This window comes from Carica papaya, chromosome 5 (genome assembly GCF_054855325.1).
Source record: "Carica papaya isolate Zhongbai chromosome 5, ASM5485532v1, whole genome shotgun sequence".
NCBI lineage: Eukaryota > Viridiplantae > Streptophyta > Magnoliopsida > Brassicales > Caricaceae > Carica > Carica papaya.
The window spans coordinates 18774253-18846341 of NC_142313.1; the positions used below are offsets into that span (position 1 = coordinate 18774253).

The 72089-nt window shown below is 34.7% G+C and overlaps 3 protein-coding genes and 2 long non-coding RNA genes across 7 annotated transcripts; all 5 read right to left on the reverse strand.

Moving 5' to 3' along the window:
* Positions 1-958: 958 nt before the first annotated feature.
* LOC110810770 (uncharacterized) lies at positions 959-5494 on the reverse strand. Its single transcript, XR_015819155.1, has 2 exons — positions 3947-5494; positions 959-3185 (listed from the first exon to the last, which is right to left on the reverse strand). It is a non-coding gene; the product is annotated as an uncharacterized LOC110810770 (long non-coding RNA).
* A 7739-nt stretch (positions 5495-13233) lies between these two features.
* On the reverse strand, positions 13234-29505 carry LOC110810766 (alpha/beta-Hydrolases superfamily protein). 2 transcript variants are annotated; one of them, XM_088219634.1, is made up of 10 exons: positions 29279-29505; positions 28914-29105; positions 21629-21691; positions 17523-17655; positions 16841-17096; positions 16307-16435; positions 16171-16220; positions 14796-14893; positions 14432-14719; positions 13234-13995 (listed from the first exon to the last, which is right to left on the reverse strand). In XM_088219634.1, exons 2-10 carry the CDS (start codon positions 28914-28916, stop codon positions 13507-13509), a joined length of 1509 nt encoding a protein of 502 aa, XP_088075760.1. In that variant the 5' UTR covers positions 28917-29105; positions 29279-29505; the 3' UTR covers positions 13234-13506. The 2 variants fall into 2 exon arrangements, with proteins under 2 accessions (XP_088075760.1, XP_021892741.1); XM_022037049.2 differs by lacking the exon at positions 28914-29105.
* A 1847-nt stretch (positions 29506-31352) lies between these two features.
* Positions 31353-44197, reverse strand: LOC148253815 (uncharacterized). The gene is made up of 3 exons (XR_015819244.1): positions 44103-44197; positions 32462-41688; positions 31353-31576 (listed from the first exon to the last, which is right to left on the reverse strand). It is a non-coding gene; the product is annotated as an uncharacterized LOC148253815 (long non-coding RNA).
* Positions 44198-48698: 4501 nt separating this feature from the next.
* LAP6 (Chalcone and stilbene synthase family protein) lies at positions 48699-51110 on the reverse strand. The gene is made up of 2 exons (XM_088219722.1): positions 50000-51110; positions 48699-49822 (listed from the first exon to the last, which is right to left on the reverse strand). Exons 1-2 carry the CDS (start codon positions 50199-50201, stop codon positions 48855-48857), a joined length of 1170 nt encoding a protein of 389 aa, XP_088075848.1. The 5' UTR covers positions 50202-51110; the 3' UTR covers positions 48699-48854.
* Positions 51111-51257: 147 nt separating this feature from the next.
* LOC110810782 (Tetratricopeptide repeat (TPR)-like superfamily protein) lies at positions 51258-54090 on the reverse strand. Of its 2 annotated transcripts, XM_088219721.1 has the most exons (3): positions 53664-53685; positions 53424-53534; positions 51258-53347 (listed from the first exon to the last, which is right to left on the reverse strand). In XM_088219721.1, the coding sequence occupies exons 2-3, from the start codon at positions 53424-53426 to the stop codon at positions 51464-51466; spliced, it is 1887 nt and encodes a 628-aa protein (XP_088075847.1). In that variant the 5' UTR covers positions 53427-53534; positions 53664-53685; the 3' UTR covers positions 51258-51463. The 2 variants fall into 2 exon arrangements, with proteins under 2 accessions (XP_088075847.1, XP_021892765.2); XM_022037073.2 differs by having other exon boundaries at positions 51258-53534; positions 53664-54090.
* Positions 54091-72089: the final 17999 nt, after the last annotated feature.

Consider the following 72089-nt stretch of genomic DNA (forward strand, 5'->3'; position numbering starts at 1 on the left):
AAATAAACTAAAATAACTAAATAAACTAAAATCAAATGAAAAATTAATGAATATTACTCAAAACTAACAAAAACTAAAGCAAAAACAATCATGATTGTATATAAAATACACCATTATCAGAAACATTAGGGTTGCTTAAAAGAAGAAATAGTTATCACAAACTGGATCGAGGATTGGTGATTAGATGGCTTTTTTGGGGTTGTCTTCCCTTTTCCAATGTGCATATGGGAACAAAGTAGTCCAGTTTCCCTTTTTTCTTCTTTTACCTCATGGCAACCCGATTGACCACTAGCTCCAAAGGGCGCGACTTTTCGCTTGATGTCGCGTCTAGACGGCCATGACTTTTAATGGGTGTTGAATCTATCAAAAATAAATTCATATTCGAACAACAAAATAATATTGTAATAACGGTGAATACGATCGAATCCATAAGGAATTAATAATCAACACTCTCTTTTAAAGTAATTAAAACATAGTAGATCAGCAGAATAATGAAGTAAAGAGCAGTTGTGAGTGAGTTTCAGTTAAAAAAGTAACATCAATTTTAACATAGAGGATTGATCATTGATACAAAAATAATTCCTATCAACTTTCAATAAATCGATTCTAATAGTTGGAGACGCTCTTAACAACTAATATTTTTTTAATCCTAAATTAATCAAGAGATACTCGTTAATTAACCCTTACTAATAAACAATCACGAAAATGTTCTTAGAGTTTAGTTTACCAGTAGTTTTAGAAACTAGAAAGACCAAATTCTAATCAAAGAACTCAACAACAAGGTTTATTTAAGTCAGATTATGTATCCTTTTAGTATGAAATTAACTTACCACTAATATCAAGATAACGTGAATAATTATGGACTCAAAAATCTTGAATGGCAATATGCTATCATGCTATATACGCAACAAGCCCTCTTGAACAGATAATAGATAATAATAGTTGTATGGCAGCAGGATAAACAATACTGAAGTTTAAATAAGAATAAAAACAAAATAATTTGATCTCACAATATTGGAGCTAAAACTCCAATTAAATCTCTAACTAGAATAGCAAGGTTTAGCCACTCATGTTGAGCTTGATACACCAAAAGTTATTTATAGTATTTTTACACAAAGAAAAAAAATCTGAAAAACCTAAGGTTGTTGCAGTGCTCTACGGTTCCCCTTCTTTTCCTTTGTTTTTCCTATTTAAAGGTCGAAAGGATCTATTTTGCCAAGATTGGGTTTCACATGAGCATCTCGGCTTCTTTCATGCTTTCCAAGATAATCTTCTCCTTAATCCTGGATTTCCCACCTCCCAGATGTGTCAAGATATCTCTTTTAAATTTTGAGATGCGCCAATTTTTAAATCTGTAGTTGCTAGAGTCTAAGCCTTGGCCAAGGCTTATCTGCTTGCGAGTTGGTAATTCCTTCGTCTGTCTAGTTGTTAGCCTTGCTTGAGGGTTATCTGTGTTTTGATCGGTGCTTGTCAATTGTTTCTAGACCATAAGCCTTGCCTGAGACTTACATGCGCATTAGCTAGTGCTTCTCCTACTGTGAGAATGTAAGCCTTGTCCGAGGCTCGCAGTCAGGGACCTGTTGCCTTTGCTAGGATATAAGCCTTGCCCGAGGCTTATACTAGAATTGATGACCGTTTCTGCATAAGATCTGCTTTTGTGAGACTTCTTTCTGAAATTAAATTTTGTCATCTTTCCTGCATCAAAATAGATAAAATCACTCAGATTAGGTTATAAGCAGTTCAATTACGCACTCAAAATAATCAATAAAGATGTTGTTTATGCGTGTTATCACACTCCCCCCACACTTATATTTTGCTTACCCTCAAACACTCTACGATATTGTTCCATAATTCTCAACCTTTCACCTGTAACCCAACTATCCCTAGCCATACCCTCACAATTTGCATGTTACATCTCAATCTTTAAAATTGGAAAAACAGTCACTATGTAGTATTTCTAGGCTTGAGTCTCATGGAATCACACTAATGAATAACTACTCTGAATAGTTTTTGAGCATAAAATAGAAAAGTTCTGCAGGTTTTTAAACATATTTTTATCTTGAGAAAAACAACCAATAACTAGTGCAAAATCCAGAACAAACCTTCCTAGACATAAAATTTTCATGCAAATGGGTTCATGTTAGAACAAAAGATTTATTAGGGATTATTTCCCGGGTACCTTTATTGTTTGCTTGAATTGTCACAACTTTTTTGACGCAAGGGCAAACATTTATGATGAATGCATCCGGTTACTCAGTTGGTCACAAATTCAAGTGATTACTAGCGCTACTTATAGTCATATGGATATATTAAAATGTTACTAACTTTTTGATGCAAAGGCAAACATTTGTGATGAATACACCTGGTTACTCAGTTGATCACGATTTCAAGAGACTAGAAGAGTAGATTATTATTTGTGCTCTCTTTCTTTTTTTTTTTTTTTCAAATGAACCATAAAATTCTAGACACACAAATCATGACAAGTTGTAATAGAGTTTTCCTAAGAATTGACATTCACTTCAAGACAAGAAAATCAATTAAATGCGACCCCTAAACAAGTTATGTTAAGACACATTACCAAGGAAGCTTCTTCATAGTGTGAAAAGATGAAAAACAAGCCAGAAATTCTAGAAGGTTACTGAAAATGTAATTTAATTCTTGAAATATCATAGTTGAATTATCTTGGAAATAACTATGGCAGTAGTGAAAAAGGTGGGTTAAAAACTATCGAAAGTGCATCTGTGTGCGCCTTGGACAAGGCTAAGATTATATGTCTACCAACAGAATCAAAATAGAAACCTAAAAATGCAGCATGTCCCTCCTCCACACTTAAATGGCACATTGTCCCTAATGCGATGCAAAAAGGATGAATAAAATAAAAATATAGGAAAAAGAAAGGAGACGGAAACTTCCCCGGTATTATGGCTGGGAGGTGGGATACACTGGAGGTTTATCTGGTGCGGGGCCGAGGGGCGGCCTAACACTTCAACTTTGTCTACTAATTGGCAGGTTAGCTGTTCGAGGTTATGCAAGCACCTGTCAATCATCCGATTGTGCATCAAGATGTAGTCCATGAATTTCTCTCGGTTTGTAGTGGGGGTTCTGCCTTTGAGAATCAGTGGCAGTGGGTTCTGCTTGCTCTTTCTTTTTGCCATATATTCTCATGTTTCTGGGCTCGGGTGGTCCTGGGGGTGCAAAGTAGGATTTGTTATCTTTAAGTTCCAGCAGGCCCATGTCATCTAAGGAACGTAAATTTAGAGGAGTTTGTGGGCAGATAATGTGCAAGTCGGTTTCATCAATATCAAGGCCAGTGGTGAAGATGGCCAGTTGGGTGATGATTAAAGGTCGATTGAAAGAGATAACATTGGATAACTCTGATGCAAACCAAAAACCCAGGTTCACTCGTCTCCTGTGGACCATGCACCATAAAAAATAACAATTCGATTTTTGATAAAACACTTGGTGCGTCCCTCCGACCCGAGAAAGAATAGGCCAAGAACCTAGGAATGTATTTCATGCAGGGTTCGTGGAGGCATAGGTCTTTGGATTTGTTAAGGTCGTAGGTATCAGGTGGGTTGTCGCAGAACTCAGCATATAAAGTAACGGGGTCAAAGTCACCGCAGAACTCACAGTAGGGATGGTCACGCTCCCTTGTAGAAAAGCCTAAGACATCACTGAACTGGACAATTGATAGGTGAAAGCATTTGCCCATCAGACGGAAGGAAATCAGATTCGGTGTGTGGAGATTGAAACTTTGGGAGTTTATGAAAGTTAAAAGTGGTGTAGAACTTCCCAACCAATTCGACGTATGCGGGAACATTAACATCGAAATAGATTGACCAGCCGATATCATAGATCAATGTCAGGACACCTTTTAAGGTTTTTAAAGTAGGGGTCGTGAACACACTTACCAGGAAAAATTGGAAGTTGACGGATTTCCTCATACCTTTCTTTTTCCACATCATCCTTGAAAGCGAGATGATCGCGTAGTTTGGATTCAGCAGGTTGTGAATATGTGTGCCTTTTCTGACTCGTGCCCGCTTTCTAGTTCTATCGGCTTCTGGGCTTTCACCGGTTGGCTTTTCTGGAGGCTGTTGAGGGTTAGGTCGTGTGGTCGCTAGCTCGTTTCGGTTGTCAGAGTGTGGGAGCATCTGGGTCGAGAGTCAAGGACATCTATTACGAAGCTGCAGTTTAGTAGACTGGTCGTTCCAGAACCAGTTGCACTATGGGGTCGACTGTATTCCGTGCTTGGGATTCTGGAGCTATTAGTGGTGCTGGGGTTTATGATGGCGACTATTCGGCAAGTCACTTTGTGGGTCTGAGGACTCCGTGTTTTCTGGCAGATCTCTTTTGCCTCATTATTCTACTTTTGGGTGGTTAACAGGTAGGGCTTGTTCAGATCTAAAGGAAGAAGGGGGTTGAGGAGTTCGGGATGGGGAGGAGTTCCGGCTAGGCCAAGGCTTTGGTAGATATGAAAAAGAATTTATTCTTTTTCTGTTTTTGGTTTCTTTTTTTTCTTTTGCTAAGCCTTGGGCAAGAATCATAAAAATGTACGAGTTCGAACTGCCAACAATCATAAACCTTGGGCAAGGCTTATGTGAGTTCTTTTTGTTTAAGTTTTGTCCCCGCGTGTTGTTGCGCCATAAGTCTTGGGCAAGGCTAATGTAGCTGCCCGAAATCAACCCCCATACGTAGTTGCATCACAAGCCTTGGGCAAGGATTAGTAAATGTTTCCAAATTGGATCCCACGTAGTACCGGGGCATAAGCATTGGGCAAGACTTGCATCCAATTTGTGAAAAGACCATGAAGTTGTTGACCCTTGGGCAAGGCTTGAATTGTCGCCCTAAGCCTTGGGCAAGGGTCATGCGATCTTTATAGCCAAATAACCCAGTGGTCCTGTGCGCAATTTCTCCTTGGACATCCTGTAAACAATGAAGAAAAATTCCAGTTAGAGTGATCGAGGTTGAAACGTTAATAACAGAAAGTATAAAAATCAAGATACCATAAAAATATCAAAATAAATTTAAAAAAGAAAAAAAAAAAAAAAAAAAAAACAAAAAACCGAATGGTTGCCACTCATTAAGTGCCCTTGGTTACTGTTCTAGGCTGGACATTACCTTTTGCTGTCAGTTGCTATCGGAAGGGATGTCTAAAGTGAGTTCCTTAACTTGTTGTGCTGCAAATCCTTCACAGAAGGCCTTGAATCAATGTCCATTTACTTTGAAGGTTCTGTGTGCATCTAAGCTCTTGATCTCAATTGCATCGTGAGGGAATGTGTTTGTGACCATAAAAGGACCTAATCACCTAAAGCATTATTTGCCGGGAAACAACTTCATACAGGAATCATAAAGTAAGACCTTCTACCCAACACAAAATCGTTTTCTAGAGATCATCCGATCATGGAGGAATTTTGGTCTTTTCTTTATAAATTCGTGAATTTTCGTAAGCATCATTTCTTATCTCCTCCAGTTCTTGTAGCTGCAGCTTCCTGTGTTTCCCAGCCTCTATTAGCTTCATATTGCAGCTCTTGATTGCCAAATAGGCCCTGTGTTCCACCTCTACGAAGAAGTGACAAGCTTTGCCAAAAAACTAGGTGGTAAGGTGACATTCTGATGAGGGGTTTTGTAAGTTGTTCTATAGGCCCATAAAGCATCCTCCAGCCGTAAGCTCTAATCCTTTCTGTTGGGGTTGACTATTTTCTCTAATATAGACGTCACCTCTCTCTTGAAAACTTTCGCTTGACCACTGGTCTAGGCGGTGGAGGTATGATGGGGACATGGTACTTCTTAAAGAGGGTCTCCACACCTGATTATAAAATTACATTCCCCAGTTATTTATCATTGACCGAAGCACTCTGAACCTGACGAAGACATGAGTTTGGATAAAACTGACAACAGTTTTGGTATGGACGGTTCTGGTGGCCTCAACTTTTACCCACTTAGAGACATAATCTACTGCAAGCAAGATTTAGGAGTTGTCGATAGAAATGGTCCCATGAAGTATATCCCCCATACATCAAAGATCTCATAAACCAGAATGGTGTTAGCAGCATTTGGTCATTGCAGCCTAGATTCCTTGTCCGTTGACAATTTTCATATGTTTTGTAGTAGGTGTACACATCATGGAATAAGGAAGGTAAAAACAACCCGTATTCCAACACCTTGCGAGCTGTCTATTTAGAGTCGAAATGTCCTCCGCAAGTATGAGAGTGGCACACACACTCGGCGTATAATCCTGAACAATTATAGATTCAAGAATCTTGAATGACAATATGCTATCGTACTATATGCATAACAGGTCTTATTAAACAGATAACACATAACAATAGTTGTATGCGTAACAAGATAAACAAATACTAAAGTTTAAATAAAAATAAAAACAAAATAATTCGATCTCACAATCTTAGAGCTAAAATTCTAATTAAATCTCTAACTAAAAATAACAAGGTTTAGCCGCTCATATTGACCTTGATACACTAAAAGTTGTTTATAGTGTTTTTACAGAAAGAAGAAAAATTTAGAAAAACCTAAGTTTGTTGCAATCCTCGACAACTCCCCCTCTTTTCCTTTGTTCTTCCTATTAAAGGCCGAGAGGATATGTTTTGCCAAGATAGGGTTTCACACGAGCATCTCGGCTTCTTTTCTACTTTTCAAAATAATCTTCTCCTTAATCCTAGATTTTCCGCCTCCTGAATATGTCAAGATCTCTCTTTTAAATTTTGAGGTGTGCCGGTTTTCAAATCTGCAGTTGCCAGGATCTAAGCCTTGGCCATTGCTTATTTGTGTGCAAATTGGTACTTCTTCTAACTGTTTTATCATTAGCCTTGCCCGAAGGTTATCTGCGTCTTGATTGGTAAACATCCACTGTTGCTAGAACGCAAGCGTTACCCGAGGCTTATATGTGCATTGGTTAGTGCTTCTACTACCATGAAAATGTAAGCGTTGCCCAAGGCTTGTAGTGAGGGGCTTGTTGCCTTTACTAGAGTATATGCCTTGCTCGAGGCTAAGGCCCATGTATAAGCCTTGCGAGTGTGACCCAAGCCATAGAAAAGATCACGCCTTCGAGAGAAGGACTGAGGAGGTTAAGGCCCATGTCGGCCATGCTTACTGCCAAGCAACGGCCCAAGGAGGGCAAATGCATGGCCCACCCAAGCATTCCATGGTGGGCTCATGTTCAGGCCCATTTAAAGGAGCTCATGAGAACCGATCTGGAGGAGTTTGGACAAGGTAAGATGGCTTCTAGCTTCACTCCAAGGGGGTCGATTAAATGGGGCTCCAATAAGCCCGATCCAAGTGTTCATGGAGGGGACCAGGTCACAAGTAGCCTTTATGGCCCAAGAAAAAGTTGGGCCATGGCCTTTCGGCCAAAGGGGCCTTCAACTAGAGGAGTCATGTAGACAGAAGGCATTTTACACATGTGCGGGCTTGCATATGCACAGGACGGACAACCAGCCCATGCAGGAGACTTGTACACCTACTTGTGCGAACAGAGCAGCTTGCACGTGCAGGACGGTGTGTAGGAGACTCGTACACTGGATGTGCATGCATAGGATGGTACGCAAGAGAGCTGCACATGGGATGTGCACGTGACAGGCCGCATGCATGCTGCACTGCACATACAGGCAGAACACGCATGCGAGATTCCTAGCCTGGGCAAGTGAGGTGTGTAAACGAGAGAGAAGTTGCATCCTGTGAGGAGTCTTATTTATTTGTTTTCCATGTGTTTTTTATGGCTGATTTCTTCAAGAATCCTGCAGCAAATTGAAGACCATATGGAGAATTATAGCACATGGAGAAAGGGAGGAAATTATCTAGTTAATTGTTTTATTACTATTTAATTAGATATTTTAATGTTATATTTTATCCGTAGGATTAATTAATTATTATATTTGTATTAAGATTAGACTATATTATTATTTTATTTATTAATTTTAATCCCAGGATTAGGATAAAGTATTATATAGGAAGAATTTTAATTAATTTCAAGTTATTGTATTTGATTAGAAGTATTAAGGTGAGAGCCTATATAAAGGCCTCAGCATTAGGCTGTAAAACACACAATCGAAAATTTAGAATAAAGTTTCAGCTTTTGATGTGAACTAGTTTTCTCTAATTTGAGTATTCTTCAAATGTCTTCAAGATAGTGAGTTTTAGACCGCCTTGTTGAGTTAGAGAATTGAGATCGTTTTATCGAGTAAGTCTTGACATTTTTTTTTTATTTCTTAGTTATTTGAATAAGCTTTCAATACATTAACCGTGATTCCAATTGAAATGGTTGAATTTAGGCAATTAAGTTCTTTATTGATTAATATAATGGGTTCAAGATTGAAGTGTTTTTGATCCGTGGAGTCATTACACTCCACCTCGCGTCATTTGTATCAAAGTTTAGACATCTGATTGAGCCTACTATGTTATATTTCTTTACACTTTGTGTTTTTCATAATTAGCAACTGAACAGTTTGTTGCGAAGCCATTGTTCTGCATCCCACTTGATCCTATCCAGTTCATACTTTTAATTGGTAGTGTGTTTGTCAAACTAGTCAAGAAAAAAAAAGAGAAAATCAAACCAAAATCGATTGCACATCATAATGCAATTTGAGATCATTATTTTGTATTATTATTTGCATTCAGAGAAAAAGTAACTGCCTGACAAGTGTGGCAGTAACCTTCTATATTCAAAGGACAAGTTACTAAATTCAAGTAAGAGAGAAAAACCTTTATTTAAGCACAAGCACAAAAGATTAACCACCTTTAAAGGTGCACGAAAATAGTTTCTCTATATTTCAAATTACTACATTATTGAGTCTGCATTGCATCTTTTCACTCGTGCATGCTTATTTGAACTTCTAGAGTCTACTAGGATTTTTATAAATTATTCCTAACGTGCAGGACTCGATTTAAAGAGATTCCATTCCTGACGATCGACTCGACAAGTGAAGTTTGAGTGATGAGTAGCAAACACGAGTGACAATAAGTCAAGGATGGGTCTTGGAGCTGAAACATTAACTTAACTCCATACAAAGATGTGTTTCACTAAACCACGATATATACTAAATAACTTTCACCTTTTCTTAGCTTCTTTATTCTCACCAGGTTCTATAAGTGATGAAGAAGCAAATTTGAGAACAAATCTTTTTGAAGAAGGGGAGGATGACGTGATATCGGGAAGGGCCAACTTGCTTTTAGCAGACGAAGCTCGCGAAGTTCAAAATCCCCACCAGATTGACACCTGCGAGCACAAAACAACTCGGGCGAAAGACAAACCACAAGTTGTTTGCCATGCCGCGCGCACTTACACCCAACATGTCATGCACACCCGACCATGATAACTCACGCGAGGTACACGTGTCACCCAAGCCACAGAAAAGGCACTTCGAGAGGAGCACCATGAGGAGGTTAAGGCCCATGTCGACCATGTTTATTGCTAAGCAACAACCCAAATAGGGCAAGTGCTTGACCCACCCAAACATTCCATGGTGGGCTTTGGGTTCAAACCCATTTAGAAGAGCCCATGAGGACCTGGTCCGAAGAAGTTTGGACAAGATAAGGTGACTTCTAGCTTCACTCTAAGGGGGTCACCAAGTGGGCCTCCTACAAGCCTGATCTAAGTGTTCATGGAGGGAACAAGGCCACAAGTAGCCTTTACGACTCGAGAAGAAGTTGTCCCATGGCCTCTCGGGCAAAGGGACCTTTGGCCAAAGGAGGTCACGCAAGTAGAAGTCCTTGCGTCCATATGTGTGCCTACACATGCGTAGGACAGACAACCAACTCACGTAGGAGACCTGCACACTTGCTTGTGCAAACATAGCAGTTTGCACGCTCAGGGCGGTGCACAGTAGAACCTCACACGTGACGCATGCAAGCTAGGCTGCATGCATGCTGCACAACACATGCAGACAGAATGTGCAATGCAAGACTCCCAGCCCATGCAGGTAGGGCGTGCGAGTGGGGGAGAAGTTGCATCCCGCGAGGAGTCTTCTTCATTTGTTTTTCTATGCGTTATTTATGGTTGATTTCTTCAAGAATTCTATAGCAAATCGAAGACCATATGGAGAATTATAGCACATAGAGAAAGGGAGGAAATTATCTAGTTAAATATGTTATTATTATTTAATTAGTATTTTAATATTATATTTTATCCTTATGATTAATTAATTATTATGTCTGTATTAAGATTAGACTATATTATTATTTTATTAATTAATTTCAATCCTAAGATTAGGACAAAGTATTATCTAGGAAGAATCTTAATTAAGTTCAAATCTTTGTATTTGATTAGAAGTATTCAGATGAAAACTTATATAAAGGCCTAACTATTAGGCTATAAAATACATAATTGAGAATTTGGAACAAAGTTTCAATTTTTGTTGTGAAATAGCTTTTGCTAACTACAGTGTTCTTCAAGTTAGAAAGCTTCATACCGCCTTGTTGAGTCAGGAAATCGTGATCGACTTCTTGGTTAACCCGTGACATCTTTTCTTATTCTTTTTATTTTTTAGTTACCTGAATAAATTTTTAATATATTGATTGTAATTTTAGTAGGGAGAGTTGGATTTAAGTAATTAAGTTCTTGATTTTTGAATATAGTAGGTTCAATATTTTGGTCCATTAAGTCATCCTACTCTGCTCTGTGTCAAAAATGGTATGTATCATCAGTTTAGTATTAGTTATTCACCATAGTAAAATGAGGTGTCAGAAATGAAGAACATAAGAGTGATAAAGATGGTGAGATGCATGTTTGCTGAGAGTTTTCTTCCTAAATATTTTTGGACTGAAACAATTTATACTGCTGGCTACTTGATTAATAAACTTTTCATTAGATTTATTAAAGATATGACTTTAATTAAGGCATGGAGTGGATCAAAACCATGCACATGACACTTGAAAATTTTCGGTTCTGTATGTTACAAACACACTCTCTTAGTTAAAAGAAGTAAATTAGATGACAAGGCTGAAATTGATATTTTCTTGGGGTATGCAGCCCACACGAAGGGTTATAGAGTCTATAATGTGGCGATTAGGAAAGTTTTTGTGAGTAGGGATGTGTTTGATGATGAATTAGCATTCTAGAATTGTGATAAGAAACAAGTTGACGTAAATAAGCTCATACAAGATGCAGTTGTTGTAGCTTCAAGTTCTCGAAGTTTTGTGACTGAAAGTGTTTAACTTGATTTTGCAAAATTTTATGATCCAACTGCAAATACACCAACTACAAAGACCAAGTCATTAGCAGAGGTTTAAAAAATGTGAAATTTGACCATTATTGAACCAATAAACTATGAAGAGGGAAGTACAAAGAGGGGCAGCTTGTTATAGAGGAGGAGATTAATATGATCAATAAAAATGACACTTGACAGCTTGTACCAAGGCCTGAAAATGGGCATATTATTGGAGTCAAGTTGGTATATAGTATTTGATTTTAATTAACTTTGTGGGCTTATATGTGAGTTTATTGTGCATAAAAGACTATTAAATTTAATTGGACCCATTTAAGTGATCTGGTACGGTTAAAAATATTTTGGATTTTAATGCATCAAATTAAAGTGTGGGTTTTGTTTTATGTGCAGAGACTAAAAATGTAATTTCTGATTTTATGATGGATAAAATTGGAAATAACAAAAACTTAAGGATATAATTAAATGGTTATGGTCCCCCAATCGTATGTTAAGGTTTTTCTATTCTATCATCTTATCACAGAAAAGAGAGAGTGTGAAAATTTTAAAGGATCAATATATTGACCCCAGAACTTATAAATTTTGTCCATTATAAATTCAGGTACACTTCCGTTTTTATATTTATATCTCTTTAGTTTAAAATAGTATGTTGGTTATTTTAGATTCAGATCTAAATCTATTTTTTGTATTTCCTACATATAGGACTAAATTCATCTATGATAGTTTCATTTTCAGATTCAAAGCAAGGTTGGTGGTGAAGAGTTATGTATAATAACCAGGAGTGGAATATGGTGATACTTTTGCACCTACAGCAAGGCATAACACCATCAAGTTATTGGTGGCCTTAGCAGCAAAGCTAAATTGGATGCTCTATCATTCGGATGTAAAATCAGTTTTTTTGAATTGTCTCTTGCAAGAGGAGATTTTTATTGAACAACAACCTCATAGGTTTGTTGTTGAGAGAAAGATTGATATGGTATACAAGTTGAAAAAGGTCTTGTATGGCCTCAAATAGGCACATAGGGCTTGATATTCAATAATTGATACTCATCTCATCAATAATAGCTTCAAAAGAAGTGAAAGTGAGGCTACTTTATATGTGAAAGACATTGAAAGCGGAAAACAACTTGTGGTTTTGATCTGTGTTGTTGATATACTTGTGGTTGGTAATGATCCTTATTTAATTCATGAATTCAAACATGTTATGACTAAGGAATTTGAGATGTTTGATTTGGGGGGAATGTGTCACTTCTTTGGAATGGATATTAAACAAGTTGATTCAATCTTCATTTCGCAAAAGAAATATGCTTCGGGTGAACTTAAAAATTTCAAGATGGAAAATTGAAAATCAATAGCAACTTTATTTGTTGTAAATGAGAAGCTTTCGGAAGAAGAAAAAGAAGCATAAAACGTTGATGCTAGAGTATAGAGAAGTCTGATTGGCAATTACTTTACTTGACAACAACAAAGCCAGATATCATGTACTCAGCAAGCTTGCTATCTCGATTCATGCATTTCCCAAATCATAAGCATATAAATGCAATTAAAAGGGTGTTAAGGTACTTGAGAAGGACAATCAATTGTGAAATTCTTTTTTCAAAGGTTGAGAGTAGGGAGTTAATTAGCTTTTTAGATAATGACTGGGCTAGGAGTGTTAATGAATCTTAAAACACCCTAGGTTTTACATTTTTTTTATTCTAGTATGTTTATTTGGAGTTCAAAGAAGCAGGAGGTTGTAGCTCAGCCCACAATATAGGCTGGATATATTGCAGCTGCTAAAGTAACCAATCATGCAATTTGGTTGAGAAAATTTTTGCAGGAACTTGGCACTTTAGATGCTTATATTGGTAATAGATTTGAATGCAATTCATTATTTAAGTGTTAAATATGATCCAAATTTTACCATATCAAAATGCTTCTTTGATGCATTTTAGTAAAGCAAAATCTGCTAAACATTGGACCGAAGAACCTGACACCATCACGAAATGAAACTGAGAAAAATGTGGGAAGAAGATGGTAATGAAAATGAAAGGATAAGTGAGGATCATTAGATCAACAATGGTGAAGAGGGCAACTTCAATTTTTTTTTTTCTTTTAACATTACCAAAAATAAAGGGCGTGTCACTAGAGCTCCAGCCCTTATTCTCAATATGGAGAGACAACGTATAACCATTCATCACTAAAGTAATGAAACCTAAGCTTCAACTATGTACATTAAAGAACAGGACGAGGTGATCTCAGTCAAGGTGAAGTCGTTTTGGCAATCAGAATATAAATTGACAAAAATTACAAGAAGAAATGGTGAGGAGATGAAAATAAGTCGTTATATGCATCATTCATCCTTCATCGCAAGTTCGTGTCTCTTTTTCTGCCCGACTTCCACAAGTAATGTCAAAAGCGCTTCACACACTTGAGCAGCATCAGCTTCAGAAGGATTATCATTTAATGACGAATAAACCATCCAACTATGGTCTAGTTTACGTTTTGGCCGCACAACAACAGATGCCGGCACTTCTGCATCACGACGTGTGACCAGTCCATCACTCTTTTCTCCATACCTGACCTGAAGTAATTGAGCACATGTAGCCATTGCAGCAGCAACGGGTATGATGACTGGAAGTTTTGCAGGCTGACCTGCTGAAAGAGGAGACACTAATGGCAGCTCGGCGTGAGCAACATGAGATAAGGTGGCCAAAACAGCAGGACTGATGCTAGCTTCTGTGTGGAACGAAACAACAGGAAGTTCTCTCGGTAAATGGTGTTTCTTCAAGAATTCCTTTCTCCTCTCGTAGGTCAAGTCTTCCAGAGCTTGCATGTCGCCCTTCACATTAGCAATGCATAATTCAATAAGTAGCGAAAAATAATTCATCTATGAATATTTTGTAATTACTCCAATAACATTCACCTGTTAAATTAGCACTAATTACAAAATAGACAAATAAACATAATAATGCTTCTGCGATTATAAAAACTTCCTGTTCTTAAATTTCAATATGACATGGCAGGAACTAATTTCAGAGACCAACCAAACTCAGGATCCACGGACTGAAAGCATATCCCAATCAACCAGGGTTAGCTATAGATTGTTTCCACTGATTACATTATCCAGCAATATTTTCTGTGAAGGAATTAAGAGAGTTGTGCTGATTGCGTGGAGCACGAATTGGCAATGTAACAGATAAAATCAAACCCATTGCCAACAGCCATGACTGCAAATACAAATATGAAGTACAAAAGTCAAAAGCCTCCAGAAATACCTTAATGACTTTACAGATCAGAATTTCCATAAGCTTCCTTAGATTTACATAATCACCAAGTTGTCCCTCCCGTAAAATATCTGAAGCTATAGGGCTTCCACCATAGGGACTCTGAGCCAGTGCCAACCCAGCAACCTTATCTTTCAAGTCAGACCAATACAACGATAACGCAGCTGCTGCATCTACACCCCCTTTGCTATGTCCTAGAAGCAAAACACGTTTCTGGGAACCCCAATAAATTTCCTCAATATACTCCTTTATCTCTCTTGCATTTTTCTCAACTGAAGCCTGATTAATGATTGTTCACAGTTCAGTACTCAATCAATAAAACAACATTAAATGAAATAGAGATTACAATAAATACCTCACTGTGAATCTTGGCAATATGACAGGCCAGACCCATCTTTGAGAAACTCATTTTTGTGCTTACAAAATAAAGAGGTCCGTGATTGCTGAAAAGACCTGCCATATTTGACAATATCAGAATGCAATCAGTTTACAGTCTTTAACTAAGCCAACAAATCAGTCAATTCACACGATGCATAGACAGAGATCTCTAGTTCTGCCATTCACATGATGCATAGACAAGATTGTAAAGTTCAACATTTTAAAAAGGTCGAATCATGGATGGAAAGTCAATGTAGATTTGACACTGCTCTGTATTCTTGATTGAATATTTACTCCAGAAAGTTTTATATATAATTTTGATATGTCAAACAATAAGTTCCCAGACCTAATTCAAGTCTGTTTGGATTTGCCAAGACTGTCTTAAGCATTTACAATATAATTATTCAAGTTCCACAAGAAACTTCAACTAATGCTGCCATGTGAGAAAAATGGAAATAGGTATGAATATTAGTGTTAGGAATATGTTGGTAATAATCTTATATTTTAGTTATTCGGAATGCTACCTTGATGCAACAGTTACTAAATATTAACTCTTATTAATTAGGTGGTATCTATTTATGATTGATAGGATCAAATGAAAATAAGGAAACAGAAAAAACAAAACAAGGTGTCAAAATATAGCTAAGGTAGAATGCTATTTGATCTTTAATTCCAAAATCAGCTAATATTGCGCAAAAAAGCCTAAATAATATAAAAACACGCAAAATCACTAGATTACATATTGTTAGAGTCTAAATATTTTCTAATACTAATAAGATCCTGTTTAGCTTATTCTACAATTGCATCAACATATTTCCCAGCAGTCCTTGAAAAACCACCCATTTTATGCACTCAGTCCTCTCTGTTTTCATGATAGGAAATTAAAGTCTCCTTTCAGTGATTTAAATTCCAAGAACTGAAAATTAAATGATGCAGCAAATACTTGTGACCATAGTTAAACTGAAACCCAAAACCTCATCTTCCTCAAAGAAAAAGAATGTCCAGAACCTCATCCATCATCAGATATTCTTAACAAAATTTCTCAAAAACAAAAATTCCTAATAAAAGCTTGTGCGAGAGCTCACACTAAAACTAATCCATGTCATTACGCTGTACAACTGAAAGCTACTAAGAAGGGAATTCTAAAAAATATAGCTATCCAAGAAAAATAGCATACTTGTACAAGAAAAAAAAAAAAAAAAAAATCTTGCCAAATAAATGTTAATACACCTTGGACATCTCAAGAGGTTACAAAACATCTGCAATGCACTCAAAAACAATGTCCTGAGACAAGACCAAAAAGAGGAGATCATTCCTTTTTACACAACATCTTAGGAAGGAACAGTTGCTACCTGGAACCAACAAATAAACGACAGAGTTTGGAAGCTTGTGTAGACCATGCCTGAGAGAAAGAACGGCCCAACAGAGTCAACAATTTGCAAAGCACGGTTGGCCGATATAGGCACATAAAATGGAAAGTTTTTTTACCTGATGTTATCAAGAATTTCTATGAATTTTTCTGTTCCATCTTCAACAGGAGGCATCTCTGGATCCTGCTGTAACCATCCTATATCATCTGCAGAACCACGAAGAGTCCTCCGTGCTCGTTCAACAAGTCTGAAAGCAATAATAACATCATGGTTTAGCCCATCTGAGGAGCTTTAACCAAAGAAAAGATGCATGCCCAAGCAAGCACAGGGAGCACATTCCCAGAGAGAGCAAAAGGAGAAGTTATAAGATAATAAGGCTACAGATTTTTTTTTGGCATAAATATAAGGGTACAAATAAAGAGTATTTGCTCTTTTAAACTAAATTTTCAAAAAAGTGCAAGTCATTGATATGAAAAATTATCATTTGACTTCCTTCCCACTGGAAAGAAATGCCAAATAAGAAGTGAATATTAGAAAAAAGCAGGACACAAGTTTTCCAGTAGAACAGGTTATGATGGTTAATCATATATGCATTTCTACAATTTACTTTATCCTGAAAGATTAGCATATTTTGCAGACAGGGAAAAAGTACCCCTGAAAAAGGAAAATCCCATTCTGCACAGTACGACTTGATTCTACAAGTGCATTTGTACTTTGAGACTGATCTCCAGAGGCACTTCTTAGTCTATAGGAAGCAACAGTGGTAGAAGAAGATGATTCAGACGCCAGAAGTCTTTCACTGGAAGAAAGATCACTAACAGCACATTCCTCAGCTTCTCGTGAAGAAAGTGTAACCAATTCCTGTGCATGACTTGCTGAATCCTCAGATTCTCTAGCAGCACGTTCCACTGGAAAAAGTTGAAAACAACTGTAACCTAAGATATCCAACTATGGGTATCATGAAAAGCATTTGAAAATATGAAGGCAAAGCATGGAAAATTAAATAAATTAGTTGTTGCTAAGTGAAATATCTCATACATTAGTCATTAGCAAGGGAAATACATCCAATGCATTACTTATTGGAAAGAGAAAATCACTTCACATCCTTATAGAGTTCTAATTGATCATTCAAAACGGATATGCATGAAATCTTTGATGATATTTCTCATGTAAGCAATAGAAAATTTAACCAAGATCCATGAGAACTAAGTACAATATTTAGAAAATAACATATCAAAATTTATATAAAAGTTTACATCAAAATCACCATCTTTCCTGGATACATAAAAAATATGAAAAACCACGCAAGAAGAAGCACAGTAGATAGAGCCTACCAGAATAATCAGAGAAACATCCAGTTATTAATGATGCTGCCTGTGAAAGATAAGAAGCAGCTTCATTGAGAGCTGGCAAAGAGTTAAATAGCTCAGGTGTGATCCCATCATTCCTCAAACCACTGTTTTGCGCCTGACAAAATGAAAAAGCTGTTATTGAAGTCAAAGCAAAATTAGAAATGACAAGCATGAGTTCTTACATTAATGAGTATCCATATCATGTGCTAGTTCCAATGAATTGCAAGAAAAAAAGCAAGATAAAATGCTGGTGAATTTCTGACTGATCCCTTGAACCAAGTAATCTTACATAAAAACATCTTCACATCCAAAAGACTCAAAACTTTCAACTCTTCTACATGTCAACTGACAGATGGCTCAAAAACCCTACTCTTCAGTTATTCTTACCCCTGAACTTCCTTTTCCCACCTTCTCCAATCTTCATGCTACCTTTTCAAGTGAGGTTCTCATAAACTCTTATCACAATATCAAAAACTTCTCACTTGAGGACACCATAAAAGAAAACAGTTTGGGAATTCATTACCCCGGAAGAGAAGTGGTCATGGATTTATAATAAAGCAGCACCTCATCCTGAACTAAATCTTGTTTTAAAACACATTTTTTAATTTTTATCTTATTTTCTGGCTTCTTTTACTATATTACTCTATATTATATTATCTATGGAATGTTATTTTTTTGTAAAATTTGTTAATGTCTTTTTATTACTTCATTATTTTGTGAAAATATTTTTACTAAGAAATATTATGTTGATTTTCTAATATTTCTATTTAATTTTATGAAGTAAATAACTTTTTTGTGAAAACAATTAAGTTACTTTGAAATTTGAAAAACTTTTGACAAGTGTGGTGCGAAGAAAGAATTGACAAAAAATTATGTCCATTTGACTAACACTGCTATTACTATCACTTGTTCAAATATAATTATTCCAAGTATGAATCTTCCCACCAAACAACATAATATGTAATCGAGAATGTCTATAATGTTAATTACATTAGAGCTTACTACAATGATTACATCCTGCCAAGACACTACATTTGAATAAATATTAGTAAAGGAAATAACAGAAAATGGAACCAAAAGTAAAACAACTTGATGATTTTTAATGAAGAGAAAGGAGACATTTATTTTTTCATTTCTCTAAAAAACTAAAAACTAGAAAAAAGGGAATCATATGATTGTTGCTAATCCTTTCTTTAGTTTAGGTCTATAAAAGAAAGGAAATGATTGTCTATAAAATAAATTAGAAGTCCTTTTATATAACTGTTAAATAGGATATCTTATTATTTTATTATTTAATTAGTTTATTATTTAATTAGACAAAATGATGTAATTAGAATTATATTAAAATAAAAATTTCCTTATCAATTTGTTAAAAATTCTATAAATAGTTCAGGTATAACAATATAAAGGGTAAGAAAATAAAATATACATTTTTTCTCTAAAATCAATATAATATTAGAGTCAAATAAAACTATTTTAGGGTTTTAATTTAAGAATTTCCTTCAAATTCTAAAATAGTATAATAGGCTGAGTTGGTACTAACTTATCCAAATCTACTCTCATCATCACCCCAGATAGGTGTCGTATACTCACCAACAGCCTTTCTTTGACACCCTAGCCGCCAGAAACACAAGCACATAAGCCGCACGCACCGCTGCCGATTGCCACGTGCTGCCACGATTTAATTGGGAATCATCATAGAGACTGCTGGCGGGTTCATATTCGACACGGATCTGGTGAAAATCGTGCCGTAACCACTCAGATTTGGTTTTTCCACAGCTTGGCCGCCGCAGATCTTTTTTTCCGGCACATGTACTCTCTCTTCAATTCTCCGGCTGCACTACGCACAAATAGGCCTTCTTTGCATTCAAGTCGCTCCGACTAGCCTTCTCTTGTCCTTTTCCGGCTCCTCTGCGCACGTTCGCCTTTGGTTTCACAATCCGGCACCGATCTAGCTTCCTTAGCGAGCGAGCCGCTTCAATCGCCTTTTCTGGTCCTTTTTCCTACTCTTCCATGTGCAAGTCGCCTCTGGTTTCGCAATATCGGCGCTTAACCGGCTTCTCCACGCATGAGTCGCTCGGACCGGCCTTCTCTAGTCCTTTTTCCGGTTCTTCTACGCACAACCACCTATGGTTTTGTGATACTAGCACTTATTCGGCTTCTTCACGTGTGAGCCGCCTCGACCTGCCTTCTTTGATTCTTTTTCTAACTCCTCTGCGCACGTTTGCCTCTAGTTTTGCGGTACCAATGCCGATCTGGTTCCTCCACACACAAACTCCTCTACCAGCCTTTTCTAGTCCTTTTCCAACTACTCTGTGTGCGACTTTATGTTTATATCATGTGTTTTCTAGTGATCAAGTGGTAGATATCTTCATTAAAGGAGCTTCTAACAAATTTCTTCAGAACTTGATCTGTAAGTTGGGTATATGTGATATCTTTGTACCAACTTGAGAGAGAGTAATGACTATAATATTTTATTATTTTATTAGTTTATTATTTTATTAATTAAGATGATATAATTAGAGTTTTACTAAAATATAAATTTTCTTATTAATAGATTAAAAATTCTATAAATACCTCATATATAACAACATAAACGGTGAGAAAAAAAAATATATTTTTCCTCCAAAATCAACAATGACAAACTTCTATAATATGGCAAACTTAATAATTATCAAAATTACTGTTAAAATACAATTTTTGTTTTTTTTTTCTTCTCAAGATACCCAAAAATTGATCTAAAAAAGAGCATATATGAAATATTGAAGAAAACTAGAGAATTTTGTTCAAAAGTTAATAGAAAGCTTGAAAAACCGTGACTAGACAAGTGTGACTAACTAAACATTTCCCACAATTTCAATCAAGATTCTTCACTTTTCTATAAGATTTATGTGTTTTATCTTTAACCAAAGCTCTTTGTGTATCTCTTGATTAAAAGAATATCAATTCGTACTTTAATAACGATTTTAACATTTCAAATAAATACTATTTTTTGGAGCTCTATTCTAGAAGGCTTTAGGAGGATATCTTTTTGAGAAGCGTATTACTCAAGTAAAAAAAAAAAGTTCTAGGAAAATATCTTTTTATCTATAATTATAAGTACATTATTATCATTTTAACAATATTTCTTTTTCTATTAAAAAATTATAATGATTTTAACATCTATAATTAGTCTAATGGACTGCATCACAATGTTTGCTTAAAACATAATGATTGGACTGTAATTTTTCAAACTAATAAATCCATTAGTAATTAGACCCAAAATCTATGGACCCTTGTATCTACCTCAATTGTAAAAAAAAAATAATAATTATAGTCTTTACTAATAAAATGGCAAGATAAATACCTTGTAATAGACTAAATAATTTTATAATTTAAAGCTTTTAACTTTTTTTTCCTAATTTCCTCTCAATTTTTGACAATTTTAGAGAGTGCGGGAAATTAATTTATCAGAAAAAAAATTAGTTTGTTCGCCATTTTTATCAAAGCAAGTAATGAAATAGTGGGAATCTATTATTTCCCTTTTTCCCCATCACTTCCCCCAATCCAAATATAATATAAGATTTTAGACAATGAAATATAATAATGTTAAATATATTATTACTTTGTCAACTAAACAATGGAAATGAGAACACAATCTTTTCATTATTTGAATAAAAGTGGACTGAGAGAGAACATAGAGTCATTAAGTTAGAAAGACAAAAGAAATCATTGAGAATAATTATGCAATGATGAAAAAGAAAAAAAAAAAACTTTAATTACATGCACTCTACCAATTTTAGAAGAATTTTACTTCCTTTACTTCCATCCCCTCGCCCTCTCCCTCTCCCAAAAATAGCATTAAAAATTAAGGTATGTGCTTGATATCACACAATTTCGCCTAATAATCGGAATAAAATGGAAATAACAGTGATCTCTTCATAAACATTCTAGAAAGATATCTTGCTCCATTGAATTTTTAATTCTAATGTTAAAATACAAAGCAACTATAGATAGAGCACATTCAGAGATTAACACAATGCAAAAGCTGAGAAGTTGTTGGACTTGCAGATTAGGGGAAAGAAAAAAATGTAAGATACAAAACTTACAACCAGTGGCATGCGTGACTCTCCATCTCTTGTATTTCCAGATTCCCTCATCGAGATTGATTTCTGACCACCAGAAACAAAAACTTAAAAAGAGTGTTTTATTGGATTTAAAACTTTTAATGCAACAATGTAATTAACTTTGTGATACATTGTGACTTAATGTCATTGTTCATGTTTGACTATATAAACGTAGTTTAATTACATAAAATTATTTGAGTATAAAAAAAAAAAGAAATCATGCAACATAATCACATTTACATTGCTATACCTAAAAAGCTTAGAAACTCTTTCAGATGCCTGAATTGCTCATAAACACCTAAAAATTCCCTTGAATGCCTGGAATGCCTAAAAACATCCCTGGGTAGTTAGAAACACCCCTGGTACCTAGAAACACCCTCGAGCATCCAGAATGCACATAAACTCCCCTGGTCCCTGGAATAACCAAATTATACGTTGGCTATCCAGAATACTCATAAGCACCTCCAGTACTTAGAATGATCAGAATATTCCCATGTACATGAACTAGAATGCTAGAAAAGGAAGCACTAGATATCAAAATACTCAAGGACATTTTTGGTATATAGTAAAAAACCTAAATTACATACAAGTCTAGAAACATTGTTCATACAAAAGCAAACCAGCCTTCTCACATACTATCAAAAATCCAACTGTGAAGGCACCTTGTACGAACTAACCCTGTCTACCAAACCCAACTAGATAATGGCCAGAGGCAACCAGAAACAATCATGATTCAAAACAAATCCAACAGTAACTTCTCACCAAGAGAGTATCATCCCTAACCATCCTAAATTGAAAAACATGGAAATAAAATCCAAGAGAAAATTGTTACTGCTTAATCCTCCAAAAGAACCCCATAAAAACAAAAACCACTACTCTTACCATATTGAACCAAAATCCAGCAACTAAACTCAAGAATCAGGCATTGGGTAATAAATAGCCATTAGCTAATCTCTAAACAACTAGAATTTCCCCCAAACCGAGATGGACTTCTTGCAGTCGGATAAAAAGAGTTGTGTTGGGTAGTAAATTGTTGAAAATTTCAGCACTAAATCAACACGAAACAGAAGAGTGGGAAAGTTGGTTCGCTTTCAAATTCACTCCTCGGAGGACAAAGGATTTGAGCAAAGAAAAGTGCAGCCCAACCTTCAGTTTAGCAAGATAAGATGCAATTGGCGGCATCTGGAGTTGCACAAATGATGCTACCAACCAAACATTATATGATGTGAGTACCTGGATAAGAAGGGGAAAAGATGCTCAGATATCAATGCCATCAACTGCTCTTGTCATGATCCAGCTATAGTAAATTATGTCGTGCTAGGGTTAAGGCAAGACTCTCTGAAAAATATAATAATTGTAGAATTATTTTAAGTATTTTTCTCTTTTTTACAACCTGACAATATAACAAAATGGTTACTAACAGGTTATGCCTTTTTTCCCTTCCACTAGGGAAGTTTGTTAATTTTTGCTCTTTTTCCTCCTTCTTTTGCCTATAAAATGTTGCTGATTATCGATGAATAAATGTAGAGAAGAAAGGAGAGTTATTTCTTATTCTCAAATTTTCATGGTATCAGAGCAAGTCTGATTTAAATTCTTCAACATCTCTCTTGCATTCAATAGGCAATGGATGAGCAGACCCTTCTTCGCCCGAAGTTTTTTTGGTCTCTCACCTTCCGGTGCCTGACAACCATGCTCTTGCTAGTCAGACTCCATCTTTCGTTACTGGCTATCGACTAAATGACAGTAACTATCTTCAATGGTCGTCCTCGGTGTTGATGTTCATCCGAGGGAAATGCCGAGATGAATACCTCACTGGAGAGCTCTCACCTCCTCCCGCGAACGATCCAAATGCTCGGATATGGAAAGTTGAGAACAATCTTATTATATCTTAGTTGGTGAACTCAATGATTACTAAGATTGGCAAAAATTTTCTCCTTTATGAGACTGCGCACGATATCTGGGTCGCAGCTCGTGAGTTCTATTCCACTCGCGACAACACTTCTGTCATCTTTGAAATAGAAGCAAACCTTCACGACCTACGCCAAGAGAAAAAACTGTAACTCAATATTACAATTTTCTTACTCGATGAGAAAAAAATTTTCTTACAAGAGAAAATTTTTTTCTCTTTTATGAGACTGCGCACGATATCTGGGTCGCAGCTCGTGAGTTCTATTCCACTCGCGACAACACTTCTGTCATCTTTGAAATAGAAGCAAATCTTCACGACCTACGCCAAGAGAAAAAACTGTAACTCAATATTACAACTTGATGTTTTTGAGGAACATGCTTGGAGCTACCCAGAGGATGCCAGGAGATTCCGAAGCATCGTGGAACAGAGACAAATCTTCAAGTTCCTTTTCGAATTGAACAAAAAGCTCGACGAGATAAGAGGACGCATCCTTAGAACCAAACCTCTCCCGAACATTAGAGGTGTTCTCTGAGGTGCAATGCGAAGAAAGCAGGAAGAAAGTGATGATGGGTGACTCGCAACTCAACCCTAACCCTGCTGAAAACATATCTCTCTCACCCGAGACTGGTACTGTTCTCACAAGTCGAGTGACTGAGCGAAATGGACGGTCATGGTGTGAATACTGTAAAAGGTTGGGACACGTTCGTAGAAAGTGCTGGAAGCTTCACGGGAAACCAGCTGAGAAGGAATCGGCTGAGAAGAAGAAAACACCAAAGCAGAAAATGGAGGAAATTCATCGAGGCAATTTTGTCTCAACAAAAGAGAAATCTGCTGCAGCCATTTCTACCGAAAGCTCCTTATTTAGTCCTGAACAAATCAGCATCCTCTAAAAAATGTTTTCACCCAATATGGTTCTCAGTAATGCTTCTACAGCTCACAAAGGTAATTTTTCTAGTTTTTCAACTTATTCCACAAAAAGGAGAATATGCATTATTAATTCAGGTGCTTCTGATCATATGACTAGGGATATCTCATTATTCAAGGAATATAGTAAGTGCAGAAGTAAATTCTCAATTCAAATTGTTGATGGCTCTAGCTCCCAGGTCGAAGAAATAGGAATAATTGCACTGACACCCGAGTTAATTTTGTACTCTGTGCTGTATGTTCCAAATTTGGATTGCAATCTCCTGTCAGTAAGTAAATTATCACAGGACTTGAATTGTGTGGCTACATTTAATTGTAAACTGTGTGAATTTCAGGACTTGAACTCGGGGAAGATGATTGACAATGCTAGTATGGATTCGGGTCTTTATCTACTGCAAACTGACAACTCTTCTCTTAATAGACAAACTCATCATGCAGTATGTACTAATTCTGAATCTGTAAACAACTTAAATATAGAATGCCCTATCATATTATGACATTACCGTTTAGGACATTCTAACTTCGTGTACTTGAAAAAGCTATTTCCTGATTTGTTTTGAAATGAAAATCAAACTTTCTTTCAATGCGAAGTATGTCAGCTGTCCAAACATATTCGAAATTCATTTTCCAGTTCAGTTTACAAACCCACAAAACATTTTTCATTAATTCATAGTGATGTATAAGGTCCTTCTCGGGTCACTAATATTATCGGGACAAAACAGTTTATATCTTTTGTTGATGATCACACTACAATTATTTGAAATTTTCTCATGAAAGAAAAATATGAAGTTAACCAAATTTTCAAAAAATTTCACATTATGATTCAAAATCAATTTTACACCAACATCTAAGTAGTGAGGTCAGACAATGGATGTGAATACTTTGAAACCACTTTGAGCCAATATTTTTCTGACCACGACATTATCCATCAAAGTTCCTGTATTAATACTCCACAACAAAATGGTATAACTGAACGAAAAAATAGACACATTCTTGAAATAGCTTGATCCATCATGTTCACTACCCACATTCCAAAATTTCTTTGGGAAGAGGCTGTTCTCACCGCTGCATACTTGATAAACCGCATGCCCTCCCGAACTCTCTCATTTCGAACACTCTACGGTATCTTCCTCAGGATCTTTCCGCAATCTCATATTTTTCATACCCTTCCCTATAAAGTTTTTGGTTATTCCGCCTATATTTATGTTCATACTCATTTCAGGGGCAAACTTGACCCACGGGCCATTAAATGTGTTTTTGTTGGATATTCACCAAATAAAAAAGGATATAAATGTTTTTGTCCCAAGACCCGTCGTTTCTACAACACTATGGATGTTACTTTTTTTAAAAACCAGTCATTCTATCCCACTACTGATATTCAGGGGGAGAGTCCTAAGAAGAAATATCAAGTATGGGATATAAATACACCACTTCTCACCTTTTCTCCCCCCACTATTCCCGAGAACTCATCAAATTTTCTTGAAACCAGTATCAAAGAGTTTGAACCTGAACTTATATCTACTACTATCAATAAAGAGTTACGTGCCTATACTAGTAAACACAAAACTCCAGTTAATAAAGAAACCAACTATACATTACCATGAGTCTATTCCAGTTCTAAGCATAAAGAACACATCAGGTAATGAGTTTTCAGGCACAATTTCTGACACAGTTACCACTACTGATCATGATACTGAGTTACCTATTGGTTTGCAGAAAGGAACTCGATCTTGTACTAAACACTCTATACAGGATTATATTTCATTCAGCAACTTGTCTTCAAAGTATCATGCATACGTAAGCAAACTTGATGGCAGCCCCACTGAACCTAAAACCATTCATAAAGCCCTTACATTGCCAATGTGGAGAGGTGCTATTCAAGAAGAGATTAGAGCCCTTGAAAAAAACAAGAATTGGGAACTGACAGAACTTCCACTGGGAAAACATAAAGTTGGGTGCAAATGAGTATTTACTGTAAAACACAATCCTGATGGAAGTGTGAATCAGTACAAAACTCATCTAGTAGCTAAAGGCTTCATTTAGTTCTACGGGATAGACTATCAGGAAACATTCGCCCCAGTGGCTAAGCACAACACTATTCGGATATTACTCTCTCTTGCCTCTAATCTTAATTAGCCTCTCTGTCAACTTGATGTAAAAAATGCATTTCTCAATGGAGATTTAAAAGAAGAGATATATATGGAAGTTCCTCCAAGCCTTGAGACCACATATGAAACTTACAAGGTATGCAAACTCAAAAAGGCACTCTATGAACTAAAACAATCTTCGAGAGCTGGGTTTGACAGATTTACCAAAGTAGTTAAAACATATGAGCTACGAGCAATGTCAGTCTGATCATACTTTGTTTGTCAAGAACAGTGCCTCTGATAAGAAAGCTATCCTAATTGTCTATGTTGATGATATTATTTTAACAGGTGATAACATAAAAGAAATTCAAAAACTCAAAAGTTTTCTTACTACGGAATTTGAGATAAAAGATCTTAGAGCACTCAGGTATTTTTTAGGAATGGAATTTGCTCGTTCTAAAAAGGGGATATCTGTGTCACAACGGAAATATATTCTTGACCTGCTGAAAGAAACAGGGATGCTCGGGTGTAAACCAGCAGAAACTCCCATGGAAACAACTACAAAAGTTGGATTTAAAAATGACAAGTCAGTTGATAAAGAAAGATATCAGAGACTTGTGGGCAAACTTATCTATCTTGCTCATACTAGACCTGACATCAGTTTCACTGTAAGTACTGCAAGTCAATTCATGAACCAATCTACTGATATTCATATGAATATGGTATATCGGATCTTAAGATACCTTAAGAAAACTCCAGAACAAGTACTATTTTTCCAAAAAACAATGAACTGGAATATTGAAATCTACACAGATTCTAATTAGACGGGTTCTATAACTGACAGAAAATCTACGTCTGGGTACTGTACTTACATTTGGGGAAACTTAGTCACTAGGCGGAACAAGAAATAATTTGTTGTGTCACGAAGTAGTGCAGAAGTTGAATTTCGGTCACTTGCTCATGGAATATGTGAGGGAATTTGGTTAAAAAGAATTCTAATGGAAATGAAATTCTTGGTTACTACTCCAATGAAAGTATGGTGCGACAATAAAGCAACAATCAGCATACCTAAAAATTCTGTATATCATGATCGAACTAAACACGTGGAAATAGATAAGCACTTCATCAGGGAGAAGATTGAAGATCAAACCATTACAATACTCCACGTTCCTACTAATCAGCAAATTGCAGATATTTTAACAAAGGTACTTCCCAAAGGACTCTTCAACAAATTAATATCCAATTTAAACTTACTAAATATTTATGTAACCTAAATTGAGGAAGAGTGTAGAATTATTTTCAGTATTTTCTTTTTTCTATTTTTTACAACCAGACAATATAACAAAATGGTTACTGGCAGGTTGTGCCTTTTGTTCCTTCCACTAGGGAAGTTTGTTAGTTTTTTGTCTTTTTCCTTCTTCCTTTGCCTATAAAATGTTGCTGATTATCGATGAATAAATGTAGAGAAAAAAGGAGAGTTATTTCTTATTCTCAAATTCTTCAATAATATTTCATAAAGAATGACTGTAAGATGCTAATTCTGTTGGAAAAGGGATCAAATGCATTATAATGCATTGGTCAAACAATACAAAAATTAGGTTCAAAATGATATAGGATAGGAAAGTAGAAAATACCTAATCTATGAAGTAGACTAATTAATTAATTTCCAATTTGCATGCATTTATTTGTGTCCTAAATAAGTGAAGTGTGTATGACCTTGACTTTTATAGTTAAATTGACTAAGATCATATATATTACCATTACTACAATCCAAGTTGAGAAAAAGACGGGGCCAAATATAACCAAGACTAGAACCATAAAAGAAGAGATGAAAATGCATTTCATCTTCGCTCTTCAAGGCTTCATTCTTTATATAACTCTCATGCATAGCTAATTTGTTCATGCTATTACCTATCACATGTTAACTCAAACCATAGGGCAAAAGATGTCAAAACAGCAAAAACAATGTATAAAGCAATTTACTTCTCAACCTAAAAGAGCAAGGTCCAAGAAGCACACCCCGAATAACCTACTATGTAATCTAATAGAGAAAATTCAGAGAATGGCATACCAAGCTAAGAGCATTCCTCTTAGCTAGAAAAAGGTCAACTAATAAAACATGCTTCTTTATGACCATAATCCCTCTTCTTTTCATAGGCGTTTTGTGTTCCTCCAACCTGAATCCAATCACACATAACAACCCTCTAAAGAAGAGTTATCGTACCCACTGGATAAAACTCTAGCCTGAAAACAACACCTTGATTTTTGTCACTCACTTAATCCTGACCATTTCCATTCAAAGTCATGTATCCATGTTCAAAGACAGGTAACCAAACGTTCCACCTACCATTCTCAACCTGGAGTCCAAAAGCTCTTCAGGAATTGCTCAAGCAGCAGAATCTAGCCCCAAAATTTAATGAAATGCCCATAGATTGTGCAAGTTATCCATCAATATACGTCTAAAAAAAATTACACTAAGCCAGATCATCCGTGGCGCAAGCAAAGTTCTCCCACGCATTTATTCAAAGAGATTATCGACCTGTATACTCGAAACAGTAAAATTGTTTACCAGTTTCCGTTTCATACTAAGAAAGGCAATCTCCGAAATCATAAATCCAAAAGACTACATACTGCCTTGATACCAGAGGAACAAACAGAAAATAAACAGCCTCTCCGCTAAAAGATCAATATATGGGTAAAAGATTATAATACCAAATGAGACAAATATTGTCGACAAGAATCTGCAAAGAAAATTCCCTCTGTCCTTAGAAGCTATCTATAGTTCAGTTCCTCTAGCCCTCTCCCTCCGCCTTCAGCCTTCTCTGATTTCGTCTTGAGCCGTGCCGGGGGCCTCTTCTCCTTTCCTCTAATTCCGCACAAGAAGCAGACGAGCCATGGTATAGATGATTCGGTCGGTTTCGATAACTGGATTTATTTTTGTTTCAAATATGTATATTACATATTTGAATTATTTCAAAAAAATATTTAAATTGAAAAATACAAGTAAATTAAAATTTAACATTCTTTTTGGCAAAAATTTTAATTTTTATCTAAAAATTTATGTAAAAAGTGCTACATATATGTATTGTCATACATAATTTATATGTAAAAAATGGCCTAAAATAATTTTACGTCATTATAATAGCATTTTTAGAAAGCTAACCAAATTTTAATTTATAATTTTTTGTTTTACAAATTAAAAAATATCTCTAACCTATAATCAAGTGTGTATAAAATAATAAAAATAATTGAAGGAAAAATATAGTTTTATGTAAAGTTTATATTTTAATTAGTATAAAGTATAAATGAATAAATTTTAAGCAAAAAAAATCTACCAATTTTAGAATTACTTTGTTATAAAATTATTACTTTTTAGATTTTGATATAATACCGTTATAAGCTATATCTTCACTAAATTGGTAAATAAACTTGTACAAAAATATTAGTTAAATAAATACCTTCTAAATATATGTTATGAACTTGCGGGTTTGGATAAACTACATAGTTAATAAATAAGTTATCTTACCTCAACAATTATTTTTAAATTTTTTATAGCCAATTAAATTTAATATGAAAAATGAGTGTTAATGATAATAACTAAAACTAGTTTAATATTTAAATTATATTGAATTATTCTAAGTAATCATTTCAAGATTTTATGAGCAATATCCTTTATATCTTAGAGTATGATGGTTTTCATTCTTTGTTTTGAATTTTATAAAATAATTAAGAATAAAATTACACTTATTTTGTTATAAGAAAATACATGAGTCAAATTCTATAAAAATAATAATAATAATTGTATCAACTTATACTGTATCAAAGATGTTATAAAATATATAATCTATAAGTCAAATTCACCTAAATATATATATTATACTCCCTTAATAGTTATTCTTAGATTTTTGTAGGTAATTAAATTTTGATATGAAAAATGAGTGTTAATGATAATAAATTAAATGAGTTTAATATCTAACTCACGCTGAATTATTTAAAGTAATTTATGAAGAATATTATTTATATTTTTTTCATTTTTTACATATTTAGGGTAAAAAAGAATTAAAGTATGATGTTTATCATTCTTTACTTTGAACTTTGTAAAATAATTAAGAACAAAATTATACTAATTTTATTATAAAAAAACCAATGAGACAAATAACTTATAAAAATAATTATATTAAATTATATTTTAAGAAAGATGTTATAAATTATATAATTTATAAATCAAATACCTTCGAAATGTATGTTTCAAACTTGCGGGCTTGGATAGACTACATGGCTAATGAACAAGTTATATTCCCTCAAATGTTATTCTTAAATTTTTTTTATAGGTAATTAAATTTTGATATGAAAAATAAGTGCTAATGATAATAATTAAAATGAGATTAATATTGAATTATTCCAAGTAATTTTCTCAAAATTTTATGAAAAATATCCTTTATATTTTTTTATTTATTAATAAATTTTGAGATTGAAAAGAATTGAAATATGATAGTTATTGAAAATAATTAGAATATGATTGTTATCATTCTTTACTTTAAACTTCGTAAAATAATCAAGTATTATCATTCTTTACTTTAAACTTTATAAAATAATCAATTAGTTATCATTCTTTACTTTGAATTTTGAAAAATAATCAATTAGTTATCATTCTTTACTTTGAATTTTGAAAAATAATCAACTATAAAACTACGTTTATTTTGTCACGAGAAAACCCGAGTCATGAAAATTTCATGTAAAGATCTAGAATTTAAAAGAAAATAAAGACATGAATTGAATGCGGAAGTAGAATAATAAAATTAAAATTTACATTTTTTACACAATAGTTTAAAATACCCAATAGGATTACGGGAATATCTCTTCTAAAAAAATAAATGAAAATAAAAAAATAAATAAAAATTAAACAATTGAGTATCTTAGAACAACCTTCACTACCTTTTGAAGGAGTCCGGATGGTGAACTATTCACAACTCTCTTGTTGATCGGGATTTAGGTATTGGTTCTCTTGATCTGAAATAGTTAATGAAATGGTGAGCTACACTAGTCTAGTAAGAATATCACACTACTTCCCGATATAAAAACTGAAGGTTGGTAAAAATCATAAAAATAACTAATGGAGCTCTTAATTTAAACAAATTCATTTATCATAAGAAAAACCATTTATTGCATGTATTTACCGTTGCGAGATTTCCAAAATCGACCTATAAAGACAATAACTCAAATAACATTCCAATCTTATATTCAAGTTAGTAAGAACAATAACTTTCTCTTTTTATTTGCCTACTGGTATCCCTAAGGGGACATAAGAATGTCTCACTATGCGTGAACCAATATTCAACATTGTCTACTAACCGGTTGTCCCTATACTTTGTCCGATATGAGCACCAAAAATATCATCCCTCAATACTTTGTTCGGTATGAGGATGAATCGGACCGTTCTCATACCTTATTCAATATGAGCGCTAAAAATATCAATCCTCAATACTCTGCCCGTTATGAGACAATGTTCACAGTAGGGTTCCCTATGTACCTAATCTGTTCACTATCTCTCAGGATATCCAGTAAGACTCTCATTCATTAATTTACATGACCAATCAATTTTTCGTTTGCATATTAATTACCAATTTCACAATCAACTATAAATCATGCAAGACAAGCAATATATATATCAAAGAAGTACAATTGAATCAATTAACCATTCCAGAATATCATCATGTATTTAAATTTATAAATTTAACCATAAATTAAACAAGACAACAAATAAATGACTAACCAGTTTCCGACTCTATTGGTAACTTGTAATTATTCTCAAAATTTTCTAAATTACCCAAAATATCATATTACCAATTATTAAGCTTTAATTCTATAATAGGGAATAAGGTGATGAATTCTTACCTGAATCAGTGTTCGAAATATCAAACTTTCAGCTGCGCCTACTGGCGATTCTCAAGTTTCCTGAATTTTTCTACAGAGATTAAAACACATTTCATGTACTTAAAAATACCCTAAAAAACTCAAAATCGGTGTTAAAAATCTTTTTTAGCAAATTTTAGAATTCCAGCACGGTAGCACCGACGCCCGCGGCGGCAGTTTGCCTCGGCTTGGTCGTTTTCGACACGTTTTAGCCGATTTTGGTTGATTTTATACCAATCCCTGCAAGAAAACATGTTAGGGGAGTCTCGATTGGTTGAAAAAAGTCAAAAAACAAAAATCTACCAACAGCGGAATTTTTCAATGCGGCGGCTCAGCTGACTCACCTTCGCAGCTAAGCGTTTTTTCTTCGATCAAACTGTAGAAAATAGAACGATGAATAAAATGGTGAAAAAATTACATGAAACGAAAAACGAGAAGGGGCTCATCGGAGGCGATTTCGAGTTTTGCCCGTGGCAGCACTCCGGGTTTACCCGTTATTTTTGGCTCATCCGCCGTTCTTTTTGCTCCGATTTAACTATGGGGGTGTTTAGAATCAAATTCTGAGTAGATAAGAGAATTTTTACTTTTTTTGATCGTCGGAGGTGGTTCCAGTGCAGCGGTAGGCGGCAGTTGGTCCCCTTCTCTGATGACTGGCTCTTCTTCTCCGGTTGGGGGTTGCTAGCTAGGGTTTGGGTTCGGTATGATGCTGATATTTATATCTATCTCTCTTAAATATGGACTGTTCATTACATTTAGTCTCGACCGTTTGATCATGTTTAAAAAGAAAATGAATTTGAACAGTTCATCGTCATTTGATCTCGACCGTACGATTGCATTTAAAGAATGAACAAATCTGAACTGTTCATCGCATTTAATCACGACCGTTCGATCGCGCTTGAGGAGGGAACAGATCTGGACCGTCCACGCACGCAAGAATGCTTCCGGACTGTCCGATCGCAGACATGCGGATTGCCAACATGGCCTCCCGCGTGGCACCGAGTCAACGTGCTTTACCACGCGGCGCGCTCTAGTTTATCGAGGCTGCTGACTAGGTGGTCTTACGTAGTGTAAATTTCTTTAATTATATTTTGACCCTAGTTTTCGATTTTTCTTTCAAAAATATCATCCAAACTCAAATGTTCACTCATTTTTCTCAAAATTATTTTTAATTTCATCCTCAACCTATGTTTTTTCTAATTTTACATTAAATAAAATTTATAAATTTAAAAATTATATTTTTATACATTTTTTTAAACTTTAAAATTAATCTCATGTCAAATTCCGGACTCAGGTATTACATTTCACTTTTTTCCTTTCTTTTTCTTTTATTTTCTCTTCATTTTTAGCTCCTTCTCTTTTTTTTTTATTTTTTTCTTCCTTTTTTGTTTAGCTTCTTTCTTGTTTTTTTCAATTTTTCTTTGATGATGTCCTTTATCATAACGAATATTTAACCCAAATGGTTTGCTTTATCTTGACATTACTTTAAGACATTTGTATTTTCGCATAATGAGATTCTGATATGTATTTTGTTTATTTACCTTTCCCTAATAAGATTTTAATGTGCACTTTATTGTTGTTTTTTTTTTCTTAACGAGATTTAAAAACATATTTTATTGTTATATATTATTCTAATGAGATTTTAAGACACATTTTGTTGTTCCACATTTTTTAAAAAAAGATTTTAAGATACAATGATCCACAGTTTGTTGATGTTAGACCTACATTAGCATATATACGTTTCATCACTTCCATGTCAATAATTTTTATAACCTCTCTTCTTTCCTAAAGTCATGAGTTCATTTTTTTCACCTTTGTTTATACAATTTTGTTTTTATTATGAAAAAAATATACAAATTTATCTCCTATTGTTACTGTTACATCTAGGAGGTCTTCTTCCATCACACTAAGTGATTTAAAGTTTTTCTTAAACTAGTTATTTTTGTTAGTAATGCTCTATGCTACCTTGTATTTTGAGTAACCTTAAACTTTTTGAGTCTATTTTTTTGTGATCACGACTTCTAACTTCTCTTTGTTACCTTTACCTTGTGGCGTCATCTCTCTTATTCGTCCATACTACTAACGGACAAATATGACCATCACATAAACTAACCATGTACCCGTTTCTCACTTTAGTCTCCCAAATATATATTGTGTGCTTAATTTAACCACAAGACTTATCTATCTTAGTTAATTATGTCATCTCAGACTCATTGTTTTACTATACATTTAGTTATTAAGTATAATATACATAAATGAGGGGGATTATTGAGACGGGTAGTAAGGTGGGAAGATTATTTGAGCTTACTTCATTTCACCTCCCTAACACCATGTATCTATTAGGAGCTAACAATTGTATCTCTCATCTTAACCAATGATTTCTTCTACTAGGTTATTTGTTGAATTGGTAACTTTGTTCATTCATTACCTGTAAGATATTGGAACCTACAAAATTAAAGTATTCTAATTACTTTTGCTAAATAGCAAACTTTGTCGTTTGATAACAACAATGATGATGATGATGATGATGATAATAATAATAATAATAATAATAATAATATCTTGATATTCTCCCTACACCTCTTCATTATGATATTTTGGGCCTAGGTGAATAGTTATCAATATTTTATTTTATTTCCTAATAATTAATCATGTTTTACTTGGATTTATCTCTTAAGAAAGAGATTAGATTGCCACAATATTTGTTAACTTTGGTATGATGATAAAGACTCAAGTTTCATATCACATTAAAATTTATTAGACAAACTTTATTATAGAATATCAAGAATCTTTTCTTTATTAATTTCTTAGTCAATAAGGTATATTGTTTTAAATTATTTCCCCTGTACCTCGCAATAAAATGGATGAGACGAAGGTAAAGTGATCTACTGTTTTGTTGTTGTCTACTCCCTTATTATGTCTACAATCATGATTTCAGAAATTTAAGGAGAGTAAACTCTTAGAGTCTTCTATCTATTAATCATGTCCCTGCTCTAACTATCCCTATTTAAAAAGTTATTTGGTAAGCTTTATGATAATTCTCTTCTTATCCCTCTACGTTGTACTCTATTTTATTGTAGCCTCATAATTAAGACACCTAATTACCTCATAAATACACCTAATTATTTTATTGTAGCCTCATAAATACACCTAATCTGGTATAGTTATTTCTACTTCTACTGTTCTCATGAAATTCCTCACACTAGGGTACATTCTCCTGTTGAAACTGCCCTAACTTTTAATATTGGTCTTGACTCCATTAACATTCTTCTTCATTATACTTGGATTAGAGATACACTTCATCATCTTAGTGATTATCAATGTTTTTCTATTATTTTAATCTTTCATGGGTCTCTTTCTTATCATGGTGGAAGTATTGGGCCTCTTTGGCAATAAGCTACGAAATAAAAACTTCTAAATTTAGGATTTTATTGATCTTTCTACTAGTACACTACAAGAAAACCAACTTATATTGACAATATAACCCCTGAGGAGCCATACTAATTGGCTAACGTTTTTTTAACATACTTTCATGAGTAGGATATTTATCATATCAACAGAAGAAACTGTAGGTAAACATTATTATTATAAATAGTCCTTTCGTTCTTGTAAAAGCTTAAAAGGCCTCTCACTGTTGGTGTAGCACTTACCAATAATTCCCCAATAATTTCATTGATTTTCTCTCTTTTAACTATTATTTTTAATTACATATATAACGTCAAATAACACCATTAAAAATAATTTCAAAAAATATTTTTAATAATAGTAAATACAAAATTTGTTAAAATTGTTCGAGAAAAGAAAGAAAAAGAATTTCAAGAGCTTCGACAGGGTAATTTGTCTGCTAGTCATTATGCCTTGAAGTTTATTTAGTTACCTAGGTTTGCACCTGCAACACTGGTGGAGACTTAAGCGGGAGACCTTATCGACTCCCATTACTTAGAATAGTTCCTTACTACATTCCATTATAACTTTTTTCCTGTCTTTGTTCGAGAGAAGAAAGAAAAAGAATTTTAAGAGTTTCGACGGGGTAATATGTCTGTTAGTCATTATGCCTTGAAGTTTATTTAGTTATCTAGGTTTATACCTAAACTCATATCTACAGAAGCCAAGAAGGGTCGGAGGTTTTTTAAGGGGTCTTAGACTAGATATTTATGATTAGTTGGCCATGTTTCGACCCAATACCTATGCAGAAGTTCTTGACAATGCACAGTTGGTCGAAGAACTCTTAGCAGCTAGATTCAAGAAGGCCAATAGTTATAGAGCTTTTGATCAGTTAAAGAGGAAGCAACCTATCTAAGGTCCAACTAATAAGTGACCACACACTCATCCGACAATGTCTCCTTCTTTAGGTAATCCTGTTGCTCCTAGTCAGGCTTGTAAGCAGTGTCGGAAGAACCAAGGTGATCATCCTTACTATTAGGTCACTAATGTTTGTTACAGATATGGCAAATCAGGCCACTATGTCAAGCATTATTCTCAACCTTAACGAAAACCTATAACCAAAGGATGTGTTTATCATCTCGATGAATCGGATGCTGAGGCCACACCAGCAGTCATTTAGGGTACGTTTTCTATCTCTAACTCTATTGCTTGTGCTTTGATTGATTATGGTGTTACTCATTCCTTTGTTTAATTGAGATTTGCTAAATGTTTGTCTGTGGACTTTGAACCTTTAGATAAAATATTAATAATAGAAATTGTAGCCAAAGATATTTTAATATTTGATAAAGTGTATAAATCTTGTGTAGTGAAAGTGGCTAATAGGGAATTAGTGGTAGATCTCCTACTTTTAGGTTTTCAAAGTTTTGATGTAATTTTAGGCATGGGTTGGTTAACTGCTTACCATGCTAGCCTAAATTGTTTCCATAAGATAATTACTTTTAATCCTCCTAATGTTAAATTTTATTTTTGTAAATAACTTTTCTAATCAATAAAATATTATGTTTTTACTGTACTTTTCTAACAACAATATTCAAATACTCAATGGTGTTTTATTGAATAAGCGAAATGAGCTCTAAATAAAGTATTCGAGATATTCTAGTTGTGTGAGATTTTCTGGATGTATTTCTTGAGGATTTCATTGGTATGCCTCCGGAGAGAGAAATGGAGTTTTCCATCGGCCTATTGCCAGGAACTACTCCTATTTTTAAGGCTCCATATCGGATGGGTCGAGTGGAATTATAAGAATTGGGTAATCAACTCTAAAAACTTTTGAATAAGGGGTTTATAAGACCTAACACATCTCCTTAGGTGTTTTAGTATTATTTTTTAAAAAGAAAGACAGAACCTTCAGGATGTATTCCGAGTCATACACCTCTTTGTCACTCTGATGTGTGCAGCATGCCTAGTGAGCCGTGAGGCTTTGCTAGGCACCCGTGTGCTGAGAGGATCTCGTGAGCAGTGACACTCGATGCTGCAGATGCAGGTGCGAGGAAAATCCCCTTTTGCGGGTTGGTTTTACTGTAGGATTTTCGTGTAAGGAAAAAATAAAAATAAAAAATAAAAAAATGATAAAGGGAAAACATGGCATTTGGAAAATGTAAATAAATAAAAATAAATAACATATGAAAAATAAAAAAGGGCAAACATGATATTTAGAAAAATGTAAACAAATAAAATAAAATAATAAATAAAAATAAATTAAAGAAATTAATTAAACTAAAAAATTAAATAAATCGGCAAATACACTTAATTAAAAAAGAATAAATTTAAGGGTATATGTAGAGAAATTAAGTCTTAAATATTAAATAATGAAAAAAAGTAAAATTTAGAGTAAAAAAAATTTAAATAACAAAGATGTCTAGTAAATCCATCTATCATGTACCTTGGAGGGGTATTACTACAGTTATTAATAACTATTTACTAATAGGAGTCATACTCTTTAATTGGGTTAATATTGGGGTCCATTTCACGAGGAGGTTGGACCGTACTGTGTTCCTCTCTGACAAGAGATGAAACAACTGTTCTGTTCTGAAATGAGTTTGAACGACGACGACTTGAGTGAAATTGTGTGATGACACCTGAAGTAGAAGAGTGACATTATAATTATATGTTTAACTATTTTACTTATTACTATTATTACTGGCTATCCCCTTTCTTAGAGGTAGAAGTGTCCCCATTTCCCTCTTTGGTACTGGTTTAGGCGACTACATACAGTAGGTTCATATTTAGTAGAACTAAATAGTAAGATAATAAAATGTAATAAAACTTTAAAGATGATTCCAGTCCTGTGTGCGTGTGTTGGGTGATTGAATACGGTATTGAGTGCACTATTATAACTGACTGTTATGAACTAGAAATTGATTGATCGATTGATTGATATTCAGGTTTCTATACTAATTGACTGCATTCTACTTTTTATATTAAATGACTTTCAAAACGTTATTTGTATTGGTTTATTACTCCTAATCTTATTGAGTTATTGGAACTCACCCCTAATCCAATTCCCCAGATTCTCTTCTTCGTTGAATCCTACGGTTCGTTCAGTAATGGATTCCTCAGAGATTCTATCACGCATGGTTTATCATGGGATGGATCATGTGGGCTCATACACATAAACTTATCAACTCAAAAAATCAGTCTCGTAATAGCAACTCAATCTGCCAAACAGACAGGATACTCAGATTCCCAGTACAGTCCACATAAAGCTTGTTCTCCTTCTTTTTTTTGCTATCTAACGAGTGCCATTCTAGATTCTTTCTAGTTTTCGTGATTGAGGGTGATTGGAAGATCTGCCTTTGAGCCCTGTTTGTATCCTTTTCGTGACGATTAGGATATGAGATGTTTTTGGGTAGAGGTAAAGAATTTGTTAACTAGAACCTTATGTAAATATGTAGATAATTAACTATGCTGCCTCAACTAGAAATGGTAAATTATAAGGGATGCATTTTCTGCAGTTATTTAAAAATAAAATTTTATATATTTTTTATAGAAGTTGTTGTTTTTTAGGCATCATGATGTCACATGACTTAATTCATGCGCACACAAAAACATGTTATGTGACATCCTGGTACCCAGTGAGGCAATAGTGTCTTATAGCAGAATATATATGAGTACATAAAAAAAGAAGTACCTACTGAACTTGGCATATAGTTTATGTCGTCTAAGAGTTCTCAGAACTTGAGCCAGGTGGACAACATGCTCTTGATGGTTTTGGAATATAGTGGTATGTCATCAATGAAAAAAAAATAATGTGTTGACCTAGTGCAGACATGAAAATCCGGTTCATCAAGTCCATGAATACTACTGGAGCATTGGTTAATCTGAATGACATAACCCTAAATTCAAAATGGTCATACCTATAGCAAAACACCGTCATGAGAATGTCTTCAGCTCTAATACTTAATTGGTGATAGCCCGACTTGAAATTAATTTTAGAGAAGACTAATGTACCTGGTAGCTAGTCAAACAGATTGTCAATGTGGGGCAATTAGATACTTGGTTTTTATTGTCACTTAATTGTGCTCCTTGTAAACAATACACAATTGGAGGTTCCCATATTTTTTTTTCTTGGCAAATAAGATTGGAGTAACCCATGGAGAATTACTTAGTCTGATAAACCTCTTTTCTCTCAGTGCTACAATCTGACGACCCAATTCCCAAAGTTCTACTCGGTCCATTTGATAAGTGGCTTTGGAGATGAGTTGTGTTTTTGGAACTAGATCGATGGAGAATTCAATCGCCTGCCTGGGTGGCAGACCTAGAAGCTCTTCATGAAAAACATTCGGGAAGTCACAAGTGATTGGAATTGTCTGTATTGAGTTTTTAGAATCCATTTGCCTATGTATCCCAAGGGTTAAAAAAAAAAAACAGACAATTTACTTTTAAAATATTTATCATACATTTCATGTAAAATGTTAAACGCATTTAAATTTCAAAACATTCATTTACACGAAAAAAAAAAATTTCTTGTTTGTCGTGGTTCTAAGATTGTTTCTTTTTAGGGTTACAGTTCTATCATAACAGTCAATAATGGCACGATAGACCTCTAGATAATCCATGCCTAAAATCACATCAAAATTAGGAAACTCTAGGAGTATAAGGTCTATGGTTAATTCTCCACCTGAAACCTTCACCCTACCGGCCCTATACACAACATGGGCTTCTAGAAAGTCCCTTAGACAGTGTCTCTACAACCAAGGTTTGTCTTAATGTCAAATTTCCATTAAATTCACAAGATACAAAGAAATGAGTGGCACCAGTATTAATCAAAGCATGGTAGTAGAATTATGAATAGAAAGTATACTCTAAATGATAGCCAATGTCACCACAACAACAATCTCATCAAGGTGGCAGACCCTTAGCCTGGCAACAGGCCTAGTAACATCCTTAGTCTTTTGAGGACAATCCTTTACAAAATGTTGTGTACTCCTACACTTATAGCAAACATTGTTCAACTTATAGCAGGGTCGATTACTATAACTTTGACTATAGTGCTGATATGCTTAAACAGTCTGAAAAGGATCATTAGGAGGTGGAGATGAGGCAGTAACTACGGTTGGAGACATTCTAGGTCACTTGTCAGCATGACCTTGGTCGATTTGCTTCGTCTTCTACTGGTATTGTGCTTTGACATTATGAATATGCTGATAACAGACAGTAAATAGTTCCTCGACCAACTAGACATACTCAAGGGCCTCAACATAAGTGTTTAGCCTCATCATGGTCACTCGGTCAAGATATCAACCATTAGACCTTTAAAAGCTTTTGGGCCTTCTTGTTTTCCATAGCTATGATCTTTGAGACAAATCTAGATAACTGAATAAACTTGGAGGCATACTATTTCACAGTCATGCTTCTTTGTCACAGGTCCTGAAATTCTTCTTCTTTTTTCTCTTGAACGTAAACCGGAAAGAAACTCTTGAGGAATACATCAATAAACTAGTCCCAAGTAGTTGGAGTAGGCTGATTGTCCTTGAGATGCCACCAGTGCTCGACCTCTCTAGTGAACATAAAAGCTATAAGGGTAACCTTCTTCTTTTCAGTGAGCTCAATAACGGAGAAAAGCTTCTCTATTCGCATAATTCCTACTTCTATGACCACATTGTGGTCGTTTGTAGGATGAGGTTGGCCAGTGTTGTGAGCAAAGTTGTGGCCCATAGTGGCGGTCAAACCCCGAATTGCCCAAAACAGCTCGGTGAACTCTGTCCCACTTGGATTGTCCTGATTATCGGGTTTTTCTATGGAAGGCCTCTGTGGAGTCATATTGCCTACAAAAAGGAGACAAGGGTTTAGTACAATTTTTGATCACTAAGGTCCAAAGGATATTATCGCTCTAAGAAGTTTCTAGATTTCTATACCTAAATCGTAGGCTTTAGTGTAAAGAATTTCCAAGAATTTTGATTTGATACCACTTGTAACATCCTAATACCTAGTGGGACAATAATGTCCGGTAGTAGAATAGGTATGAGTGCATAAAAAAATTTTACAACCAAAAAAATGTCATCCTTTATAAAAATTTAATGTTTAAATACATCTAAAGTCAAAAAGTTGGTTAACAAAAAATATATAACGCTTGTTCTAGCCACTTTCATTACAAAATAATTGTTTATCATAGTACAATCATTCACATGCACTCAAATATCCATTACAAATCTGTAAATGGATCCAAATAACCTTTAAAGGGTAGCTCAAGGAACGATTATTCACTTTCCTTGATAAGAAATGGATTGGGGTGAGTTCTATAAAACTCAGTAAGGGAACTAGTATTTAAACTACGCTTTTAAAGTTTCAAAAGTTATTCATTTTCAAAACATGTCATTACCTTTACAATCAGTTAACTTATCGTTCGGGACCATTGCAGAATAGGTTCATTTTAAATACCTTCGAAAACACTGTACTTTTAATTAATCAAAATACATTTTAAAATGTTAGTCTCATATATAGGCAATAAAAAATGGAACAATAAAAAATATAGTAGAAACTAGTAGAACCAAATAGCATGATATGATAAGACGGAACAATGAGAGGCATATTCAATTCAATAAACAATCTAAACATGAATAACCAATTAACAGTTCTATTTAGACAGTCAAATGATTCGATTCAGTTACAAATTTTACAAATTTTTGCATAAAACTATTTTAACTTATATCAGTAGAGGACAGAGGGGATCCCCAACTACCACTGTGAATGAGAAATAGTTCAGTTCGTTATATAATAAAACAGTTGGAAACTATAACCCAACCATAGTACCATTCGCAGGGAGTGATTCACCAACAATCGATTTCAGTCATATTCAGTTACCCCTCAGTGATAATGGTCAAACGTATTTTAGTCTTTTTATTTTTTTTAATAGTTCTAAAGTCACGGTCAAATCGTAGTTCAGAACATTCTGTTTGACCCATTGGGTCCGTTATTAGTCCTAATACCTACCCATTTCCCAATCACGCTAACCTACTAAATCCTATCATTAAACCGAGACCAAACCGGGGTCCATTAAACAACCTAGAACCAACATGGGCCCATTAACCCAAACCCAACTCGAGAGGGATCCATTAACTAACTCAGCCCGATAGGGACTCAACACACTTAAACCCAACCCACTGGGGTCCATTAACCAAACCCGATCCATTTTGGACCATCAACCTGACCTAAACCTGATAAGGATTCGTTGAACCAAGTCGGACTCGACCAGGGGTCCACTAAACTTAACTCGGACTTGGTGAGAGTTTGAAACTTAACCCGACCTAACTCGGGCACACATACCCAGATTGGGCCATCGGGTTACCTTCTCAGGCCAAGACCCAATTTGGTAACGCTCTCGATCATCGCCTAAAGGCAAGGCCAAGGGCTTAGCCCGCACACATGGCATATCGTGCGAGCAGTATGTCTGGGTAAGCTGTCTTGCACGCGCATGAGCAAGCGAGAACATGCCCCATGCGCACATCACACACACATGAATGCGCAAGTGCTTAGCCAAGGAGCGCATGCTAGGCCTTTCCCTCGTGCGTGTAGGCTGCTTGGCATTCGGACACGTCTGGCCAGCTCTCGCGCTCACGTATGGCGACGTGCGCACGTGGAGACGCAGTAGGCCCCATTGGCATGTTGACATGCTTGGTGGGCGCGTACTCCTGTGCAAGGCTACTACGTGTATGCAAGCAAGCCGAGGATTGTGTCCCTCGTGCACGATCATGACATAATCGCAACTCATAACCCGTTTGACACCTTGGTGCCCAAACCATTTTTGAACTCATTTTTACGTTCAAAACAATTTTTTTCCATTTTCATAGCTTAATTTAACCATGTAAATTCATATCCGCACATGGTTTGAAGATAAAACACTCAAAATTCATCAAACATTCGATGAAATACACTCTTTAAAACAATACTCACTACATGCATGAACCCAAAACAAACAATCATGAATTTCATTATCTTTTAATGTTTTCAAAGTCTAAAAAACATATTAGGAGAGTATGTGAGAATAACATGACCTTACCTAAACTTCTAAGCTTTCGGGTTCCAAAAATAAATTTACTTGCGGTTTGAAGAAGGAAGGTTGCTCGGTAACCCATGATTTTTAGAAGGATTTTTGAAAATTTAAGGAAAGAAAAAGCTTAAGGGTTAGTTCTTGGAAGTCTTAGTGAAGAAAAAAAATCAAGAAGAAAAGAAGAAAGCTTACTATGCGAAGGAGGAAAGCTTCTCAGGTCTCCTTGGTTCCGTCTCACATAATCCTCTTTCTCTCTCTCTCTCTCTCTCTCTCTCGGCTAAGTGAAAAAGAAGGAAAAAATGAAGAAAAATGGAAGAGAATAAAGGAAATTGGCTTTAAATAGCCAAGAGCGGTGCATTTGATTCGTTGGATCACATGCAACAGCTGTTGGCCGTTGATCGACCAAGTGGCTGACCGGCCATCGCCTCATGGCATGCGTACACACCATGTGGAAGTTGGGCAGGCAAGGCATGCAGGGCAGAAGCGATAGCCCTGTCCATGATAGGATGCAAGGTTGCACTGCACTATTCCCACATAAGTGCTGCAGGTGCTTGCGTACGTGGCCCACGGCCTCGCGGGCGCGCTGGCTCGCGTGTCCACGCTTATGCCCGTGGGTATTTCCCACAAGGCCTGCTTGCGGGTCCCTTCTCCATTACTTCCTTTTTTTCTTTTGTTTGATTTAAAATTTTCTAACACTTTTGGCAAAAATAAAATTAAATCACATCTAAAAATATTTTAAATGCCAAATTAGAAATTAAAATACTATATCTGATACTAAAAGGTTCAGGAATGCCACATGTTATTTACTAATAATATGCTAGAGCAACCAACTTGGAAACTAAATCCCAGTACATGGTCTTGAAAATGAGAAACTTAATGTTTATCCACCAAAAGCAGTAATTTATATAGGATGGATGATTTTGGGTATATTATTGACACTCTTATTAACATATAGATACTTTGTAAATAGGTGGTACCCCTTTGGTATCTTTTTCTTAATATATTTTGATACTTTTTTAATTAAAAAAATTAATGTTTATCCACTTTAAATTAGGTAAATTAATGGAAATTCCTAGTTAATCCCATAAATAAGTCATCTTTCTGAATATTAATGGCATCTATGTTAATAAACAGCATCTGAAATTCGTATAAATGGGATATAAAACAAAATTGCATGAATTGAAAATTGAAATCATATCATATAAGGGCTTTTTTTCATAAATTTTTTTACAAGTGTTTGTTGAAACATAAATGAAATACAATATACTTAATGAAAATGATAACACAAAAAATATTGTGATTATGTTGACAATCAAATAAACTAAGATAATACTAGTTTGGATATAGTTGGGGCATATTATCATTACCTTTTCGTAGCATCATAAAGATTTAATCCAATAGGAACCAGAGTTCCTTTATCTGTGATAACTTCAACTATCGGTCCAATTTTGTCTCAAAAGTATCATCGACCTAATGCACATCCATGTCAAGATATTAATGTTGCAACCCAATTATGCCTTCATTCCAAATTTTTGTTACAAAGGTTTTATAAGGGAATTCAACTATTCTCTTCTTCCAAACAAGTGCATTATGCCTTTGTGTTCAAATTTTGGTTACAAGAGTTTTATTTAATTCTTATGTATAACGAACACAAAAAAATATCATGTGGGGTCTATTTTTAGGATTTTCAAAAGATAGAATTCCTTAAGGTAGACTAGTAAGAACCAAAAGTTCAATTTCTTAAGTAGCACCTATAAATCGTCAAGAAATTTAGGATATCCAAATAAATATTAGGCAACGTTGATAAAACAAGAAATTTTAGAATACGCTACAAAGACAATTGGAACACCCTGGATGACTATTATAAAAATCATCAACTTTAATTTCTTTAAACCCAACATTAAACTCGATTACTTCTTTGAAGACTTAACGAAGCCCTTCTCTTCGAGAATCTCTCCCTCTTCCACATTATCATTGATAGGTTTACCATCACTAATAGGGAATGAACTAGGAGGAGCACTATTTTTATCACATTGTTGAATGTCCTCTTCGTGATTTTATAATTGTTCAAAGGCTTGCAAAGACTTGTTGAGATTTGGGGAACAAGCTGTCGAGAGGCAAAATTGTTGACAATCATCTTTCTAGTGTCAAGCCGAGATATTTGTGCAAACATCCTCGGTTATTGACTTTCGTGGCTTCATCTTAGAGTTTTGCAACATTTACACAGGCAACTATAGGGGGCACTTATTGACCATAGGTTTTGGAGCAGATTTCGAAAAAAACTAATAATCAATAATTATGTTGTTTTAATGGAGAGCTCGATGTGAAAGATTTTTATTAGAGAGATGAAAATTATGAGATCCGAAAACAATAGCTACAAGCATGAATGAGAAAAAAATGTTAAATAGAGAAATACACGTAAGAGAGATAAATTTGAATATAAATAAACACGGAGAAGATATCAAAAATAAATTTTTATTTCGAATGGGCTTTGGTTTAACGGGTTTTTGGTGAGTCTTATTCACTGGGCTTCAATTTAAGAAGTTTTAAATCTAAGGAATCTAATGGACTTGCAGGGCTAAACCAAACAAATTGAGAGCTAATTTAGTTTAGGTTGGGACTTTTACAAACAAAAACTGTTTGTATATATATTAACTTTTAGTAACAAACTAGACTTTTGTCAGTAAAGTGTTTCTTATACAAACAAAAATTATTTTTATGAAAAAATTACTAATGAGAAAATGCATCAATGAAAAAGGTCCATATAGTATGAGAATCAAATTATACCAATGGATCCACAGGTATAGGTTTACCTTTAGTTATGGAATTTAAGCTGACCATTACTAGAAATTATTTTTCTTGTAGTGGCATGACTAATTGATTTTAAATGTTTTTAAGATCAAACTCGCTTTGATAGATCTATTGAATGTTGTAAAGCAAACTTGGTGGCTAATGGATATTCTAAAAAATAAGGTATTGAGTATAGACAATTGTTTGCTTATGTGACTTAAATTAACTTATGTTTATAGTTTGTCGATTATTTTGTTCCTACTAGGCAACATTGTTTTCTCAAATGGATGAGAAACATGTGTTTTTAATGTTAATTTATAAAAAAAAAATTTATGCATCTTGTTCTCGCCCTTCCCACGAGATTTGTCAACTTTGTTGAACCTTATATCAGATTAAAACAAGCATAGAGGGTTTAGATTTCTAAATTTAATTATATAATCTCTAATTTTGATCTTATATACCTTTCTTATAATTATGCTTTATTGCTTTGACATGCTGATTATAATACTTTTTTTTATTATTCTATATTTCCTGATATGATCGTAAAATGTAATATGCAATGTGTAATTTAGAAATACAACACTATTATAGTCAATAATGCAAGCTCTTCTTACTCCCAATTTTTTTTTCGGGTCTTAAAATTATTCTCTAATGATGAGTATTATCTCTTTCAAGCTAAATACAATTTTAACTTGTTTTCTCATACTAGTATCGCTGTCAGCAAAATTATTAATAGATCATTAGAACCTAATGTGAAACTTATCAGTTTAGATGGTATTCGTCTTGCTAATTCTACTATGTATTATAATTGACTAAAAGTCTTGTTTGTCTCAATGTTATTGTCTTATGCAATTTTACTAATTAGTTAATTTATGACTTTTTGGTCACTATTTGCTTGTTACTTAAGTTTTTAGTCAATCAAGGGTATTCTTTCTCATAGGTTTTATTTTTTAACTAACTTTTCATTCATGTTATCCAAATATTCTCACATTTATTAGTAGATGATTATACCGATTACCATTCTAGTACTGAATATTTTGTTTATTTTTGGGACCTTTGTATTCTTTGTGCAACAGAAAACAAACTATTATAATTTGCTCTAGTAAGAAATCTGACTATCGTACTCTTACGAATTTCATTTCTAAATTAATTTGATTTGTTAATTACTACAACATATGAGTATCACTCATTCTTAGCTACTAATATATAATGTGATAATTAAAGTACTGTTTTGATTGTTATAATTGTATCTTTCACTTATAAAATAAATGCAAAGAGAATTGAATATTTGTGTTACATTGCTCTATGTACTTTCAACTTGGTCTCAAAATCCTCATTAAATAAGATGACTTACATTTTTACCAAGATTAGGCATTTTCAGACTTGAGACTTGGTTTCTAAACTAAGTTGGCATCACGACGCTCATCCTGGGTTTGAAAGACAACTGTTGACATAATAAGATTGCATCCTAAATAGAGTAGTTATTTCCTATATATCTATATATATTCCAATATAAATTATTTTTAATATAGGTTAAATTTATTTCTATAAATAAGAAGGTTATGTAAATCCAATAAAATAGTTCAGAATTCAAAAATAAATTCATTATTATAATTCTAAAAACCTTACACAAAAATTGAAAGGATTGTTGAGATAGAGTTTTAAAGGCAAAAATGTGAAAGGCATGCAGAGCTTAGCCTTTATCAAGAATAACAAGACGAAATGGCATCTTCTTCACTTTCAGTTCCAATGTGACAGTTTTGTTTATCACAAATTGAGGCTTTTATACCATTATCAGAAAATTTCTACTTATTACACTCAAGAGCAATCACCTACCTATTATCCATATCTTTTCTACATGTTTAGTTGATAATTCGTGTGTTCAATGAGAAAATAGAGGTAGATGTTGGTTGTAATCTCCATTGGTACAAGATATATCTTATGCATTAGATATAGCTTCTCGTACCCTTTCATTTTTCTAGCTGTACAAATTCACAATAAGCGAACCTAAGATATTAATTATATTGTAATTTTCAGTAGAGTGAAAAATACACAACTTTTTTTTAAATTGATTTTTCATGTATGAAGAACTAGTTCCAAAAGTAGCAGCAATGTAGAATAATAATAGGTGAAGTTCTGAAATGAAGGCAGACACTAAAGGCTGCGTAGAAGGATGCCTTCAAATGTAATTCCAGGCCCAAATGCCAAGGCAAGTCCCCATTCTTCTCCTCCCTTCCAATTCAACTCCTCTCTCATATAATCCATGACATAGATGATAGTGTTGCTACTTACATTTCCATAGTCCATAAGAGCTCTCCTACTACAATCTAGCTTTTCAGTTTTTAAATTGAGAGTGGCTTGTAGGCGATTAAGAATAGCGGGTCCACCGGGATGGACAGCCCAAAATAGGTCGTTGAAGTCTTTTAGAGAAGCTTTTTCCATTAGTTTGATGCAGAAGTCATGGATGTTTTCTTCAATTATTTGGGGAAGATCTCTTCCAAGCTTGAAGTTTATGCCATCTTCAGACAGGTTACCATTGATGACATTTTGTGTCCCTGGCAAGAATTGTTGAACTGCATAGTTGAGTTCCATGAAAGGAGACTCTTTTCCTATTAAGGGGCCGGTTCCAATTATTACAGCAGCTGCTCCATCACCAAAAAGTGCAGCCCCCACAAGGTCATAAGGGCGTTCCTTATTCGGGGGGCGGAAACCAAGTATGGTAGTTTCAGAAGTTGTAAGTAAAACACGACTTCCCGGATTATTCTCAGCAATATCTTTGCCCACTCGTAGGCCAGTGACACCTCCATAGCAGCCTAAGAAGTATAACATTATCCTACCAACATCATTTTTTAGGCCAAGCTGACTTGCAAGGTAAAGATCACCACCAGGTAGACGTATCTCACTTGAAGAAATGTAGATGATATGGGTGATATCTGTAGGTGGCCTTCCCCATTGCTTTATACAAGCATCACTTGCTTCCACAGCCATTTTCAGGACGGCTGGATTTGCTATCTCCAGCCTCTGTTTGATTGTTGGGGACCCTTCAGTGGCCAGCTCAGGGTATTTGTCCAAGATCTCTTTTGACATGACCGTGTATCTTGTCTTCACAGTTGTGGTTTTACCTAAGAAAATAGTTACTCTTTTCAATTAAAAAAAAAAGAAAATGCATGTCTAACTCAGCCAAATACATACATAAACATGCACAAATAAATCTTCAAAGAAAATGAGAACTCCTAAAGATAGAAATCATAGATTCACCAAATTAATTTGAAGTAACGAGAATAAAAAGAAATTCTTACACAGTCGCTCGAGTTTCTCCTTGATGGACACGTCTTCACATTTTGTATCTCGGATGTAACCCTCCACCAAGCATTCTTGAGGAATGAGTTGGCTTGGGAATGCCTTGCCAATTGCAAGAACTGTTGCCTTCCCGGGCGTCACAGCACGTTTTAAACGAGGAAGACGAATTTTGTTAGTGCCATTGTTATCAAAATTTGACATATTTGGGTGTTTAGCAAGAAGATACAAATATATGTTTATGAAAAAAGTTTTACAAAGTAGTGGAATATAAAGAAGGTGTAGCTTGTTATTGGAGAGAGTTTGTTGTTAAGAAAGACTAGTGTGAAAAATAGAAAAAATATGTACTTAATTGTGGTGTCATTCTCTTGGTCAAGAGGGGCAACAAACTTTTGCTTTGCTTTTTGTTAATATTTAGAATCAAGATTTACTCACACATCTTAAATGTGATGAGGGTAAGAGTTAGATAAGTCATGTATGTCTTGCCTTTTTGTTTAATATTTAGAAGTACAATTGATACACCACCTTAAGTAAGATGAGGGTAAGAGTTAGGACAAGTCATGCAGATCTATCGACTTGGTTGCAAGACACCTGACTTTTGACTCAAGTGATACTTCTCTATCTTCATAAAGTTGGACATTGGAAATTCGACTATTGTCTAACGCAAGAATAAATAAATATTAGGTTATATTAATAAAAATAACAGCCCAAGATAAACCATGGTTCCGCTTAAACTCCAGGATGCAACATGAAGAGAATTATTATCATTCTCTATCCGGTTAGCTTATGACAGATTCAAGCTTCTTCCCATATCTGAGAACCCGGGCAAAAGGGGAAAGCAGCATGAGAAATTACACCAAGAAAAGCAGGAGCTGAGAACAAAGTCAAAGATTGTTAGAAAGCCATAGATCAAATCACCTCAATCCAATTCCCATTGGAATGTCAATGGAAACTAGCAAGGAGTGGCATGCTCAAACCTTGAACTTTGGTTCTGCCAAGGGAGGCGAGTGCCATCTATCTCATTATATTATCCATTATCCTAATGGGAGAAGCAGGCATTACATCCTGAACACCAGAATTCAATATTCACTTTGTATTTGGTTTATTTTCCATTCAATTCCTAGTACTAATTCAGTAATTCTCATGTAATTTTTAATATGTATAACTTAAACATAAATTGTTCTATTTGGGTTAATACCATCCCATCTTAAATTTCTTTTTGATGGATATTAGACACTCCGTTCAAAAGATAGAATTGAATTCTCAAGTCAAAGATGGGGTAGTGGTAACTCAAAAATAACAAATTATATTTTAATTATGCAGATCAAAACTAATTTAAGAACTATAAGAATTAAATGGAAAAATAAACCAAACACAATCTCAGTAAACTCGAAAAGATAATAGGATGTAGAGCACATGTACTTCAAGAGTGCATGTTTTTGAATATCAAACTACTTCTAGGAGATCTATCTGATTGCTAATTCTTTGATCATTCTCTTTGACACAAATTCAGCTTCATCCAATCTTCTGGCAGCTTGTAAGGCAATTTTCAATTTCTCTAAGGACCTCAACTGCTGATGATTTCCTCTTTCCACCAATTGACAATACAAACTAAATGCTTCTGACAATCTATTACTTTCACAAATGCCTTCTATAACCATGTTGCACAAGTCAATGTCGATTCTTTGATGCTTCTCTAAGCAAAAGAGCAATAATTTATGTGCCTCTATTAGCTTTCTTTGTTTGCAAAAGAAACCAATCAATTCTTCCATTTCAATTACGTATCCATTATCATAAAGCAAGTGGATAATCATAAATGCTTTATCCCGAAATCCACTACAGAAAATCAATCTCACAGCACTTGTTGTATGAGTTATGTTTTGTCTAACTCTTTTGCCCAGCATTAGCATTATCAAGCTGGCTGATTCATGGGCACATTTCTTCTTTACAAGTTCTTCGAGTGTAGAATGATAAATAGCAGTACTAGGAAGGTGGGAGCTCTTAACCATTTTTTCTAGAGCCTTATAGGCAAGAAGAGCTTCACCAGTTTTTAAGAGACCATTAATTAATAATACGTATGTCTCAAGCTCAGGCACAAAATCCCTCTGCAGCATCAAGACCAAAAGCTCATACCCACTCTTAAATGTCCCTTCTTTACAATGCCCCATGATCAAAGTTCTGTAAGAAGAAGGGTCTTGTATTCCCCTTTTCATTAGCTGTCTAAACACTCTCTCAGCTTTGTCAGTCTTCCCATTTGCACATAGATACTCAAACATGGGGTTATATGCTGCAACAAGAGGTCTGCACCCAACATTGCTTAACAAGATCTCCTTCTCTGATACTTCGTCAAACAACTTCTCTCCCCTTTCAAAATCTCCTTGTTGACACAAGCTGCGAATTAAGACATTGTATGTAGCTGAATCTGGTTGCACTTGCAAAGCTGACATCTTGTGGAAAACTTTTAAAGCTTCTTCTGAGTTCCCTGCTTTGCAATGCGCATTCATTAATGTATTGAAAGTACAAGTATCGGGTTTAAAACCTCCAACTTGCATCATTTTCTCCAAGATTTCTTTTATCTTGTCATATTTCTTGGCTTCACAAAGCCCCTTAATCAAAGTATTGCAAGTAATTTGATTCGGTTTCAGACCTCGACTGATTATTTCTTCAAAAACAACCATAGCCTCCTCAATCTCTTGCCTCACACAATATCCTCTAACCAAAGTGGTATAAGTAACAACATTAGGATGTAAATCTTCCCTTTTCTTATTCATACCCTTCACCACATTGTGTGCAATCCTTACTTTCCCGGATCGACACAAGCCATCAATAATTGTATTATAAGTAATAACATCAGGTTCACATTTAAATTGCTCCATTTCCTTAAAAAACCTAAACCCCTCATCCAACATTGAGTTCTTACAAAACCCTCTTATCAAAATATTGAACGTATAAACATCAGGTGTAACACCATATGTTCTAAGCATTTCGCCAAACAGACTCTGTGCCATATTAGTCCGTCCCCGTTTAAGCAAAATCGACAAAACACTATTGAAGGTAACAACGGAAGACGAAATACCCATGCTTCTCATGGACTCGAAAAGCTTAATAGATTCTTGAAACAACCCAGCATTACCATAACTCCTGATTAAGCTGTTAAAGAATCGGTCCTCCAGCTTGACAGACCCATTTGACCTCTTCTCTATAGAGAACAAGAAATTACGAGCCGCATTGAGGTTTCGAGCTCGACCCAATATCTCAAGCATCAAGAAGAAGGATTGTTCGTCATGAGCAAAGCCCCTCTTCTGTACCCAGTCGAAGAACTGTAGGGCTCTAGCGGGTATTCCGATAAGCTGAAGAGTTTGGAAAACAGAGTTCTTAGAGAGAGAGGGAGAGAGTGAAGAAAGAGAAGATTCAAGCTTATCTGACCATGGCTTTGAGTCTATGAGAAGTGCCATAGACCTCGCTCTTTTAGTTTTTCTTGAAGATTTTGGCTCATCGCTGCCACCCTCGTGATATTGTTGTTGAAAGAAAAAGAACCTGCGTGTCTCTTCTAAATTAGTTCGTGAAGTCGTTGTCTAAGAACAAGGAATTTATAAAACGGTGGATCGTGTGCTTGGTTTGTGAGAAAGTGAAGGAAAATGAAAACTTTGGAGAAAGAAGAAGCACCTGAAACCAGAATGAAGCTGAGGCGGGCAGCGAGAGTCACATTTAAACTTGAACAAGGGTCGGTAGGTACAGGATGACGAAACACGATTTCTAGAATTGGTTATGAACGCCATCTATGGAGGAGAGAGAGAGAGGTGTCTCTGTGTTCGTTTCTCCCCTCACCGAATTTCGGCACCTTCGGACTCGGAAATTCGAGGTATGGAGGAGAGAGAAACGACGACGTTCAGAGTTCATAGTCTGGATAATCTCTGAACTTCGAGGCAGGGAGGAGAGAGAAACGACGACGTTCAGAGTCCATATCTGAATAATCTCAGAACTTCGAGATATGGAGGAGACAGAAACGACGACGTTCAGAGTTCATAGTCCGCATAATCTCTGGAACCGACGAGTTACTGAGTGTAACCCGACTCTAGTTGTTGATTTTATATATTCCCTGTTATAACTCTTTTAAGTTATCACACCCTGCTCAAGCTTTTAGGGACGCAAATGTAAGGGTTGGAGACATAAATCTAATTAAAAAATGTATTATATATTTTTAATAAAAATTAAAATATTATATATTTTTTAAATTAAAATTAAAAAATGCATTGTATATATACAACTAATTAGAGATAAACATTATATAACTTTAATATATGTCCTCAAATCTAATTTAAATAAATTTTTATTTTAAATTTAAACTCAGTTCATTGAAATTTTAGTTTATAATTACTAAATTGCTTATCTTTTGAAAAAACTTAAAACAATTAGAATAGATCGTGAGAGGTTAATCTAGGTTTAACAAATTATTTTAATTATCATTGTATGCTTTTTTATACTTAATATACATTTATAATCTAATATATTTCAAACTAAAAGAATGTTTAAATATTATAAATAAATGATAAAAATTCACTATAAATATATGGTATTTAAAATAAGCATAAAAATATATAAGTAATATATTCTTATCATTTTAAATATATATATATATATATATATATATATATACAAGTTGGTTTGAGGTATGGATGATTAATATGATGGACTCGCAATATACTCTTATACACATCCTTCTGGGTAGCTAAATGGATAAACAATAAAAAATACGAGATGACTGGGTAAAATAAGAAATACCTGTTGCATGTATAGATCAAGTAATGCATATGCTCACCTATTACCCTTACTCACCCGGTTCTTATTTATAAATTCTAAAAATCAATTTAATTTATCATATTAACATTATAAATAATTAAATTTGATCAAATTATATTGATGAATAATACATTATTTAAGTATTAGTTTATATATACACATAGTTTTTCTAATTATTAATCTTAAATATTGTTAGATTATATAAAATGATTACTTTATAATAATTTTGAAGTAAAAGAAGCTAGTAAACATGGGAAGTTCATTGGAGTTAGGGTGATGGGAGAGTAAATAAAGGGGAACATTTTGGATGGTGAGTACAAAAAATTACATGTGGAGTGAGGATGAATAATTAGATTGAAAAGCTTCATTGGAATTGAGTTGAATATTTCTTACCAGAAGAAATGTTTTACCATTTAAGCTTGTTTTTTGTTAAAATATACTTCACAATAACTATTTCAAAAATAAAATCTCTTTGATAAGATAATTAGGAAAAAGATTATAAGAGAGAGTCATTCTCATCATCATTTTTTTTTTTTTGCTTCATATCTCTCAGAAATTTCAAAAAATAAAACAAAATTTCATTATCCATTAAAATAGAGGAGATTATTGAGAAAAGCTAATTTTGATAAATGAAAATCCTTAGTTTTCTTAAAGATTATTAATGAGTTTTTGAAGTATTTGATTTAGCAGGTTCTTTAGAGATGAGTAAGGAACATGAAGATTTTCAAGATATTTTTGAAAAAGAAGGAAATCTAGAAGACCAAAAGAATATTAAAGATATTGCTCAAAGTAGTAAAGTTAAGTAAAAACTTAAGGCTCAAGAAAGTAAGGTTTAAACACATTTATGTGACTTTAACTCAAGCTTTAAAAATAAATTTTTATATAAAATATTCTTCAAAAAAATTTTGTGGATAAAATATTTTGAATATTAAAACTATCCTTGGAAGTAAAAAAATCTGATGTGATAATTTTTTTATTATATAGAATATCTTTTGTCTATGCAGCGAAGAATATGATGTGATGATCAATTCATTATACATAATGTTTCGTTAAAAACAATGAAAATCAAATGTGATTCTAGTGTAAACAAAAATTTCAGCACACCTATGCAAGATAGTTTTTGAAAACACACATTTTTTTAGAATTTAAAGAAAAAATCATATTTTTTCATGTGCATAACAAATACTTTTTCCACTATAAATGATAATCACGTGCCATATCTTATTACAACTTTGAGAGGAAAAAATTAAATCTCGATCAAAAACCTTACATATATAATTTTTAAGCCTTGTTTTTATCTTCTTAACTCTCCATTCTTGTACATCTAATCTTCAAGGAGGAGAAGTTTGCACTTCAACTGATTCATTTATTCTTTAAGAGAGAAAAAAGCTTGTACTCATTTGGCCTATCTATTTTATAAGAGAGAATCTATTATAAACATATTTTTTTGTATTTTTTTCTATATTTTAAGAAAATGATTAGGAAATCCTTAAGGAGAAGTTTTGCCTTTGTAAAAGAGCTCCTTATGAAGGAGAAAAAACTTTCTGTAATAAAGAGAAGCCCTTTTGTAAAAGTGTGTGAAGCTCTTATAGACAAGTATGAAAAGCTCTTAAAAAAAAGGGTGAGAAGCTCTTGTTAAATTAGTGAGAGAATGTTACAAAAACGAGAGAAATTTTGTTGAAGAGGAGGAATCTCTTTTGAAAGTGGGCAAGCACTATAAATTAATGTGTAAGAAGTTTAATCAAAAGTGATGTTTTAGGGAAAGGACGCAGATGAATGCGAGTGATTGAATCTTTATAAAACTTGTGTTTATGCACTCTCTAACTCCTTTAATTTTTATTCCATCTAAATATTTTATTTTCTTGATTGTAAATTCCATTCATGAAGTTGCATTAACCATCTCTCAAAGATCTAAATACATCATTTTATTATATCTCCTAATTTGTTAAAAAATAAAAAATTGATAAACTTATTTCACTCCCTCTTGGTAGTTTTTTACCACCTAAAAACCCAATCTCTCAATGGCCAATTCTTTTTAGTAACTAAAAAACTATCAATGGATTGGCCCATTTTTGGATAGTTTTTTAGGTGCTACAAAGAATTGGCCATTAAGGGCCATTTGCATAAGAAAAACCATCAAAGGTCCATATTGTGTGTGTGTGCATGAGAGAGAGAGAGATGATGGCATTGCACAAGTAGCACGCCGTCAAACTCAATCTTATATCAAATAATGGAGAAATAAGGCAAGATATGTGAATCAGTACTTTAGCAGCAAAAATGCTCGCAATAATTTACTATATATTTGAGCTATTGAGAATGATGCCTTTGGCAAGAAATTATATTCATATATTTATATATATATGATAAAATGTCAAAATGCTCTAAGATAAATAACCTAAGATGATGCAAACAAGACTAAAAACACTTAAGATACTCAAAGAGCATCAAAAGGTGACTTGGAGCAAATTTCAAATGACATGAACACAAATAGAGTTCCAAACTTAGAAAGTTTCAGCAGACCAGTAATAAGATCAAAGGCAAAGAAGCTTAAAGAGTTGCTCCAAGTTTTCACTCAAAAATATGTGGATGATGGGTTGGCCAATTGTGGAAAGTTCAAATATGAGCTTTTTGAACAACCCAAATTCGTAACTTTAATTGGCTTCAAATGATTTGAGATAATTTAGGTTTGTTTGAGTCTTATTAATAATGGGTGAACAAACCTTGTGTATGGGCTGGATTAATTGAGTTGTTTTAAGTATTTTGGATTGTTTTATTTTAGTTTGAATTAATTAAAATCATATAGTCAAGTATAACTCATTTGGGCTTAAGTCTTGTCTTAGTGTTATTACAAGAATGAGCTCATAACTACATGGTGCCACAAATAATTAGTGGTATTGGTTAAGAAAATTGGAGTTACAAGGAGTTACATAACAATTACATGCCTATAATTAGCCCAGTTATTGTTGGAGTTACAATTATAATTATAACATAATTAGCCTAGTTATTGTGAGAGTTACAATTGTAGTTATTGTGTTATAACTTATCATTGATTTCTTTGGCTATAAATACCAAAGGAACTCTTCTTTGTGGAGATCATGAGCGGTAATCAAATATCTCAGAATTGAGTTAACAGTGTTTTGACTTTCTTTTCAATTTATGCAAAAGGTGTTGATTTGGAATACAATTGTTATCACTTGTATTCAATTTTAATTTCCTATTTCAATTATTTTTTGTGCTTGTTTGGATTTGGTTCAAGGGATGTCATTTATATTTCTTGGATTCTATTTAACTTCTAGCATTTGGGTGATTGAACAAATTTGATTACTTTTTACTTGTGATCTAAATTCTGTTCTAGACCAATTGAAGAGTTCTAAGGTTCAAACAAGGCTTTTGGGGTTCTGCATCATTTAGTATCAGAGCTAAGTTCACCAAGTAAATTATTCTATCCTTATTTTGTTGTTTTTATTTTCATTATTTCTTGTTAAAAAAAAAGACAAATTTGCATTCAGTAAAAAAAAAAAAAAAACTAATTTGCTTAATTGTGCAAAACACACTTCAACCAATTCTACCTTGTGTAATTAAAAAACCTGCTGTTATTTCCATTTTATTTATCTCATATAACATTCAATACATTTAAAATTTAAAAGAAAAACTCGTTTCAAGGCTGTTTGTTTGGTTGAGATTGTTTTTTCTTGCATCTTTAGTTTTCATTTAATATTTCTGCTCCCTTGCTTCTTATTACATATTGAGGTAATAATATTGATTCGTCGTTGCCTAATTAACATAAAAATCATCATACACTTATTTCTATGTTAAGTGTGTTCTCTTCATTGTTTAGATTGTTCTAGTTTACTTCTAGAGTTAAATTTGTGTATCTTGTTTCTTTAGAAATTCTTTATTATCTCTAATTAAAATTGAGTACATAGTGATAATTAATTGTTATTTGAATTGACCCTTTTGTATAAAGTTATAAAAGATTGCTTGAGTGGTAAAAAGCAAGAAAGTGTGAGCTCAAAAGAGGGTAAAAGCCAAAATTGAGTGAAACACGAGTGCCCATACTACGAGAGTAAACACGTGAGGGAGTGATTTGTGAGGTTGCAATTTATTTTGTTTGTCATTAAAATTTCATATTTGAAGATGGAGCCACAAGGGAGTGAAAGAACATCAAAAGATCAAGAATTCATCCTCAAAGTAATGCAACAACAATTTGAGAGGATTCAACTAGCTATTGGCAACATGAATGAGTAGCTAGACAAACAACAAAGTGAGTTGAATTCTATGAGAGAGAAAGCTTCCCAAACTAATCCAAGGGCAAGAAGACTTCCAACACCACCTTTTGATGAAGAAGTGGAGGCAGAATTTGATGACCAAGCTACTTTGGTCAATGAAGGTTGAAATTATGGTAGGGATCGAAACGATCTTGATAAAAACATTGGGAGCATCAAGATGAAAATCTCATCATTTTTAGACAAGATTGATCCGAATGCTTATCTTGAATGGGAGCGCAAGGTGGAGCTTATTTTTGAGTGCCACAATTATTGGGAGGAAAAAAAGATAAAGCTTGCGGTCGTGGATTGGATTGATACAAATTCTTGCTTTGTTTGAATAAAAATTTTAATGACGTACATAGAAGAGTTTTAAGTATTAAACCATTACCTAACATTATGGAAGTTTTTTCCAAAATTAATAGAGAAAAGAACAAGCAAAAAATGTTGTTGGGATTTCAAAACTCATCCATAATTTTTTAAGAACTCAGCTCTTCCTGCACCAAGAACCCAATCCAAGAACCACAATAATCAAACAAGGAGGAATTTTCCACAATGCAATCATTTTAGAAAATAACCAGGACACACAAAGGAAACTTGTTAGTATCTACATAGAAAAATTATTGACTATAAATCTTCATGGTAACAGGAAAACTGAGAAAGGCGATGCGACACTGCGACAACCGAAGCAAACATAACAAACACTATCTCAAATCTTAATTCTAGTCCGTTTAGCAAAGAGCAACTAAAGGCATATAGAAGATATTTCAAAACACTCTTCAATTTGCTAGAACAACTATTAGTACCGCTTTATAGCATAAAAAGGTATTTTTCTACACGCCTTAATATTAGATAAAGAACAACACTATATGATAGTGGAGTCAGGAGCTTTCAATTATATAACTGAGAATCTCATGGTTTTCAATGAATACACTTCATGTTATAATAAGTTCTCCATCTGAATTGCTGATGGAAACTTTTCTAGGGTAGCTGGTGCAGGTTCAATCGTGAATTTCAAGAACATTACCATTCACTATGTGTTTTATGTTCCAAAATTGGATTGTAATTTATTATCCACAAATAACTTATATAGGATCTTAATTGTGTTATTGAATTCCTTCCACATATGTGTGAATTTCAAGCTTTGGACTCTGGAAAGAGGATTGGCAATGTTAAAGTAAGTGTTGGATTTTACCTACTGAAAACTGAGGAAATTTATAGGCTACTAATGAAGACTGCTTGTATAGTGTCCATCCTTAATACCAATAAGATAGTGATGCTATTTTACAGTATTATTGATTGGGTCACCTAAATTTTTTGTATCTTAAAAAATCATATCCATCATTCTTCAATAAAACTATCAAAAAATTTTTAGTATAAAATATGTCAATTATCCAAACATACTTGGAATTCCTATCCCATTAAACTATATCAATCATCTCATTCATTTTCTTTGATTCACAATGTTTGAGGAGCCTTTAGAGTCTAAAACATTAAGGGGCTCTAGATGGTTTGTCACATTCGTTCATGATCACACATGAGTAACTCAGATATTTCTCATGAAAGAAAAATCAAAAGTGAGATATTTGAAAACTTCAACAAGATGATTTAGACACAATCTCGGACAAAGATTGAAGGGGGAGAATTTGTCCATAAATGAATTCCAATTTTCGAAAACCGAAATCATCATTGTTTTTCCTCCCTCAAATTCTTCTATTCCTTCACAAACAATCACAGTCACAATTCTTTCAATTCCTGAAAACAATTCCTCAAATGTTCCTTATATCATTTTTGAGCCAATCTTGTTTTTTTCTCGAGTTAATTACAAGGTAATAAAAAGTGATTGTTTATTCTAATGAGAAATTTGAAGAAAAAAGCCTAAGATTTCTCGTTAAAATGAGCAAGAGGACAACACTCCACCTAAGTAGGACCAAGAATTCCACACAACCACTTAATAATCATATATCTTATGAAAAGCTTTCACAGAAGTTCCAAGTATTAAGCACCTCCCATAAAGATAGTGTTGAGTTTTTTCAACAAATGAGCTTAATGTGGGCTTTACTATGCGTAATAGACTATCAATTTATAGGCCCGTTTAAAAGTGATCAAATACGGTTAAACAAAATTGAGCCTTAATGTTTTAGGGTTAGGTATGAACTTAATATGTGCGGATACTATTTTTGTAATTTTTTGTTTTATGATGGGTAAAATAGAAAATGCAAAAGCATACCAATATAAATAAGTGTTCATAGTCCTCGAATCACATGTTCGCCGTTTTATTTTTTTGAAATCTTGTCACCAGAAAAAACTAATTTTTTGAGGTATTGTGTTGATTTGGAAAATTCTACAGCAAGACGCGAACAGTTCTTCTGCTATGAATTTAGGTACGCTTTTCCTTACATTTTTCATTGATTCAGTACGAGATTACTTGTTTAAATTATAGATCTATTAATTTGAAAAATATTTTTATTATAACAATTGGTATCAAAGTATTTCTCATATTAGATTTTTTAATATTCAATTTGTTTTTTATTTTGGATTTTGGAATCAGATTAGAAATGTATATGTATATTAAGAAATATATATGTTTTTAAAAGCATAAAAGATATTTATATATATATACATGGATTTCAGAAAAATAAAGCATAAAATATATATATGTGTGTGTTTAATATGTATATATATGTATACATATGCAACAAAAAAATATATATATGTGTGTGTTTAATATGTATATATATATATGCAAAAACATATATATGCAGAAGAAAGAAAAGTAGTGGTTGACCATCACTGCATGACGAAGGAAACCCCTGTCATGCGATAGTTTGACAGCTGAAACGGCTGCCGAATCTCGTGTGTAACAGTTGATTTTTCAGCCGTTATAGAGGCAGCCATAATGCCCCTTCGAGCATGAGGAAGAAGAAGGAGAAAAAAAAATTGGTTGGACTAAAATGGGTTTTCTTTTAAATTTTAATTTGAAATTTATGTGGACTTCGTCCACAAGAAGGAAAGAAAAAGAAAAAAAGAAGGAAAGAAAAAAAAAAGGAAAGGCCAATTCGGGTGGGCTAAAGCCTAGATGGGTTTGGGTTGGGTCAACCCAGCCTAGACCCAACTCGGTCCAGGACCCGACCAGATGTTGACCCGACCCAATCAACCAGTTGACTAGTCAATAGTCAATGTTGACTTTGGGCGATTAACATTCAATGTTGACTTTGACCGATCAAAGTCAATAATCGACTATTGACCGCCCAACAGTCAACCATTTGACAAAAAAAAAAAAGAATTTTTTAAAAGTATTTTAGTTATTTTGTGGTTGATTTTTTTTCTAATTCAGTTTAAATTTGATTTTAATTTTGAATTTTAATATACGTATGTGTATATATATATTAAAATAAATTGATTTATACATGTCACGGAAATGACTTCTCTTATGGATAATATATTTATTTTATAATGTAAACAGTTGCATATGTGTAATTTATGTGAATATTAATCAGTTTAAAGGAATGTTAATATTTAACATTATTGCATTCCATTTTTATGGTAATGAATATGTAATAGTTATTCAGTACAACATGTGAATTTTAAATTGGCTCGAAGGAAGGTTTATTATTTGATGTATTACTACTGTCTGTATTTAATTATTGTTACAGGATACCACTTACAAGTTAATATTCTGTCCAAAGATAAAGTGTTAATAGAGTGTTCAGTATCTTAAGATGATAATATACTTTTATTTAAAATTTATTATTAAATTTTATAATTTACAATTTTATGTCGGTATTAATTACTTTGTTTTTATATATTCTCTGTACAGTTCACTTTACCGCTGAAAATATCACCGCGAATATTAATTGCATCTCAATGTTGAAAGACACAGACTCTTGTACACTTTTATCGATTCTTGTTTTCATGAAATATAACAGAGAAGGAAACATAAAAGAGTACATAAAGGAGATATCTGATATTCAAGCTAAGCTTAGAGAACTTAGTCTACATATATCATAAGAAATATTGGTGTACATTGTTTTGATTTCTCTTCCTACATAGTTCAATAATTTTAAGGAGACATACTATGCTAGTAGGAATCATGTACTCTCAATGAATTAATTTTACATTGTGTTGAGGAAGAAGAAAGGCTGAAGTCTGATATAACAAAGAGTGTTCAGTTAACTGTGGTATCAAAGGTTAAGAAGAATAAGAAAAAAAACAACAAAAGATGTTACGGTTCCAATTAAACAGAAGAAGCAACAAAAAATTAAGAAATAAAGTGTATGTTTCTTCTGTAAAGCTTTGGAACACAAGAAGAAGCAATGCACTGACTATCATGCGAGACGCGCAAAGAAATGTTTTATTTTTAACTTTATTTGTTCTGAGCTTAATTTAAGTTTTGTACCTACACACACTTGGTGGATAAATTCTGGTGCTAAAATTCACATCAATGTGTCTATGAAGGGTTGCCTCCATTGCAGCAAGCCAAGTGATGGTGCTAGATTCATTTATGCAGGCGATGTCAAACAAGTTGAGGTGAAAACAATTGGCAAGTTTAGATTGGTGTTAAGTTCCGAATTTTATTTAGATCTAAAAGAAACTTTTATTGTACTGTCATTTAGAGGGAATGTGATTTTTGTTTCTGTATTGAACAAATTTGGTTATTTATGTTCATTTGGAAATGAAAATTTTATTTTTTTTCTTAATTCAAATCTGGTTGGTTCTGATTTTTTATTAGCACATAATAATCTGTATTTGCTTGATATAATTACTTTTTATAATGAATCACTGCAAGTTGGTACAAGAGATGTAAAGAGAAAATTAATCAAGGAGAATTCTGCGTCATTATGACACAAGAGATTATGTCACATCTTCCAAAAGAGAATTGAGAGACTTGTGTCAGATAGAATTCTAGATCTCATTAACTTTATAGATTTTGACAGATGTGTCCATTGTATCAAGGGAAAACAAACAAATATTAAGAGATTCAGTGCCAACAAGGCTATGGACGTATTAGAACTCATTCATATAGATATTTATGGACTGTTTTCTACAGCTTCTTAGGATGGTCAATAGCATTTCATAACTTCATACATGATTATTTCATATATGACTACCTATATCTTATTTATGAAAAGTCTCAGTCCCTAAATGTGTTTAAGAGTTTTAAAGTAGAAGTTGAGAACCAACTCAACAAAAGAATTAAGACTGTTAGATCTGACCATGGTGGTGAATACTATGGTAGATTTGATATTTCAGGCGAACAACGTCAGGACTATTTGTTCAATTCCGAGAGAAATGCGGTATTGTCCCATAGTACACCATGTCAGGTTCTCCTAGCATGAATGATATTGCTAAAAGGCGAAATAAAAATACTTAAAGATATGGTGAAGAGTATGAGATGACATACAACTCCCACAAGGTGTGCAAACTCAAAAAAGTCACTTTATGGACTTAAACAGTCCCCAAAAGAATGATTTGATAGATTCACTGAGGTAGTGAAACGAGTAGGATATGAGCAATGTTAGTCAGATCACACATTATTTGTCAAGCACTATGCCTCAGGAAAGAAAGTTATCTTGATTGTGTATGTTGACGATATCATTTTGACAGGAGATCATATTGAGAAAATTCAAAAACTTAAAGAATTCTTAACCAAAGAATTTGAGATCAAAGACCTTATAATGCTCAAGTATTTCCTTGGCATGCAAATAGCTCAATACAAGAAGGGAATTTTAGTATCACAGTGAAAATATGTTTTGGATCTCTTGAGAGAGATAGGAATGCTTGGATGTAAACTTGTAGACACACTTATGGACCCAATAACTAAGCTAGGATCCAATGTTTGTGGTAAATCAGTTGATAAAGAAAGATATCAAAGACTTGTAGGCAAAATCATCTATTTGGCACATACAAGACCAGAAATCAGTTTCGTAGTTAGTATAGTGAGCCAATTCATGACTCAACCAACCGAAGAACACATGAGTGCAGTATATCAAATCCTAAGATACTTAAAGATGACTACAGGTCAAGGATTATTCTTCCAAAAAATGATGAACAGAGATGTTGAAATCTTTACTAATATCGATTGGGCAGGATCAGTAACTGACAGAAGGTCTACATCAAGCTATTGTACTTATATCTGGGGAAACTTGGTCACTTGACGTAGCAAGAAACAGTTAGTGGTATCATGTAGCAGCGCATAATCTAAATTTCGAGCACTCGCTCATGGAATATATGAGGGAGTATGGTTGAGGAGAATACTATTGGAACTAAAAACTTCAATTACCATTCCTATGAAAGTATGATGTGACAATCAATCAACCATTAGTATGGTCAAGAATCCAGTGCATTATGATCGAACCAAGCTTATAGAAATCGATCGACATTTCATAAAAAAAAATTGAAGACAAAACTATAACACATACATATTTCTACTAGTCAATAAACAGCATACATTCTAACAAAAACTCTACCAAAAAGAGCTTTTGACAATCTTGTATTCAATTTAGGTTTCCTTAATATATATGTAAACTAGATTGAGGGGGAGTGTAGAAAATCACAAAAAAAATGGATTTGTTGTATTTCTGTTTTCTTGTTTTTCCTTTTGTTGTAGGGTAACCTCCTAGTGGTTAAGAGTTTGTTCTTAACCAAAAGTTGTTATCCCATATCTCTATAAAGTTGTTAGGAATTAGTTTTATCCCCTACTTATATATAAGTACCATACGTTGGGAAAAATAAGAGAAGAAGAGAATTTTTCCATTCTCTAAATTGACAGTATGCTTAATTCCTAAACCCAATGACTTGCAGTCTCAAATAGCTAGAAACATGAGTTTAGCTAAAGCAAAATACATAAAACTAAGGCAGGCACAAGTTCATCTTGGAAAAGAAAGTATCCAGAAAAACCAGCATCCTAAAATTTGATATTAATGTTGAAAATATTAACAAATAACACCTTAAACATGACACTTTGATATAAATCCTAGACTCATCAAATATAAAGCCAAGTAAACACACTTTGATAACTTTCTTTAATTTGTCAACAGGCTTAATATTGCCTCACGATTCATGGAGCTACAAGCAAACAATACCAATAATGATGTTAACAATAATATTGATGGTGCATAACAAAAATAAGCAAAAGAAAAATATTTATTGTAACAATTATGTTACTACTCTTATATGTTATCGGTTCTCAAGGCAATATTAGATTGTTTTATACTAGCTTGATTTGTGAGTTTGATTAAGATATATAAACATTTGCACTTTTCCTTTCTGATCTTTGGTATTTTCCCTAATTTGATTATATTAGTACCTGCATAAAGGTTAGTAATCAACAAAATAAAATGATAGAGTTTAAATATTATTTCAGTTTAATATTGTTCTCTTTTTCAATCCTTCACTTTCTACATACTATCTCTCCCTCCGTATATGTTCTTGCGATTTCATCTCTTTCCCCACTACTATCATCATTTCTTCCCCCTAATCGTTGCTGCTTATGTTATTTGCTTTCCTTCCTCTTCCTTTTCTCCTGTCTTCCCCATCCAACATCAATTTATGTTCAGGTGTATCTCAAGACCAGAGAAAATGTATGGTTGAATTGATCTATTAGTATTTTTTGCAATGTAAACAAAGAAAGTTCAAAAAAAGAAAATTTAGAGATTTTATTAAGAACTAAAACTTGAAGATTTCGAATCTCAATGTTTAAAATAATATCTCAAAATTTGAATCATAAATAATCTACTAAAAATTTAGTTAAACTATCTTATTTATAGGCACTAAAATACAACAACAATAGATAATCTAAAACATAGGAAAATTAACTAAATAATTGACTAATCGATAATAAAAAATAACTGAATAGCATCTTAGTTAAATAGATAATAATAAACTCATATTAATAATAAGCCTATAGTTAATATTTCCTCTGAGTTAACTGTTAACTTACTTAGAAAGCTATGTAACTAATTGGTATCGTATGTTCTCTTACTGCTCCTCCAACCTGTAATCTGAAACGACCTTGCGGCGGGTAAATTCGCTCAAGAATAGACCAAGGATCTGATCTAGCTAGTTGTCGACTAAGAATGTGCGCTGAACATGAATCCTTTGAGTGATCTGTGGCTGCATGATAACTAAATCATTAAATAAGTCTAGCTGACCAATATGACATTTATATAGTATTGACTACATGAGTATCCCATCCCGGAAGGGTTCATTAATCGTGGACTTGGTTGCTAAGTAAGCCCTACCTAGGTAACCTACATGTTCTGTATAATTTTGACTAATCAACCTGAAATGTGAAAGTGGCCTAGATATTGGAATTGGGACATGATAGTCGAGCTATGGAATGTCGTAGCTTGATTGCGTACTTTCCTTTTCACTAATCCTACGTCCCTTCATGATGGCGGGTATCTCACGAAGCTAGGCCTAGGGCAGTTTTGGACTGATTCCGGATGGGTGTAGGTTCGCGACCTCCCCGAGCCCCACGACTTTAAGGTTAAGTTCAGGCAATGGGGCATGAGTCACTACGTTAATGCTCCCCTAGCGTGGGGGTGATCCGCTCCGCTTACGGTTGCTCGCCCGTAAGCCGAATCAATCGACGAATAATCAGTTAGGTTCTATCTCTGCATAGATATTCCAACTAATAACGTATTGTAAGGTCCAAGATGCCAGCAGCATGCAGAATGATTATGTACATATAGGGTGCGGCAGAGTGTGGAATAGAGCTGGTGAACGCCCACCATCGTGCGTCAGCTAGGGACAGGGAGGTTCGGCACCGATACAAAGGACCTTCGTCTAGTCGTCTGGTGATTGAACGACTATCAAATTCTGGCCGCATGTCCTGCATACGATCCAGTGATCAATTTCTTCCCATCTCCCGCAGTAACTCCCCTGTGGGTTATGGCCAAGAAAGAACTTGCAGGAATTACTTAGCGATGGGCTCACTATAGGCCTTGATCTTCCATATCAGGTACGATTCTATTTGTAAATGAAACCGACATATTCATAGTATGAGAGGAGAGGTTCACCTATTCGAGTTTACTTCCACCAGCTTGGAACGACTGCTCTGACCCTCTTTCGACCTTGCTGCAGCGTCGTGCTATGGGCTACCACTATCTGATCCACTCTACCGATGGAAGTCTGGTCATCTATAAGAGCCCTATGGTGAATTGGGATTGGGGAAAGACCCGGCCCGGCATTGAGTTGATTTGACCGCAGGGGTGGCTGGCATTATCATAGACCAAAGTTGGTTGACCTCTTCCTTGCTCATGAGAGCAAACAGCTATGTTAGCATATACCTATTTGTGAACACCTGGTTTCATCATCCGGAATGGGAAGATGTAAGATGCGTTGAAATAAATAGATATTGGTGAAAATATAGATATAGATTTGACATTTGTAGAGAATTCAACTTTGTCTGCTGCGTAGGCAACCCACCATCAAAGATGCGAGTTCAATGTGGTCTCATCGAGGTGGATTCGGTCTGACCAAATCTATTCTGATCGAGCTAAGCCCTATCGGCTACCTCCAACACTTTGCCTGGCTGCCCATTGTCAACCTAGCAAGCTGTCAAGTGCTAACCGCTGGAGCAAGAGCTATTGTCGTTAACAGACTCCAGAACACGGTGCATGATAGCCCTTCTGTTGGCTGCTTGAACATTCCTGTCGGCAGCTACTTCTGGTTAGAATGTCAAGGTCCAAGCGATCTCACCAAGGCGAACCAAGCCTGTGAGACTTAGTGGTTGGGCGAATGCTCTGAATGACCAGGGTACCCTACAGGTACGTTGTTCATGCCTCAACTGTGCTTCACATGGTGTAACCAAGCTGCCAACGTCCCAGGAGAAGCTTCAAAAAAATATATATAGGATACGGTACTCCTGTATTCCTAAAGTATGATTGCATGCCTGCCCTTACATTTCACTCGAAAGTCACGTGAGGTGCTGCAATGGCTAAGTGACGGAGTACCGGACAACCAGTAATCAGTTAATGAAGGTCAGCATATGATGAGTTGGTCTACCTTGGTTCACACGTTGAGAGCACCCGATTCTAGAATGCCAAGTCAGTGCCCAGCTCCAACTACTTCTTCGTAAGTGAGGTGAGTACTTCTTTCGGTTTTAATAGGCGGTCGCCTTTTTTTTGGTTGAAATCGCTTGGTCAAAGTTAGTTTAAACACATAAACCCAGTCCACTTGCAGCCATGTTGATCAAAATGACTAAGTTTCATGACTTGACCAGTCACTCGCCCTCGTATTAGAAGATCATCTCACCCTGTGGTTAACATTCCATTCCCCTTAGTCGTAGGTGCTCGTTCTATTTTAATTTGAATGGGCCGGGTCTCCCGAGGTACATATGGCCTCCCCTTCGTGTGTCTCGGTAATACAAAGAAAGAAAAGACGAATTCCAATCACATCCCCTATCACTTAAAGCCAATCCTTACTAAAGGAGGAAATAGAATCGAAGAATCTACCTTCTTTTTTTCTTCCTTCCCCCCGACAATCAAGCTGCACTTCCTTCTAACAAGTGGCTGAGAGTTAAAAAGCAACCTTGGCCTCTTGGCAGGAGGTTCGCTGTCCCTTTCCTTTCCGGTCTGGCCGCGGTACGGCACCTAAACTCGAAGCTACGATCAGATCCGATTGAATCTGATTCGTTCAGATTCCACAGATCCAGCCGATTTGGTCTGGTCCTATCCGACCCAACCCCGGAACTTAGAGCGGCCGGCATGTTTTAGACGGTAGAACGGGGAGAGGGGGAGTCGTTCCCATTCTCTCTCCGGGCACGAGCAGGAACATCAAAATGGAAGACTGAATACATGTACATGACAAAACGACATATTCAAAAATACGTGATCTGCTTTGATAGGCTGCCTGCAGAAAGAGTTTACCGACCGCATAACAATTCATTCTTGTGTGTAGCGCGTAGGGCCATGTCTCCCGAACGATCATAGTACGGCCGCTCATCTAATATCAAATCAATCTGTAGATCTCACTTCCCTTCCCCCATACCATATCCGGAAGGGATAGTGTATCTACAGAAGAGAGAGTACGGGCCCTTACACAACATTTAGTTTAGACGCGGCTCGAATGCCTTTACGCTATAGGCTGTGTTAAGCATGCTTCTTTAACAAAAAACACACTCTTTTTCCATGACAACAGTCGCGACTATAAAGGGCGGGGCGGTAAGCTCTCTATCAACAACAGGGGGGCTGTTCTCCTTTGTCAACTCCTTGTTTGTGTCGTTGACAAAGTCAACCCCTTGGTGATCCTTTTGGTCTTCTTTCCCCTTGTCTAGTAAGGTAATGGAATCGAATTAGGTTAGCTCTTGCTAGCCGGGCCGGCCTCCTAAGCCTAATTCCTGAAAGAATGGAATGGTCTTCGCTAGCCTTTCAACCATCTACATATCTATCTCTCTTTCCCGATCCAAGAGCCCGATCCTTCCACACCCGAGCAAACCAAGTCACGTTGAAGGGCCTGCTCTCGCATTTCTTTCATTAGAAAACTCCAGTTCGTGATCCGTGGAAGACTTTGATCTTCTCTTCCCGATTCCTTTACCATACGCATCCATCCTCATCTAGAGCAATGCTGTGTCCACCTTCTTGAACTAAAGGACATACGCATGTTTAAAGTCTAATTCTATATCCATCCCATAGACAATTATGAACCCCAAAGAGCAGGAGTAGGTTCGGGCTCATCTAGCTTAGCTTGTTATGGCGAGACAAGACAAACAATAGCCATCTTTAGGGCTGGCATTGAATGGTACACCCCCTTAGCTCAACTCTAAAAAGCGTTATACGCTCAATAGCGCGGTGTTTAAGGAAAAGAAAAGAAAGAGGCACGTAGGCTCAGGCTCTTTCCTAACACAAAAGCTCCAAACTGAAAAAGCGAGAATAAAAGAAAAGGCCACTCAGCGCGCTTTTAGCGCTCACCTACTAACTAGGGGCATTGAAGCTCACCTTATAAACGAAAAAAAAAGGATGAACAGAATGTCCAAAAAAAAGAACTCGCCAAGCTTCTTCATCCGTATTCAAATTTGCCTTGCTTGGTCAGGACTAAGTCATAAGCGACTCAAGAATCTGCCTTTAGCTCCGTGGCTCTAGCTGGCAAGGGACAAGGATAGAAAGGAGTTCCCAAATGCTACCTCATCAATTGGTACGAAAGCCTACAGCAAGAAGGAAGGAATGATAGGAATGTTGAAGAAGAAAAAAGTGCTTTCTTTGAAGGGGGCCCACCGCACTCGAAGAGCTATATCGGTGGCACTCGGGATCTACTCTACTACTTCTTTACTTACAATAGGACGACTAATCCTGATTCAGCTTCCTTCCCTAGAAGGGCAACTGAACCTTCGCTACGTTCTAGCTAGTCGAACTACCTCAGTGAACCAGAGAAAGCATTTCTATTCAAAGCAATCCACCCAAGCCAAGGAAGACTAGCTAGTCTCTAAGGGCTGAATCTCTAGAAAGAATATAACCCTTTTATATGATAATCAAAGTTCTTCGCCTGCTTCATCCGCAGAGCTAACTCTGGAAATGACTGCTTTCACTCAGTGATTTAGACTACTCTGACTCTCTTTGTTCTGTGATCTACTAGGACTCCCTTTCACTTTTGGTGGCAGCTAGTTCAATGGTTGCTAAGCTGGACGCCTGGTATTCTCTCCTAACGAATTTGCCCTTTGCTACTCCCTTTCGCTACCTGGAGCCAGGTCTTTCCTTATTATAGATAACGTACGCACAGGTGATCTAATTAATGGACTAGCTGAACTAATAAGGCTTTCTTTCCCTGTGGGAGAAGTTGAATCTTTCTAGGTCGCATTCGATCTAGAGAAAAGAAAAGTTATTCTTCTTAGTAGTTTTTCAGGAGCAAGAACAGCTACCTATTCTACCTAATCCACTGCTGACCACGGACTGACTCAAGCACCAAGACCGACTCTACTGCTCGTCCGACAACCGATGAAATGGCTGCTTCTTCTCTGCCTCCCCTCGGGAAGTCAAGCAGAAAATAGCCTTTATCTTCTCTTTGATGGCTGCTATCTTTCTAAACA

Excerpts from the sequence above, each read along its gene's own strand:
- LOC110810766 (XM_088219634.1), bottom strand. Across the intron at positions 14,720-14,795 it reads TTGCCAAGATTCACAGTGAG|GCTTCAGTTGAGAAAAATGC; the intron begins GTATTTATTGTA and ends ATCATTAATCAG. Across the intron at positions 13,996-14,431 it reads TGATCTGTAAAGTCATTAAG|GGCGACATGCAAGCTCTGGA; the intron begins GTATTTCTGGAG and ends GCTAATGTGAAG.
- LAP6 (XM_088219722.1), bottom strand. The coding sequence starts at position 50,201 with ATGTCAAATTTTGATAACAATGGCACTAACAAAATTCGTCTTCCTCGT. Across the intron at positions 49,823-49,999 it reads GGAGAAACTCGAGCGACTGT|GTAAAACCACAACTGTGAAG; the intron begins GTAAGAATTTCT and ends CTATTTTCTTAG.
- LOC110810782 (XM_022037073.2), bottom strand. The coding sequence starts at position 53,776 with ATGGCGTTCATAACCAATTCTAGAAATCGTGTTTCGTCATCCTGTACC. Across the intron at positions 53,535-53,663 it reads CAGCTTCATTCTGGTTTCAG|GTTCTTTTTCTTTCAACAAC; the intron begins GTGCTTCTTCTT and ends AGAGACACGCAG.